Source organism: Dioscorea cayenensis, chromosome 9 (assembly GCF_009730915.1).
Source record: "Dioscorea cayenensis subsp. rotundata cultivar TDr96_F1 chromosome 9, TDr96_F1_v2_PseudoChromosome.rev07_lg8_w22 25.fasta, whole genome shotgun sequence".
NCBI classification, from domain to species: Eukaryota; Viridiplantae; Streptophyta; class Magnoliopsida; order Dioscoreales; family Dioscoreaceae; genus Dioscorea; species Dioscorea cayenensis.
The window spans coordinates 22990946-23063034 of NC_052479.1; the positions used below are offsets into that span (position 1 = coordinate 22990946).

The 72089-nt window shown below is 38.8% G+C and overlaps 1 protein-coding gene and 2 non-coding genes across 3 annotated transcripts; 1 reads left to right on the plus strand and 2 right to left on the minus strand.

Annotated features, from left to right (window-relative positions):
- Positions 1-7613: 7613 nt before the first annotated feature.
- Positions 7614-12107, minus strand: LOC120269388 (myb family transcription factor PHL7-like). Its single transcript, XM_039276726.1, has 7 exons — positions 11696-12107; positions 9818-10036; positions 8997-9073; positions 8868-8910; positions 8691-8745; positions 8266-8335; positions 7614-8145 (listed from the first exon to the last, which is right to left on the minus strand). Exons 2-7 carry the CDS (start codon positions 10023-10025, stop codon positions 7876-7878), a joined length of 723 nt encoding a protein of 240 aa, XP_039132660.1. The 5' UTR covers positions 10026-10036; positions 11696-12107; the 3' UTR covers positions 7614-7875.
- A 33056-nt stretch (positions 12108-45163) lies between these two features.
- LOC120269545 lies at positions 45164-45270 on the plus strand. Its single transcript, XR_005539195.1, has one exon. It is a non-coding gene; the product is annotated as a small nucleolar RNA R71 (small nucleolar RNA).
- An 8571-nt stretch (positions 45271-53841) lies between these two features.
- Positions 53842-53948, minus strand: LOC120269550. Its single transcript, XR_005539200.1, has one exon. It is a non-coding gene; the product is annotated as a small nucleolar RNA R71 (small nucleolar RNA).
- Between the last annotated feature and the right edge of the window lie 18141 nt (positions 53949-72089).

The window sequence follows — 72089 nt, forward strand, 5'->3', positions numbered from 1 at the left end:
ATCTATGTGAACTTGTGTTTTTTAATATTTTGTTGAGCTTCACTGAACCCCTTGTATTCTGTGCAGATGGCCTTGAGAGTGATGTTGATGATGTTTTAGTCATAGACGCGATCATGTGATCTTGTCACATGGTTATGTGACTTCACCAAATAGTTAATGAGGAGTTCATGGGAGTATTGTTTTAATTGCATTCCCACACACATGTTGCTTCCATTGATACTATCTTTATTGTGCTTACATGCGTACATTGAGGACAATATATATCTTAAGTGTGGGGGAGGGTTCACCTTGTACATGACTTTTACTTGTGTTTTCATGAGTATGCTCTTGTTGCCAATGAAGGTTCACCTTAGGGTTAAGAGTTTAATTCTTAGTTTTTGGAGGTTGTAAACCCTAGATTTTATCATGCTCTAGCTTTCATCCAATTTCCTTCAATATTTTTGTCCGATTACTCTTGTGCACTTTCTCACTCATTAGACCTATGAAAACTCTAGTTCATTAAATTTTTTGGGACCTTAGTGTGCTAGTTTTCTTCAAAAAAAAAATTAGAAAAATTGAAAAAAAAACTTTGGAAATTGTTTGTTGTTTGTACATAGGGGGTGGAAAGAGCTACCACCCATGATGTATGAAGCTACTCTCATAAGTCCGATACTTGTTATGCCCTAATGAGAGAAAGAGCTATCTCATGGGATGTGTGAAAGCTACCACCCTTGGTAGAAAGAGCTACCACCTCAAAAGTGTGAAAGCTACTTGGGAGGCATCTTGGGAAAGGGTTACCTTAGAGGATTGTGTGAAGCTACTACCTATTCTTTTTTGTTTATATATAAGTCCCCATGTTAATAAGAAATTTATAGTGGACAAACTGTTGACATGAGATGAGTTTTTCACACACACACGCATTTGGACTTCACCACATTCATTTTTGATTGGATTGTTTGCTAGAGCATTGATTGTTTTTGTCTAGTGTTTGATCCTCTCCATGACTATAGAATTTTATTCTTGTACTCTTTTGGTGAACCTAAGGCCAAGCACTTCTCTTTTCTTTCCATGAGTTTAATATTTAATTTTGCTTGAGGACAAGCAATGACTTAAGTGTGGGGGAGTTTGATAAGTACTTGAGTAGACATATTTTTATATATGTTTTACATGCATTGAGCATCATTTTTACCATGGTTTATATCTCATATTGTGCATTTGGTGTTCTTTTCTGCATATAGGTTGTGAATGCCTTGAAGAGTAAAAAGGAAGCAAAAATAGGCTATAAAGGCACAATGTTGAGAGCTCTTGTGCAATTCAAAGACCAAGAAACTAGAGGAGTTAATGAATGTGAAGATGTGTGCCAACTTCCAAGGAGACTCAAGTCAATTTACAAGTTGGAGGGGCACAAAGGCAGTCATACCTTTATGTTCCTTCTCTTTGTGAAGATTGCAAGATCTCTCGAAGATGCGTCGATGAAGAAAAGTCTTATAACCTACCACATGATTGTGTGCCTGATTATGTGGCCTCAAGAGGAGAATGTTTGGATCGTATTTGTGAAAATCACTATAGCAAACTAATGTAGCAATTTTACTGTAGCAGTATTGTAGCAAAGTTGCTGTTCACGCACCCGTGTGGAAATTCCTGCTGTCCACGAGGACGGGTGGAAAATCCACACGGGCGTATGAGGGCACATGACAGACGCGAATTTGAGCTATAAATACGTCGTTTGCCCTATTTTTGAGACTTTTTGCCGAGCTTTTGGCGAGCACTTTGAAGGCAAGGCAGCTAGGGTTTGGAAGGAGGTCTTTGGCAACATTGGGGAAAGTCCATCACCAACTATGATCGATCTTCTATCCGTCATAGCAAATAGGAAGCTACCAGCGACCTAGCTTCGGAGGAGGATTCTTCAAGACGGTGGGCGACCCATCAAGGCCATTCATCACGAATTCAAGGCGGTTTTCCTTCATGTTTTTCATTGCTTTTCATTATATTAATCATTGTCTTGAAACTCGTCCCATAGAGGGCTAAACCCTAGTCGGTAATTAGGCATGTGAACCCTATAATCTATTCTTTGTATTGATTTGCTTTATGTTTCTAGTTAATCCGAGTTGATTTGAGTTCTAACCTTGTGATTTCATTAGTTGCTTGTGTTATTGATCTTTGTGATTAATCTATATTGCCTGATTTGTTACTTTGATGTGAGAGGTCTCCATTAGAGTTTAGAACACCAAGGTTAAAGGGGATTTGAGAAGGTTTGTCATGAGATAGTGGAGTGTCCTCTTTCCCTTCTGATTGAGTGTTTCCTATCTCCGTTATTCCCTAGACTCTTTGCAACCATATTTGGTGTGAGGCGTGAGTGATAGATTTCTCCGCTGGGACCTTGTAGGGGGTTAGGGATCCTTCGCCAGGAATTAGGGTTGGATCTATTTTTAGGAATCAATTTCACTCCTAGGTATCCCTAGAGCTTATTGCGGTCATATGGGGTGTGACGTGTGAAGATTGAGCGATTTCTACACTGAGACCTTTGTAGGGGACTAGTACCACTTACTTGGAGACAAGGACCGGTTGTTCTTGGATTACCTTGACTCAATTAAACACGGTTTAGAGGTATTTAGCGAATCTTGATCTTCATGTTAGATCCTAGGGGGAGCATTGTCTGAGTACCCATCTTAATTGATTGAGAACTCCTTCACTTTATTCCTTGCATGTTTTGCTTGTTTATTAACTTCTCTCTCGATTAGTTCAATTCATCACATTCACTGATTCTGACTAGATAACTGAGCATTAGTTAATATTAAAACTTTCAGTTCACTGTGGATTCGACTACCCACTCACTGGGGTAATTATTACCTCGACACCCGTGCACTTGCAGTTCACATGCATATTCGGTCGTGTCAAAAAGTAAAATAACTAATCTAATGGCCGGGCTACTAGCACACATAAATAAATAAACAAGGGAGTGTCAAGCAAGAGAAGGCGGTGTTTGGATAAGGAATCCCCCTAAGGTTGTCATGGAGGCCTAAACTAGGATGGTTTAAAGTGTATTAAACGTATTTAAGACCTAGAGATTTCTTAGATAGGTTAACCCCAATATCTCGGAGGCTAATCCCTTAATTCCATACGAGTGTTAATCGGAATCTCTTCCGGATCAATCCACCTACAATTGCAAAGAGTTCAAGGAAATCTCTAATAGGAGTAAACCTACTATCCTTTGGCTTAAACCTATCATTAGAGGGCTACCAACACCCGATCTCCATGTGTGTCAGCACAAGTATCCCTTTTCAATCTATATATGACCTAGTACAAGCACGCTCTCACATTGACAAATGCAATTCAAGAATGAACTACAGATTTATCCATTTGTAGCTCAAGACATGCAAAGCACAATAGATTAAATCTTATACATCTATCAAATTAAAGAATAACAACATCTAAGGTTTTTACACAAGAACTACCCTAGGGTTCATCCACATTTAAATACCAAAATAAGTTAATCCCTCATGATGAGGGATACTTATACAACATACAAGGAAAAGAAAGATAATAAAGAAGCAAGAAAACTCCCTCTACGATCTTGATCTCCTTGAATCGATGAAGCTTTGAATGGTGATGCAATGGTGGCTTAGAACATCACTCCAACTCCTTCTCCTTTGCTCCTTTCCCTCTTAGTGATGATGCGTGCTCGTTTCCCACAAGAATCGTCGCTGAAAGATGGTCGAAAGGCCTCAAGGAAGTGCGGTGGTAGCCCAAAAGGCCAAGAAGAAATCCCCTTGTTTTGTCCTAGAAGGGCTTTTTATAATGCCACAAATCGATGTATACCGGGGTTAATACTGGGGTCGATACCGGGGTCAATACGGGGCTGGATTAGGGCCGTATGACTTAGGCCAAACTTTCTAGATCGACAATTCTCATAAATTCTCCAGGTGCTACAATGGCTACTATAGTACCTCTGCTACATTAATCCAACTACAGTAAATATGCTACAGTACTTCATCTATAATAAATATGCAATAGTACTGCGACACCTGGTTTTCTTCTTTTTTCACCCTAATCATATCCTCATGTGGCTCTTCAATTCCCTACGAAGAAAATAATACTCGATTAAACATAAAGCAGGCATCAATTCCTATAAAATACATACTAAGTATATAAAATACATGTACTAAAACACGTATATTTAGACACTTACCAATACACTTAATAAATTTCTCAAGATTAAAGTAAGATTCTCTATCTAGCCCTTCTCAAATTAGGGCAAGTTTCTCACTATAACCCCAAACGGAAGCATTACAACACCCTATCTTTAGGAATATCATGATTATCTTCACTTGTGCTATGTTCTAAATGTTGCGGTTTCTCACCTCACTAAGCACACTACAAAATAATTAGATTCAAGTTCTCGCTACAATAAATCTCATAACATAATAAACACAAGCAAATCACAAAACAATCAACATAATTCAATATGAAATGAAATCCAACTACAAGTTCATCAAGCTTTTACCAAAGTTTGAATTCTGAAAGACGCTTAAGCTACCATAATGAAGATGTTCAAAGTACAAGTCATAGATAATAGCTAAAGACAATAAAACATGATAGAAACTCCCTCAATGATGTGGTATGGGTGTGGAACACCACTTCTCCTCCTCAAGTTTTTGCCAAGGAAGTGTTGAAATGGCGCTTCCTTCAAAAGATTAGGGCAACACCCAATTTTAAGTTCACAATCATCAAGGGGAACAATAGGCTCAAGCCTCGCCAAGTCAGCCAAAAGATGTAGAAAAGGATGCTGAAAAACCACTCATAAAATCACCTCCTCGCATTTTATATCCAAACCATAGAATAGCGCTTCATAGGGTACCCATAGCCATGGGAATGGCCCTTCATTGCTCTATCTTTTGAATAAAAAATTGGGGAACATGATTTGATAACCCACGGCTAACCCACATCCATTGATGGCTACCACACTAAGGCATCTAAAAGTGAACCATTTCCATCCTGAGATACAAAGACATTACGACAAGCATGAAGCTACCATCTTGAGATACAAAGACGTTACAACAGACGTGAAGCTAGTCTAATATTCAAATTGACATGACATTATGCATAAAAGAGATACATAATACGAGTTTCTACAATGGCATTCATTTAAAATAAAGAAAAACATGGCACAAAGCATAAAGCTTGCAAAATATCCAACATGGAACTTAAGATGAAATTTTTACTAATATGCACGGTTTACATACTAGGCGGTCTATATCCTAATCTTCTTAGAGTACATGACAAAAGGTAGCTTCATGTTGTTAAGTAACTTGATAAAAGTTTTAAATTCATCCTCACATTTTAGTAAAACTTGCAAGATAAGCATCACTTGATGAATGAAAAACTTTCATTTGGAAGAAGTATTTGTTGTAGTAATTTTCTCCGTTTTTCATGCTTTACACGATAAGCTTCTTTCATAGCAACTATTTAGTCATGGACCTAAATTCAGTTCAACGTCTTATATAAAATTGCAAAAATTTTCAGATATTATGTTTGTAAAGGGTCCTTAGTAGACCTATCTATGTGCCGGGTCGGGTTCGTGCCGGGCCTCATCTATAATTACTAAATTTTAAGCCTGTCCAAGCTCGGCCCGGCCCAAAAATTCGGGCCTTAACTTTTGCCAGAACCCGCCCAAATTTAATAACCTCTACACAATGCCCACCCATGCCCGCCCAAATAGATTTTTCATCAAATAATATATATGTTATAAAAAAAAATTAACAATAATATTTATATGTGAATATGATCAAATATTATTCTACAAAAAACTTAAAAATTAAAATATCAAATGCAAATATTTATTCTATTACTACAACTAAAATTCAAACCATTATACTCAATGGTAATCAACAATAAATATATATTATATAAGTATATAAAAAAACTAATTAATAAATAATCAATGGCAATTCAAACCATTATATATATATATATATATGAGTATTATTTGTTGATAAATATACTTTATAATTCGGGCCGGGTCAAGCCGGGCTTTTAATAATGAAAACCAAACCCGGCTCATTTTTAAAATGGGTTTCTTTTTTGTCCAAGGCCCGGACATCGGGTATTATATATTTGTTCAAGCCCTCCCATTTTTCGAGCGGGCCTTCGGGCTTGGGCGGATAGCCCGGCCCTCGGACAGGTCTAGTCCTTAGCAACAATTTTCCTTTCTCGTCCTGGTTTAAGGCGTAAACTTAATCTCAACGCGGCCTTGATTCTCAAGCACTAATCAAGGTTGCCAGACCCAGACCGGCCCGGCCTGTTCAACCGAAAAAACCGGAAACCGGCCATGTGGCCGGCCCGGGTATACCCCATTGACCCGGGTATTAAAAAACCTGATGACACGGGCGGTTCAACCAGGAACCGGTTCACCCGGTCGGGTCAATCGGGTCACAATATTTAATTCTTTTTTACAATATTTAATAATTTATTATTATTTTCTCATTAGAAATCACAAAATCGTATATATTTATTAATATTAATTTATAATTTATAATCAATAAATAGAATTACAATATATATATATATATCATAAACATACCAACAAAAAAATTAACATTTAAAAAAATAAAATATATTAATGTGTTATGTAAATACTTTTCTAAAAAAATTTAATTTATTAAGAAAAATAAAATAATAAATGAGTGTAATTTTTATTATAAAAAAATAAAATTAAAAGTATTCTAATTAAATAAAAAAATATAAGAAAAATTTAAAAACAAAAACTCAATTGAGATATAAGAATTAGTGAATTAAATTTCTTATTTATTTTAACAAAATCAATTAATAAATAAATAAATAACACCGAGAGAAGTTCGATAATTATATATTAATATATTAAATTTGTAAATATTTAAATAATGTAAAAATAAATGACATAATTAGAAAACTCTACTGTATATGAGGTCATTTATCAATTTAAATATCAAATTTAAGTTTTTATAATATAATTATGGGTTTAATATTATATTTGCTCATTATTAATTATTATAATATTTTTTATATTTAATTATTGACCCCGGTTCAACCCCGGTTCAACCCGGTCAAACCCATTGACCCCTGACCCCTGGGCTTAGCTTGGTTATTACTCGGGCCGGGTCTGACAACCTTGGCACTAATAATATAAATTAAGTGTTATTAACATTAAAAACATCATTATATTATTAAACATAGCAATCACTATTTGAACCAATATAAATTTTATCAAATTTTTTTATTTTAATTTTCATTACATGAACGAAATAAATAATTTATTATATACATGACATAATTATTTTTACATATATGTCGCTATCAATTACATTTATTTATTTATATCTCCTGGATATTTTAATTGAGAAAAAAGGGAGAAAATTAGTTGTACACCTTGCAATATATGTATATATATATATACTTCTCAAAAAATTAGTAGTACATTTCTCAAAAAAATATAAGCAAACAAAAAAAAAATTATTTGAGTATATAAACGAATATAGTGTCTATAGAAATACAGAAATAATTACACACTTCTATTGGGGTATGCAAGAAAAAAATCTCACAAAGTTCGCAAAAGCTGCTTGTGCCTTTGTGAAGTTAAAGCAATAAATAAAACCTACTACAGTAAACTCAATACTCCATTAAATTTCTCGCTGATTTTTTCTACCGCAGGATCATCTGTCAGTCCTACATGCACACAAACATCAATCTGAAGATTTCTACTGCCTGATGAATATTTACAATTGTAAACACTATGAAATATACATCACAAGCATGATTACATAACAAGTCAAGCCGAAACAATTATTTAACGATGCAGGTTCTTACTAAGGTTGAACCTTAATCAAGTCAACAGTTTTTATATCAATATCTCATTGACTGTCAGATATCTGATTTAGTCACTACTTGTGATGATGCTGGTTCAGTGTATTCCAAGCTTTGGTCAATCAACTTTTGTTTTTTCACTGGTGGAGATTCATCATCACCAAGACCATCATGAGACACAGGTGGGAACTCATTGGCTTTCTGCTTTACATTCGCTGCTGAAAGCTCACAAGAAGTTGTGGTGTCTCCCAGCTTCTGCTGTTCTTCGATGATCTTCTGCAGATACCTACCTTGAGCTTCTATTCTCAGCTGTAACTGTCTTTGCACCTGAAACAAACATACATAAACTGAGCTCACACGGAAGGAATTAAAACAGTTGGCAGGACCGGATAGTGTTGCTCCTGTCAAAGATGATGCACTATGATTGGCAGTCGATTACTGACAAACCTCGAGCTGTTCATGGAGTCTCTTCTGCACCTCCATTTGCATTTTCAAAGCTTCGTTGATCTCTACTCCTCTGAATGAAAGCATGGCACATCAGTCCATATTGTTATGTTTGACAAGTAAATTCAGTTGAGAATGCATTAATGATAAAACAAATTTTTCGCCAAGCAATATTTCTATATAATGGTCGATGTTGCAAGATCCATGACCAGGTGCGGTCCACCAAAAAGTATTCAGAGTTAATGAAAGAGTAACATAGCAAGGTTTCCCGTATCAGCAGTGCCATTTTAAACTTTCCTGTGTAGTTCTCTAAAGGGTTTGATAAAAATTGATACTTAAAAAAGGCCAAATGAACCATTCATATGTCATAGTGAAAAAGAAAGGAGTTATTCATGCCATTCAGATGAAAATAAAGCATTGTTACTTACGGCGTGGAGTCCACACTACCAAGAACATCAACAGGATCCTTGTCATCTTTTGAACCTGCAACAAGAATGCATTTCTTTTTGACTAAGTAATTCAAAGAGGAAAATACATTACTAGCACAAATGAGCATAACTGAAATTCACTGCAGGAGAATATAGGAGAAATTAGAGATGTATTACCTTCAGCTGGAGATTCAGGTAGATATTTTGCAAGGCGATACTTCTGAAAAAGAATCATATACTTCAAGAATCAAGAACCCCTTTAACTATGGCATTTCTATTGAAATTAAGAAAAGAACCAATGTGCACCTGCAAATGACTCTTCACGTGATATATTGTAATTCCGGGCACACCCATTACCCTTAGAACACCTTTTGGTGTTGCTCCTGAATGATGTTAAAGAAAAGAATAAATGAATTGGGTGGCTTAGATTTGTGATAATGTATGAGAATTTAAAAGACCAGTAGGGAGAAAAGGTGTGTTTGACTGATACAAACAACCATAAAGTTAACAAAATATACAGGAGAATAATCAACCATGGTTCTGCATAATGATATGGAGGAAGACGCGATTGATGCATCTAATAAAAGCAGACAACCTCAATATTATTTGAAACAAGAGGAGAACACAGTAACCTATCACCCACACTCACAATGACAGTCATAAGTACCTTTAAAAATTAGACACAGTTCTAAGGGGTCCAATTCCCTAATATTTTCAACATTCATGGAAATTAACCAAGGCATGTCTTTTGATAGAGATGGTTGGATAAACAGCTTCATAGGCAGAGGTAGAAAGTGTCAATGTGGGGTCTATTCTTTCTGACAAGTTTACTTATCACCACTGCTGCTGGAGGAAACAATGCTTTAGAGATCCCAAGAAACAGAGTCAACAATGCTTCAGACTATTAACCTTCTATTATTTTATTCTTTTGGTTAAAAACAGAATCAAGGTATATTATAGTCTGATTAAGTTTTGTGTAACAGTAAAAAGGGTTGTGAATTCATCAGATTACACGCCTGTTGATTCAATGTGAAAAGTCAGCGTTAGTGCAGCATAAGATGAAAGCTGAATTATTTCTTCATACAGAACAGACGTAAAATAATATCATTGAGTTATAAAATACTCACTATCTGGTCCACCAAGTTGTGCTATAGCATCAACAAAACGATCATGGAGATCTGAAGTCCACCGTAGACGTTGTTTTCCACCTCTTCCAGAATTACTTGGATTTTCTACAGGATATTCTCCACAAGAACCAACTGTTATGAGTTGTCCTGTACTCGGGGACTTATGGTGAACCATGGGTAAGGTCGAAAATTTCTTTGCATGGTACATGATACGAAAGACTGCAGACAGATTAGAATGAGAATATATAAGCATTTTAACAAGCTTAGCTTATACATGAACTATAAAAACCTAATCAAATGACATTGTCAACTAACACTAATACAGCCGATTCAAACATAACATGGAGTTTAAATTTTTTAAGTTTATACTATTGTATGAGGCAAAAATTCATTTGATTGTGCATGTCCAGAGGAAATTCAACTTCAAACAAATGTTTCCTTCCATTGAAAAAAGAATAAAAAGAAAGAAAGAAAAAGAACCAGTCATTGGCACTAATTAAGTTTTGTTAACAGTAACAGTTTACTTCAAATCATGTTAGCATGCAGTTCATATTACTCAAATTTAAAGCATACCTATCATATGCTATAACTCACTCAGATTTAACTAACTACATAAAAATAAGTTTACACTTTTTCCACACAACAAACAAGACTAAGTTATATGATTCCAGAACTTCCTCACATAAAAATCATTCCATACTTAATAACCAAAATAACTTAAAAATGCCATCGAGGAATATGCAGATGATAAGGAGAAAATACTTAAAACCAAAAAAATAATAAAAAAAATACAGGCAAGGAAGAGACCAACCAAAAGGATTCTCTTCTGACAGTTAAACAATAAAGATACTAAATTGAAACTACAATATTTGAAGGGGTATAATCCCTTTGAAGGATGAGCTCAATATATGTACCTAACAAGAAAAACGAAATTACAAAATTGACTAAAAATCACAAGTTCTCTTCTGACAGTGATCAGCTCAAGCATTCTAACATATTAACTAGCACCAAAAAAAACATGGGCAGAATCAAAATATAAAAATTTCAAAGAAAACCTAACAGAATAATTTCAGTACACCAATTACAATAAAAATAAGGGTTCTTACAAGCAAATGGAAAAACGAAAGATCCAATTTGCCATAATTACCAGATAAATAAAAAACAACACAAACATCAGAAACTGAACAAACATCCACAAAAGAACTGAACTATGAATAAAAAAAACCTACACCTTTAAAGTATTATCTCAAAAAATCCAAAGAAACAGAAATCAAGAATAAACTTTGATGAAAAACCACACCGTCAAACTAAAAAAAGGCACCCGAGAGGACTAACTGCAGATTCCACATACAATCAACCAAACAACCACCTCTTGGATGAAAAATAATTAAAAAAATACATATAAACTAAACATTCAATAAAATATCATAATTCGAATATAATATATTAAAAATCAAACTTAAAGAGAACACCATCAATCAAAGCAATAAGCGGGAATTATCAGAAAATCCAAAAAAACAGACATCAAGAAACAACTTTGATGAAAAACCACCACAACAGACAGCAGACAGAAGTCCCCCAATCAGTAGTAATTGCGGGTTCCTGAAACCATCAATCAAATCCCGTCAATAACCGAGAATAAAACACTATCAATCATATAATCAACTTGAATAAACTAAAAATCCAGAGAAACCGACATCAAAAAACAAACGTTAACCCACCAATAATCCTAATAATCCCCACTTCTCATGAGAACAAACATAAAAAGATTAAAAATTTAACATTCAATAAAAACATAATCATTCAAATAAGAAACCTGAATTAACTAAAAAGTCCACGAAAACTTGCAAAAATCGAATATCGGGTGACAAAACCCACCTCAACAAGCAGCAAACACCAGGCCTCCAATCACCGACCCCAAAATCCCAAAAACCATCAACCCAATAATATCCCCATTTCTCCCCTTACCAAACTACACCCACAGTAACCCAAAAACATCAAATCCACATCAGAAGCCGGACACAAAGGGTCAAAGCAATCAAAGGTTCCCACTTTCTGACAGTAATTCGCACACTATTGACTTGGAAAGAGCTCCGCGAAAAAGCGAACCCCACGAAGAGCGACAAGAGTAGCAGGCAAGTACTTCCGAAGATCAAGAGAACCGGAGATTGTCTGGGAGAATCAGAGCGGGGGAATCGAGGGAACTCGATCTCTTATTCTAGGGTTTCTCCGGATATCCGAGATCCCACGGTCTATGCCGTGGGTTTCGCCAAGAATAGAAAAAGGGATATAAAAATTAGTCTCTCAATTATACCAAACTTTCATAACTTGTCTTTAAATTATACCAACTATTAATTTTTTATTTTTAAATTTTAAAAAAAACAACAACAATTTCACTTTTGATTATAAAAAGTGGAGTATCATTTTTTTTTTTTGAAAAATTAATTATAGATCTGTGAAACTTTCAAAACATCCTGATCAGTGCTATGATATTTGAATTTTACAAACAATCTTTTTCGGTTTATTTCTTTTTTAGTTTTTACACCCAATTCGGTTTGTTGTTTTTTTCAATAATTCCAACATTGCCCTTGAATGATGGAGTGATAGAAGGTGCCAATTCTTGTCCAGCATTTTAAAAGTGGTACGGATAGCCATCAAATCATTCATTTTTTTCCCATTTTTCATTTTTTTATACTTTAAGTGTAGTTTTAACCCTTGTTATATGTTCTTCTTCTCCTTTTTTTCTTCTTTCAAAATTCTATTTGTTTCTTTTGTCTTTATTTGTATAAACTTTGTCTCTTCTATCTCACATTCGTGTTTGCCACGGTGTTAGCAATTTACCTACTCCTCAAGGTCTTTGTGACCACCAAAAGATTGTCAAGGAAGGCTTGAGAAAACATTCTAAGGGCCCTATGAGTCTTTTTGTGAGAGTATTTCCATTAATGTGCATCTTTAAACCATATCATTGTATGACATTCTTGTTGTGTAACCCTTTCTGGTGCAAATTATTAATTGATACTTTCTGCCCAATCGCTAGATATAAGGGTGAGGATCGCGTCCTACAGTTCACAATGGTAACTTCCTGGGATTCAATACTATGCGAGATATGTGAGAGATGGGGCCTTGAAGTTTCTAGTGTTAGGGTAAAGATTGTTACACCAGATGCACACCGAACGATTTGTCCCATTGATTCGGATGTGGACTTCTAACGTATGTGTCATATACACCACATGTTCAACAGCGGTATAGTTAACCTTATTGTTGATACTGTCAAGGGGGTCAAAGATGTGCCATTGTGTTCTTCATTACCATTGTAAATATATTTGTTTCATTTGTGCATTTTGATCACCAAATTCATGAATTAATGGGTTTATGATTAGTAGGTTGAATTTCCATTTAGAATTATGACATTTTAGTTTCTATTGCGCTTTTCCTGTTTTTAATTACAAGTTTTCATATATAATCCAACTTGCCTAATTAGTTATATATGTTCCCATTTAATATTTGAATTTATCATTTACATTGTGATATTTTTGTTTAATATTGTATGATTCTTCTTATATTTCATTGCTTATTGGTTTCATTTGTTTTAATCTCACGTGTGGTACTCACACCAGCAGCAAGGATTCATTTTCAGAGAGCATATAATTCGAGCAATGCACATTCCCATCTCAACAAAGGAAATGCTGGAGTCCTATCGATCTGTGATCCATCAGATTATCGTGGAATTGTTTCATTAGAAATTGGTGTGCAGTTTCATAATGGCAAGCATTTTAAGGATTCACTTCAGAATTTTGCTATCGAATGCAATTTTAACTTCACAATCACAAAGAACAATAAGCAAAGGGTGACTGTCCAATGTGATGTTGAGGACTGCCAATGGTGTGTCCACACACCATAAGACGTTTACAATCAAGATGATGTACTTAACACACATATGTGGAGGCAGTATTGGCACGACATCACACCCAAAAGCTTCGAAAAAATGGGTCAGTTCGTGTGTGATACAAAAACTGAAAGACAGTCCATTATGCAGGGCTATTGATATTCAACATGATATATTGTATGTTCATGGTGTTAAACTATCCTATAAGCAAGCTTGGTTAGGTAAAGACATTGCCTGAGGTGTTCTTCATGGGAATGAGGTGCAGAGCTATGACTTGTTGATATGGTATGCAAGCAAGGTAAATGAGACGAACCCTAGTAGCTTTGCCATTATAGAGGATGATGGTGATCGTTTTAGGCACGCATTTTTTTTTTTTCTTTCCATGCATGTGTTGTTGGCTTCAAGATGGGTTGCAGACCCTTGCTATTTCATCAATGAAACGCATTTGCTTGGTAAATACGGGGCACCTTGTTAGGTGCAACTGGTAAGGATACAAATGATGGCTTCTTTCATGTCGCATTTGCTATTATTAACAATGAAACAGACGCCAACTAGGCATGGTTTCTCTCAAAGCTTGGGGACGCTCTATACGGAGATGATGATTACGAGTACGTTATTACATTCATATCTGATAGATCAAAGGGCCTCATCAGCACGATCTCAAAGGTTTTTCCTTCCTCTCCACATGCACAATGCTTAAGGCCCTTGGAAGCAAATTTTATGAAAGGTAATATCAGACTAGGAAAGGCATTAAAACAGGAGTGTTGGTCTATATTTGTGAGGATTGCATACTCATGCATGGAGAAGGAATATGATAATGCAGTTAATGACCTATTAGCCACTTCGATGGACGCACATCTCTGGTTACTCCAAAAATTCAATGTCGTTCACTGGTCTAACTACATGTTCAAGGGAGAAAGATGGGCCAAGATGTATTCAAATATTGCTGAGTCATTCAATGGGTGGATTAAGGAAGCACGGCACCTCCCGGTAAGTAACATAGTCCACTCCGTATAGTAAGCTATGCATTCCTATTCATTCAGTATGTAATGTTTTTGTTTGGCTCTACCAATTATGTTTTATGTTTTTCATGTAATTAGTTAAAAAAATTAAGGTTATCTTTAAAATAAAGCATAACTATTTGCATTACGATGTTAGAACTTAATCTATATTATTTCGTTTTAATATGTATAGTTCGTAGTTATAAACTGACATTTAATTTTAACATCTGTTGGTTCTATTTACGTTAAGATGTTATCATTTAACTAGCCTTGTTTTTTTGTAATATTTTTGCATGCCCAAGGTTTAAGCTGATAAACATGTTGTCTTCACGACGTGAATGATCCCGCCAATGGGAAATGCACCTATGCCCTGACATACACAAAAAAGTTGAGGAAATTATTGAGTCATCACGCTCTTTATTAGTCGGGCGATCTGATAGGGATCATTTCGAGGTAGTTGAGTAGAACAGCAACTTCATCAGTTTGCTAACAAGAATGTGCTCTTGTCATCAATGGTAGGTTTATGGCATTCCTTGCAAGCACGCATGTTCGGCAATAATGCAAACGGACACAAATGTCCATCGATATGCATACCACTATTTTACTATTGCTGGTCATCGTTGGCATATGAAGACATTATTTTTCTAGTCCTGGACAACGACAAGCCAACCGATCGTAATCGGGAGCTACTTTTGCGGCCACCAATAACTAAGAGCCTATTGGGACAACCGAGGAGGAAAAGAATTGAATCACAAATGTCTATTGTGTGTGAATTACAGCTGTAGCAAATGTCATGAAGCTGGACACGACAAGAGATCCTGCAATGCTCCAGTAGTTGACAATGTACTGCTAGGATTGTATTTTGCAGACTTTAAACCTTAACTGCTAGATTAAACCTTACCAACATATTGTAAATGGGAACATATATAATGAAGCAATATGATGATATGTTAAGTCTAGAAGTGTCAACATAAACATAAACAAGAATATTAAAACATAAACATTGCGTTTTAAGCAACAAAGTAAGTCATTGCCGACATTGTTTGTGAATTTCACAGTTCTAAACTTTCTCTGAGGAAACATCTTTCTTTTCGACCTGCGTACTGTTGCCATCTTAAGTGATGCCGTCATTCGTGCTATATAACATAAGCACAAGAGAGGCACGTCAGTTTGTGGCAGATAGAGCTTCTTACCTAGAAGGTGTTGATTGATGAAGCACATGGTGAAGAGGTAGCAATCAAGTGTGCCCTCCTTTTAACGTGGGTAGTCATGTACATGGTTGAGTGAGTACTTCTCTGTTTCTGCTTCATCTAGTTCAATTGCTAGGCATTGATCAAAGAGCTCCTGTTGTTTACATGACATTGTCAAATGTAGTTTTACGACAAAAAATTGAAGGGAAAGAATTGAATTCAACCGTTATAACTGATCCTCACTATGTCCTTGCCGTCGGCATCATACGTTCGACTATCATAAAATAAATAATGGAAGTATGCCTTTTTCTCTATATCAAGAATGACTAGATGGAAATGGCATTGAAGATGATGGGGACCAATTCCACTTCATAGTAGCTACGCCCAGCCTCTTCCATCAAGGTTAGAGAGTGTCCTACACTAAGTTGCAACTTAGACATGACAAGGCCAATGGCCATGTGATTGCCACATGCTTCTTGTAAGGATACGGTTTCTTCTTAAGCGACTCCATAACAATCCAAACGAAGACTTCCAATACATCATTGGGAACTGTCTTCCCTTCCAATAGCGTATACAGGTGATCTCGAGTGGTGTGCGATAAGCCATTCTTCGAAATGACAGTCCTACGTTATACAAACACAAGCAAATAATGTTAACTGGAATCACACAGTATTGGAAGGGAATAATTAATGTTAATTGGAAATGCGGAGATTCATAATAGAAGCAAAATAGGCTAAAGATAAATTTAAATATTAAATGAAAACATAACATATGAAGTAGTAACTTAGTTGATTAAGTGAAAGTCTTAATGGTCCATCGTGTAGTTGAGGTAGATAGATATTGTCACTTACTCCAGTTGGTCTAAGCACATAAAACTAGTAGGACGTTTCTTTTTAGGCATGAAATTAGTCCTTACTTTTCCTATTTGTTGTTTTTCTACAATGGCCAATTCATTGTTGGTTTCATATGTTGGTTCTTCAACATAGTCATGTTCTTCACGTTCATCACAACAATTTATATCTAGCGAGGTACTTTCATTTCTTCTACAGATGCAATAGTGCAGGGGGCCTTTTCTATAACAATTTTTTAGGGGCTTGCTTTTTCTTCAATAGCTAGTTGAACTGAGGAGATTGGTGTTGGATCATCTACGGGATTTTCCAACAAGGGAGCGTCTTCCTCAATTGCGGCTAGATCATCTACGGCTTGATCCAACAAGGGAGCTTTTTCTTCAATCTTAGTTGGTCCATCTACAGTATGATCAGGGGAAGTCATTTTTCCTACAACATTGAGTACTTTTTCTTCATCTTTGTCAGGTGTTGGTGTGTCGTCTTTCAAGTTAGTTAGTGATTGAATGATACTGCCAACATTAACAGTGTCACCTTCATTGACATGAGATGATATTGTCAGAGATTTCTTGCTCTATTCTACCCTTACGAGTAATCTTCTTTTGTGGTGGTATGGGGTGACTGACTTGTGCAGATGCACGCTGTGTCACCGATGTTGTTCATCTTACTTGTTCTTCGAAAGATGGTGCTTCGTCTGCTGGGGAAGGGGATAATTGTTTACTGCGCATTTTTGGTAATTTTTCAAACACTTTGGAAATGAAGGGGATGATACTAAGGGGAAATAGGCTTGTCTCTATCAATGGGGAGAGTCGATACATCTTGCGTCTGGACACGACCCTCCATTGCACCCACACAGGATTATAGACCTTCAAACTCTCTAGTTAGTCTCTCAAATCCTTGCAATAATTGGGTAGACACATCATCGTTGATTGCTTGCTTTGGGTAACCAGTAGCAGAGGGATGATAACGAGTGTTATGATGGGGGTTTTGATAAGTGCTTGAGTAGACATATTTTTATATATGTTTTACATACATTGAGCATCATTTTTACCATGGTTTATGTCTCATATTGTGTATTTGGTGTTCCTTTGTGCAATTACGTTGTGAATGCCTTGAAGAATAAAAAAGAAGCAAAGATAGGTTATAAAGATACAATGTTGGAAGTTCTTGTTCAATTCAAAGACCAAGACACAAAAGGAGTTCATGAATGTGAAAATGTGTGACAACTTCCAAGGAGATTCAAGCCAATTTACTAGTTGGAATGGCACAAAGGCAGTCACATCTTCATGTTTCTTCTCTTTGTGAAGATTGCAAGACCTTTCAAAGATGCGTCAATAAAGAAAAGTCTTATATCCTACCACATGGACATGTGCCCGGCTATGTGGCCTCAAGAGAAAAGTGTTTGGACCGATTTGTGAAAACTAACGTAGTAAAGTACTATAGCAAAATACTGTAGCAATTTACTGTATTAGTACTGTAGCAAAATTACTATTCAAGCACCCGTGTGGAAATTCCAACAGCCCACGCGGGAGCATGGAAAATCCACATGGGCACGTGAAAGGCGCGGTTTTGGGCTATAAATAGGCCGTTTTGCCCTATTCTTTGATATTTTTTGGGCGGCTCTTGAGGGGTAAGACGGCTAGGGTTTGGAGAGGAGATCTTTTCTAATTTGGAGTGTGTTCTTCACCAACTTTGATAGTTTCCTTCGCCGTCATAGCACTTGAGAAGCCACCGAGCGACCTAGCTTCGAAGAGGAATCCTTCAAGACATTGAACTACCCATCAAGGCCAATCATCAGGAATTCAAGGGGGGTTTTCTCTATGGTTTACATTACTTTTTGTTGTATTTATCTTTGTTTTGTAATTTGCTCCATGGAGGGATAAACCCTAGTAGATATTTGGGCATGTGAACCCTAGGATCTTGTCTTTTTGTATTGATTTACTTTATGTTTTCTATTAAATCCGAGTTGATTTGAGTTTTAATCTTGTGTTCTCATTGCTTGCATATTTTATTGATCCTTGTGGTTGATTTTATATTCATGATTTGTTACTTTGATGAGAGAAAGGTCTACATTAGAATTAGAACTCCAAGGTTAAAGAGGGTTGAGAGGGTGAGTCATGAGATAGTGGAGTGTCCCCTTTCCCCTCCGATGAGTGTTTCCTATCTCCATATTCCCTAGACTCTATACAACTATATTTGGTGTGAGGCGTGAGATTGAGCAATTTCTCCACCGGGACCTTGTACGGGGTTAGGGATCCTTTGCCGAGAAATAAGGTTGGATCTATCTTTAGGAATCGGTTTCACTCTTAGGTATCCCTAGAGCTTAATGCGGTCATACGGGGTGTGAGGTGTCGAGATTGAGCTATTTATCCACTAAGACCTTGTAGGGGACTGGTACCTGTGGCTTGGAGGCAAGGGCCGGCTATTCTTTGATTACCTCGACTCATTAGACTCGGTTTAGAAGCATTTAGCAAGTCTTGAACTTCATGATAGATCCTAGGGGGAGCATTGCCCGGGTATCTCATCTTTATTGATTGGGATCTCCCTGCACTTTATCCTTGCATATTCGTCTCCAGTATTCATGTATTCGCTCATTAGATCATCACATCTTTCCATTTATCATTAGGCTAGATAGCAGAGAAGTAGTTAGTACTAGTAACCCTGTTCCCTGTGGATTCGACTACCCACTCATCGGGGTAGTTATTACTTTGACACCTATGCACTTGCAATTCACACTAAATTCGGGCGCGTGTCAGGCTCCTTGGAGGGGACTGTGACAGATCACGTTTGTTTGAACTCTTCACTCTTGATCTATGGCGAGAACTCAATCAGTTTGCTGACAGGTAGAACTGTAAGACTGTTTGTCCTAACGAGGGTTTCTTCATCATTTCCATCAATGGGGAGATCAAAGTACTATATTATAAATGCCATTAATAAATATTAGACGGAAACGTATAATCTTAAACAATAGCCACAAACACTAAGTTATAAATTAATATTCTAATTTAAATGGAAAATATTTATATCAGAAAGTTAGAAATTGACTTAAAATGTAAAAAGTTACATATAATTCTCATAATATAAGTGACAAGGTTTCTATATAAACTAAATCATGGCAATTAGTCTTACAAATACCTCTTTGCCTTCCAGAGATGCTAACAAAGGATCGAGTGTAGCTTTCTTCCGGAAGCTGTTCTCATTATAACATAGTATCTGGGGAGTCCTCCCAATACAAACCTTTATCCCAATGCCATTTACCTCACAAAACCAAATATATAATGCAATGGCACATCCTCTCATTTAGCCTGTGTTTGTCTTATGTATGGGCGGAGGCCATCTGTGGAACATCCTTTAGAAGCCACTTGTGAGTGGCCTCCGCCCATACATATCGTGCCAATGTAGATAGGTCTTCGACATAGTCAACTATCTAGCTAGGCACTGAACATGATATCTTCGGGAACAACATAGTCCCCATGAGATATAGAACCAAGAGCCTCATAAAGTTTTCTTCTTTTCCTTTCTTCCGGACAATCTCTACAAAGGTTTTGTTGATAGAATCTGTCATTCATAGCTTTTGGATTGATATTTTTCTTCGAAAGGCCGATTGTGTTTTCTTCTTTTTGAATAATACGACATCACAATCACAGCGGAAACCAAGTATAATGGTAACATCTTGGGGTCTAAAACTCAACAAACTCTCCCCAATCCTGAATTTTTGTGTGCGGTCATCATGCCTTTGCATCAGAGCATCAAGCAAACCCCTCTCTCTTGCAATATCTCCTCAATATCCATTAATACGGTAAAGGGTGTTCTCTTGATCATCTCAACATACCTTCCATTCATCTGCGGTATTAACTCGTTAAGTGTCTCTACTATTGGTACGAAGTAACATTTCCCGTTCACGAGGTTGGTGCCCATATCTCCGTTGCCTACAACAAAACCAACATATTACTCATTTTCATAGTAGTTAATATTTAGGGCATGTTTGGGTTGGCTTTTTTAAAACCTAGAAGTGTTTTTTTTATAAGTTAAGCACTTATGGGTTTTAAAAATAATGTTTGCATTGGCTTTTAGGCAAAAGCTTAAGCTGTAAAAAAGTTGAAATATAGCTTTTTTCATAAGCTACTCAATAGGTGCTTTTGAGAAAAACACTTCTAAAAAGCTGTTTTGTGGGTTGTAAATTACTAACTTAACCCTGTGGTTTTCTAAAAGTTTTCCCACTCTTTAGCCCAAATAATAATAATAATAATAATAATAATAATAATAATAATAATAATAATAATAATTAATAATAATTATTATTATTAACAATGTTTTCATTATTATTATTAATAGCAATGTATAATAGTAACTCAATAAAAACTCAATGAGTGCCCACTTTAGTAATTTGTCACCTCTAAAAGCCATTTTAAAAATCCATATTCAAAAAACTTCACATATATAAAAGTGCTTTTATATTAACTTACCCAAATATAAAATACTGAAAAGCACTTGACTCTCAAAAGTACTTTAAAAAAAAGTGCTTCTACAACTTAACAAAAAATCACTTTTTTTAAAAGCTAACCCAAACAAGCCCTAAAACGGAAACCAGTATTCCTAAGTATAAACCCCAACATTTAAATAGAAAACATTATAACAGAGCGAAAAATATTATTTCCAACAAGGGAAATGGTTTAGATGTTACAATAACGTTTATCTCTATATAATAGCACACATACAACTGGATTTCACTCTCAAAGCTACATCACACAATCTCACATATGGAGGCATCCAAAAAATCTAAAACCAACTGAAATCTTAATTTTCACTATAACAACCCTTATTAACCAGGTCATGGTAAAATCCTAAAGGAGAATGTAAAATCTTGCATTACAAACCCATTGCAAACACATTGCAAACCCATAGAACATACAAAAAACCCTAGAATAGCAAAAAAGAAAAAAAATGAAAACCTCAACCCGCCTTCTTATCTTAGGGCGCTACTTCTATTGCTTTAGGAGTACTGAAGAGATGGTATCAACGAAGCTCTCAAGTGTGCATCCTTGGCTTTTCAGTGTCGAACTCTCCAAATGATAAACGTCCAAACTGAACGAAGAGAGCGCCAAGTCCTTTTGTGATTATTCTGGAAGATGAAAGGCGGATGATACGAAGATTGGTGCGCCTAAAAATTTCCCCATTTCAAGCCTCATGATTCCTAAACCGCACAACTTCTTCCAAGGTGGATGGGTAATTTTGTTAAAATACTCTAGATGGAAACTGATTCCAAATGTATGAAGATGGAGGGGCAGTTTCATCAAAAACAACCCCACAATTAACACCATTTCCTGACATAAGGATCAAATAAGAAAGCTAACCAAAAAGGAGGGAATTCGTGTGAATACCGAAAGTTGCAGTGTTTTTTGGTGGATAACCAAAATTGAGAGGGGCCTTTTGTTCATTTTTTGTTCTTTTTTTATTTATTCACTCGTCAAATTATAAATACAGTGATTTTTTATTTAATGAATCATATATTCGAGTACTCCTCTTCATTTTTTACTTGTCACATTGGAGCTTTTTCTTTATTCCTTTTTAGTTGTCCATTTAGAAATTTTGGACAACATTAAGGGGTCGTTGGATATCATTTTTATTTTTTCGTTTTTTGTTTTTGTTTCAGTTTTGTTTTGTTTTTTCTTTGTTTTTTTTTATTTCAATTTTTTGAAAACAAAAACATGTTTCAATACACTAAGGCTGTGTTTGATTGCCCTTTTTTTCCCTGAAAAAAATTTCCACGGGTCATTTTCCATCAATTTAAGCTGTTTGTTTGCCAAAATTTTCCATGGAAAAATTTTCCACAAACCCTATCACGTGACCTTATTTTCTCTCAAATTAGTGGAAAATTTTTCTTGCCTCCATCATGGGAAAAGTTTTCCAGGGAAAACATAAGGGCCTATGTGAAAAAATAACGTAAGGGCCTATGTGAAAAAATAACATGCAAGGCAAATATATTTCTCTACTATGCCTACCCCAAATCCCTAACTTGTTTCGAAACCCTAGAACCTCACCACCCCTTGCTTTTCGGTCTCAATCCCTATCCGCTCTCTCCTCTCGATCGCTCTCGGTTTGCAGATATTTGTTAATCGCAACCCTTGTTATTCTAGTTTCATGGCATGCTTTTGATTCTCCATTGATTTAGGGTTTCTTTACTAACAAGATTATGCCATAGAGATGATTTGATTCTGGCAAAGACCGTGGAAAATAAGAGCAATCAAACAACAAAATAAGAATTTTTTATTGAAATTTTTTGATTTTCTAGCTAGAAAATAATGCTATTCAAACAACTATTTTTTCATTTTCCACGGAAAATTTTTCCATGGAAAAATATTCCATGGAAAAATTTTCTTTTCCACCCATTTTCCATGTTGCCAATCAAACACAGCCTTAATATTGTGTATTTTAAAAAACTGAAAACAAGAATACATTTGGTTAGCACAAAATTATTATAACATTTTATTATTATTATTTTTTAATTCATATTTCAAATTTTTTTATAAAATTAATAAATATGAACACTTTATTTTTCATATTAGTTTGTTTAATTATATTATTATATAAAATTAATAATATAGATTGTCATTGTATTGGTAAAAAAACATCTCATAAAAATTGTACTATTTAAAAACTAAAAATTTTTTTGGGGTTTGCCTTAAAAATTTTTATATATATATATATATATACATTCAAATTGATCCATTCGATTTAAAAATAAAATAAAATAAAGAGAGAGGAGGGGTAATACATAGACAAAGTCATAATCTTTTTGAGATCAAGTAAAAGGTGAATAATTCAAACAATAGATTTTCATAAATATTTTTTCAATATATATATGTATATATGTATGTATTTTATATGATATATCCTAGTTTATAAAAATCAAGGACCAAAAAATAATTTTCACAAATACTTTCTCAAAATATAATTTTTATACTATATAAACTAATTTGTAAAATATCAAGCTCAAATAATAAATTTTTGTAAACATTTTTCTTAAAATTATATATATTTTTAAATTATTAGTATTAATTTGTAAAAAAAATTGATATTTTTTTAAAAATAAAAGTTAAAAATTAAAAGGAATTAAAAATTTAAAGGAGAGAGAGAGAGAGAGAGAGAGAGTGAGAAGAGTAAAAGAGGAAGGGTTTCATATTGGGTGAAAAGTGATTTGAAAACGTTTCCAAAAAAGTTGTTTCTTGTTTTTTGTAAACATTGCCAAAATTTTTTAAAACAAAAACAAGGTGCCAAACATGTTTTCTGAGTTTTGTTTCCAAGACATGAAATTGAAAACATAAAATAGGAATTGACAACAATGCTAAACGACCCCTACATAATTGTTTTCCAAATTTAACTTTTAACCTAATATACTTGTACAATTTGCAATAAATCATAATCAACTAAGCATTAAATCATATACAACATTTAGAAGAGTTTTAAATAGGAGTAGTTTTGAAAATTAATGTAATTTTTTATAAAATATAGGTAACCAACTAACTTTAACTAATTTTTTTTAATCGGTGTGAATTAGATAAATGTGACAAGTAAAAGAGAATGGAAAGAGTATTCAGTAAGAAAAATAATTATATTTATATAGTTGAAGTGGATATTTATTAGAACCGGTCCAAATATCAAACCATTTTAGTCCCCGAGTTCTAAATCCAATGATTCCATTATCATGTTATTTGGTTAATAAAAAAAATATTTTATTTTTAAAATTAGAAATTACTTTTTGATTTTAAATAATATATAATATTTATTATTATTTATTACTTATAAAATAAATAATTTGAAGGAAAAAATTGGCAATCACTTAATTATAATTATTAATTAACAAAGAAAAAGTCTCAATAAAATAATCCGAAAGTAGAAAAATAAATAAATTTAAGATAAAATAAAACTAATAAATAATAAGAAGTTCAAATTTGAAACTCAATCCATTATATAACAAAAGTTTAAACATCAAAAGTAATTTAACTTAATATTAAACTAGTCCATAATAAAAGTTTATAGAAAAATTATATTTAGGGATTTAGTAGCCGCATATAATTTTTTCTTGAGTTTTTTTTATTTTAATAAAATGGCATATTTTATTTTTAACAAAAGATAAAACAAATGAAAAAGTCACTTAAAAAAACCTTCACCGGCTTGGTTATAGAAACCTGTCTGATTCATCTAGTTTATAAGATGCAGAGCTAGTCAAAGTGGTTCAATGAGGACTGACTGCATAAACACTTTAATTAAAACTTAAACCAATTTAAGAATCGAGTCATTGACTGGTCCCACCAAACATTGAATCTCTTATCGCATTGGCATGAGAAATTAAAAGTTTTTTATGTTTAAATAGTTGGAAAAGTACGGCTTTGTGATAGAGAAATTGTAATTTCTTTCCCTGTTAAGTGACAGGTTCAGAGCAAATCCCTCTCACAAATAGTCAATCCTAAGGTGTTATTTAAATAACTCAAACAGTATCAAATTATACTTTATTTATCTAGCTTTTTTTTTAATTATATTTTTTTATTTATCGAACATTTTTCTAATTAATCAAGAATTCTTGATTCCTAATTTTTTTTCCGACAAAACAAGAATTTGAACAGCAAGCCATTCCAAGTTTGTCAGTATCATAATAAAAGCCTTATTTCTTATTCAATTTTAAGTGGTGTAAAATAGTTTTTTAATGAAGCTATAGATGTATTTGGATTTTTTAAAACGAAAAATATTGCATCAGACCCGAGATTTAAAACCTATTAAAAGAAAAAAAAATTTAAAATAAAATTAGTATTTCATTTCTCGGTCAAATCAGAAGTTGAGTGTTCCACTTCGGGACTTGTACAAATTTATTTAAAAATATTAGTCATTATTGGGTTAGAAACGGCCTCTGATAAACTAACATAAGAGGCTAGATTAGGAATTAAGTTTTGGTGTGTAATTGCAAAATATGTTGCTTAATATAATTCTTAAGTGGGTAGTTGAATTGAGCTATAGTCAAAACAAGGGATTTTTCATTCAAAACCTTGAAAAAGATCCCATACTCATCTTCGCTTAAGAATGAGTCAAAAGTTGTTTACGTGGTTTTAAATTGTAGGTCATCTTTTGTTGATAAAATAATTATAAAAGAAAACACATATAGTGTTCGTGGGGATTTTCTAAAAAAAATTAGGTAATGTTTGTTTCAAGAGATTTGGAGTTACATGTAACTCCAAATCCCTTACCTTTTTAAAATCCGGTGTTTGTTTTAATGTATTTTATTTTTCATGTGCTTTTGAAATCCCATCATTGAGGGATTTTGGTTTATGGTGAAAATGACCATAAAACCAAATCCCGAGAGTTCAAAACCAGTATATATGCATATGTATATATACAAAAATCTATATGTATACATATACATATATACACATATACATATACACATACATATACATACATATATACATAAATCTATACATATACACATATACATATACATATATACATATACACATATACGTATATGTATACACATACATATACATATACATATATAAATCTATACATATACACATACACATATACATATATACACCTATATGTATGCACATACATATACATACATATATTTATATATACATACATGTATGTATATACATTCCCTAGATATACCTATATATAGTATGTTTACATATATAAATACACATATATATGTATATATACACAAATATATACATATACATATATGTATATATATGTATATATGCATATAAGCAGACATATCCATACACTTATACACATGTTTTCCAATTCCAGATTTACAAATCCTTCCAAACAAACATACAATCTTATAATACAGTAATTCTAGTTACATCCAACCAAACACATGATTTGACTGCACTGTATTTTGAAAGCCAAGTATTTCCAGTTACATTGTAACTAGAAATCCACTGCATTTAGAATTACATCCAACCAAACGCTACCTTAATTGGTTGGTATAGATAGAATATGAATGCCCAAGAGGGGCAAAAAATAAAAAATAAAAATAAAAAAAAAATCTTTCTTTAAATTTTTTTTTATTTTATTTTTATATTTTTTAAATTGATGTTACACCTTTTCAGTTGGCTTTCCCCTCGGGATGATTTATGGTAAAAGGGGGCCTGAAAGCACAGCGTGGGTTGCTCGGTTAGTTTTGAAGAAGCTGCGACAAACCGGTGATGTCTGGGAGTATGTGAAGAACCTTGAAATTTTTATATTTAATTTAATTAATATTAATTAAAATTAAATATTTTTTAATTAAAAATTTATCTTAACGATGATTAAATATTTATTACTAGTAATATCATTTTCAAAAATAATTAATACATATATAATTAACTTCAAGATATTAAATGGTAGATGAGTGTAAATTAGTTGTTCACGTAACACAATAAGGGGTTGTTTCATTTGTGCTAAAATGGGAAAATTAACACTTATTCCCTATAACACTTTCTTTTGAATTTTCACTTAACTCATTTTAGAATTTCTTTCACAGAATTTAGCTAATTCTCTCATTTCAGTATCTTTTTACTTTCTACAAAATCAATATGAGAACTAGTAGAAATAATATTACTTCCAACCACTTTAAAAAGACATAATTTTCAAGCACTTCTTCAGTTCAAACCATTTTATTTTCGTTTTTAACAAAGTTGACAAGCGCCATCAAAGAAATAAGTAGGTATAGAGATGCACCAGTTACGGTAATTTACAATCCCTTAAGAATTTATCATGTAGAGTGGGGCAATATGTAAGCCAATTAGGGTCTACAACGTAAATACTATATCAAGGACTATAACTCCCTGTCACACCCCATCCCACAGGGCCCGGTATGCGACAACCTACGTGACAATCCCATGGAATGGCACACACCATCCATCTCTCCAATTTCTTCAAGACATACAAATTCCAAGATTTTACACAATGCTCTAGACAAAATCACAGGTGAAGGATTATACAAGTAATGAGTTCAATAAAAGCACAAGAAGCAAGAATTTCAAAAAACTTGACAATGAAGTTCAAAAAGGCATATAAGTCACAAATACAACTAAGGTTTCCACAAATATGCAATAATACAAGTTTATAAAGTTAAGAACACTAGTGGATCCCTTGCTATTTATATAATGTAACCATGTTGAAAGAAAAACAAACATATACCAAAATTTGAAATAAAGAAGAATAAAACAAGCAATTGCCAATCACTTCACCTCACCGTGTTGCTGCTAAACACTAAAACCTTGGAAAGAGGGAGAGGGGTGAGTAACTACAATCACTCAATAAGTGGATTAGCATAATTCTAAAAATAATTTTAAACCACAACAATTAAAACCAAATAAATAAGCTTATACAAATATACATATAGCCTTAAAACATTTCATCATTTACATCAACATACAAATGTGAATGGAATCCATAAGTAGCATAAAAGAGTCGTTACTGATCAAATGAGAGTTTCAACATTCATAAATCATAAATTGACATAATACGAGCTTTAAAGAAAATATGCATACAACACTGAACATTTTAGCATATATGTATATAAGGAGATATTTTATATATCTATAAAAGCATAGGTTCCAAAATGAGCATAAGATTCAATTTAACCAAATGAAACTTCCAATAGTCGCCAATAACAATTTGGCTTAGAACAACTCTAAAAGAGTTCAAATTCTACTTCAAAGCTCATCAATAAAACTATTTTCCAAAAAAAAAATGATTAAAGACATAAAAGCAAGTCCATAATTTAATAATCCGACTCGAGAAGTCATTATTTTGCAAAAACTGAAATGTAAAGCCGTTCTAAAAATAATATCCTAAAACCCTCTCCGATATAAGCTGCCGTCGCAACTAAGTTGAGAGACATCAGGGTCTTCATACCCTTGACGTTGGTCCACTAAGACCACGGAAAGCCCCAGTGGAGTTTGTCTTTTAGTACTTCACTCTATCATGACCGCAAAAAACTCTTCGAATGTGGAGGTAGGATACATCACATCGAAAGGTAAAGGGGACGTTGTGCTACCTCTCAACTCACCCTCTCAACCCTCTTCAATCTCACTAAGTCTAATCCTAATGAAGTTGTCACCCCTTTAAAGGATTACCTAGATAGATTCTCAACCCTAGTGTCACTCTAAGGGAAAATCAATTCAACAAGCACACAAGATTGAAACTCAATTAAAACATCAATTAAAGGAAACATAATAGAAATCAATTAAACAAAATCATCCTAGGGTTTACAAGCCCAAGAATCCACTAGGAGTTTAGCTCTCCATGGAGCAATACAAAATCAACAATGAAATCAAAAGTAAGTGGAAGCAATTCTTAGAGAAAACCCCCTTGTTGTCCGTGTCGATGGTCTTGAGGAGCCACCTTGACTTCTCCAAAAGTTTCCCTTGTCAAACCTAGGGGACACCTCACCTAATCAATACCAATGAAAGCTCCCCAATAGCTTTCTTCCAAAGGAACTCGATGTCGAATGCCGTAGAATAGCTCCTAAATCCCGGCAAAAGCCTCTCCAAACCCTAGTCACACTCACCCTAAAAGATGGGCATAAGAAAGGAAGAAGATCCCAAAATAAAACTCTCAGAGAGATATTCATAGGGCTGAAAATCGGGCATCCACACAGGCTTGTGGAATTACTAGGCCGTCTTTTCCTGCGTGCTATGAATAGTAATTGCTACAGTGATTTTGCTGTAGTATTTTGGTGCAATAAACTACTACTGTACTTCGTCGAAATACTCCCGAATTCACTTTCTTCATCGAGGCTGCATGATTGGGCACACATCCATGCGGTAGATCATGTCACATCTTCAATTAAACCCCATTGACGAAGCTTTTAACAATATTGCACAAGTCGGAAAATATGAGTGTGATGGCCTTTGTGCCCTCCACTTTGTGTATTCACTTGAGCATAATGGAGGTCGGCACACACTCACATGTCTATGAGCACAACTTGTGTCTTGACCTTGTTCGATCCAAGAATTTCATTAACAATCGCGTCCATGATCTACTTTTGCTTTATTTCTTCCAAACTTGCCTCTACAACCCTAAATGCACAAATGAACACAAATATACATGAATGAGCTATAAAATCAGATAAAAGTAATGCTCAATGTAAGAAAAGTATACTTCATATTACTTATACACAAGCACTTATCAATAACCCAAGTTTTTATTGTTTTTCAAGGACTTAATTTAATTTTTGCATGAATAATTGCTTTAGTGTTGGTGTTTTGAATTTAATCTGCTATTGTTGTGTTATTCTCATGAATTATTGGTGTTTTCTTCATGCTTCAATGTGATTGGCGAAGTTTTAGGTCATTTGAGTGTGTTTTCATGAGTCTCTAGTCAGTTTTCGCTTGTAATTGAAGTCTCTGTACATTATGTTGGAGTTGTAGTTTTTTTCTACAGAAACTGCATATTTTTGACCAATCCAAAGAAAAGACACGGCCGTGTGGAATTTTCACACGGAAATGTGTTTCCATTCAGAGCTCAACTTCTCCATCTTGAGAAGGTACATGGGCATGTGAGTGCCCTTGTGAGCGACCTTGTGAATCTACACACCCGTGTGGAATTTTCATAGGGGTGTGTGGATCCCTGCAGATCGAAATGTTTCCATCCCAAGAAGACACAAATGCGTGTGGCTGCCCCTATGGCCTCCTCAGTGAATCCACATGCTCGTGTGGCATTTCCACAAGGACGTGTGGATAACTTAAAAAATTTTTCAGGAAACCAGAGAAGGTACAAGGGAATGTGGGCACCCCTATGGCTGGCCTTGTGAGTTGTCAGCTTGGGCACACGAGTGTGGGTAATTTCCACACGCCCATGTGGTTCCGTTCAGAAGCCAAAGTGGCCATCCAAAGAGGACACAGTGGCGTGTGAGTGCCCCTGTGAGCCCCCTGTGGAGTCACACGGGTGTGGGTAATTTCCACATGCCCGTGTGGATACGCAGAACTTAAAAGGCAGCGACTTTCCTCATACCCATACGCACGCCTTTTCATTTACAAACGTCTCCACACCAAAGGTTGTGTCCTTTCCTCTTTCCTGACCTTCTCTTCATCTATTTAAAGGGTTTTCTTTGGCTATTTCCGATCGTATTTCAAGGTTTTAATTTCTTCCTCAGTCGGTAAGTTTCCCCTTTTCCCTCTTCTTTGCCAATTTTCTTGTTCTTTTGCTTGCTTTGGCCATTTTAGCATGATTGTTATGGTTCAAACACTTTAGAATGATTGTGGTTGTTTCTACTATCTTTTGAGAGTTTTTGTAAAGCATTTGGCCGACAGAGATGCCATTTTCATAATGTCCAAAGATCTACATAGGCGTGTGGAAATTTCAAACGTGTGGATTTCTACAGTAATGGTTTTTCAAGTTTAATTTGATGATTTCTTTTCAATTTTTGCAGAAATGGCTCCCCAAATAAAGGAATTGGTCGCAAACGTCCCCTTGATCCATTTCCATAGCAGTTTGAGTTCGCTATCCCCGAGCATCAAGTGAGATTCGAGCATTTCTCGAAGCTCAAGTTTGGACAATCCCGATTTCCTGATTTGTGTGCATCAAGGGAGATACAGTTAGGGTGATGAGATGGTACAGGAGGTCGATGAGCTCCTCTCTGTGGGTAGTTGGCAATGTTAATTGTCTATAAGGGAACTAGCTATCCGCATGTTGATATTAGAGGTGCTCGCATCGGTTGAATAACTCTCTTCCAAAGGAATGCACTGTCAAAGGCCATAGAACCACTCCAAAAACTTTGCCAAAAGCCCGTCTAAACCCTAGCTGTAGTCCTCTCTAAAGTTGGGGAAAAGATGGAGAAAAGATGGAAAGAGAGATTCTGAAATCGAGCTGAATCGCGGCTTTATATAGGGCTGGAATCGAGAATTCACACAGGCATGTGGAATTTCCACACGCCTATGTGAATATGTAGAACTTGGTTTTTCAGCGGCCTGTGAACAATAACTTCTACAGTAAATTACTACAGTGATTTGCTAGAGTACCTACTATAACCTCTGCGAAAAACACTCTCGAATCCACACTTTTCATTGAGACAACATAAACGGGCACACGTGTATCCTGTAGATCTCGTCGCTTTTTCAATAAGGAATAACATTGACGAAGATCTTGCTATTATTTCACAAGTCAAAATATGTAAATGTGACTGTCTTTGTGCCCCTCCAAACCATGTAATTGCTTGAGTACATTTATGTTGGCAGACATTCACGTATCTTCGAGCACAACTTGTGTCTTCACGTTTGTTCACTCCAAGATTCCATCAACAAAGTGCAATCGCAATCTACTTTGGCTTCCTTCCTTTACATTTGGATCCACAACCCTACATGCACACAAGTAACACAAATACACATATATTAGCGCTAAAATATGATAAAAGTAATACTCATCGTAAGAAAAGAATACATCATATTAGTAATACACAAGCATTTATCACTGACCAGCTGCATTTTTTTGCTCCAGAAAAAGACTCGAAGTAATGATTACCAGTAACTTTGATCCCTCGGCTAGAAAAGCATACTCTAAGTGTTCCGATAACGTTTTTAGCTCTAACTCGGGGGGTTCTTCCACTGAAGGTCATAGCCGATTCACTTGTTTCCGATCAATTTCTTCAAACCCCTTTAAGGTGTCTTCTACTTCTTCCTAGAGCATCTCCTACACTGGCTTACTTTATCAAAGAACATCCAAGCCATCTTCATCATCTAATCGGTTATCCAAACTACACACTTCAATTGTCAAAATTGATCCAACACAAACAATGGCCTCACTTTTCTTCATCAGATTCGGATTTAAAACCAACAAACTCTGATGGGAATGCCATTGAAAAAGATGTGGGAATTTCTTCTGACTTATCTTTAACCCCATTTCTAAGAGACATGAATGCATATTTTTTGAAATATTCTAACAAGCTTGACAATTCAGCCCCTTGATATTGCATTCCATACCCTTCATTCATATCTTGCAGCTTGGCTATCTTTAAACCCAAAACCTCATCATGTTGCTCGCTCGGGTCTAGGTATGCTACAACTTGTTCCATATTTTTTTCATTAGATGCCATCTTTTCCTTTATTGTCTCCATTAGTAATGCTTCGTTAAACATGGTCTTGAAATGGAAAAGAGAAACCAGGAATCACTGTTCACTTAATAAGAAAAAGGTAGAGAAGAATTAAAAAGAATGATGGAAGAGGAAAATATGAAGTTGAGAAGTAAATGAAAATGTGAATGACTAAAGTAACCAAGTCCTAGTGTTCCTAATATCTTGTTCCCCAGCAACAGTGCCAAAAACTTGACACATCCAAATATGCGTATGAACTGCAAGTGCATGGGTGTCAAAGTAATAATTACCCCGGTGAGTGGGTAGTCGACTCCATAGGGAACGAAAGTATTAGTATTAACTAATGCTCAATTATCTAGTCAGAATCAATGAATGTGATGAATTGAACTAATCACGAGAGAAGTTAATAAACAAGCAAATAGGCAAGGAATAAAGTGAAGGAGTTCTCAATCAACTAAGATGGAGTACTCAGGCAATGCTCCCCCTAGAATCTAACATGAAGCCTCTAAATAGGGTTTAATTGAGTCGAGGTAATCCAAAAACAACCGATCCTCATCTCTGATAAGTCTTGTCTGTTAAAAATGTGAAGTATTCTTTCCTTATGATGAGCATAACTTTTATCAGGTTTAAGCGCTAATACATGTGTAGTTGTGTTCTTTTGAGCATGTAGGGTTATGAAGCTAAGTATTAAGAAAAGCAGCCCAAAGTAGATCGTGAACGCACTATTTGGTGGAATCTTGGAAGCAACAAACGCAAAGCTACAAGTGGGGCTCTAAGATACGTGAATGTGTGTTAACCTCCATATATTCAAGCTATTACAATGAGTTGGAGGGGCCCGAAGACAGTCACATTTGCGTATACCAACTTGTACAATGATAGCAAGATCTTCACCAATGAACCTATTTATTGAAGAAGTGATGAAATCTACCGCATAAACGTGTGCCAGTTTATGTTGCCTAGATGAAAAGTGGATTATGATAGCAGGTTACTGTAGTAAATCAATGTAGCAATTTACTTTTCATAGCTGGCCAAAAATAAGAATTCCAGAGAATCCACATAGGCATGTGGAAATTCTGCACGCCCGTGTGAAAATTCCATAGGGGCATGTGGAACATCCACAGGCCCGTGTGGATGCCCGATTCCAGCCTATTTAAAGCCGTTTTTCAGCATCCTTTTTCTCATCTTTTCTCCATCTTTTGGGAGGCCGGCGGCTAGGGTTTAGAGGGGTTTTGGCAAGGATTTTGGAGTGGTTCTCCAACTTTGACACTGTGATTCTCTTGGATGATAGTTATTGGGGAAGCTTTCATCGGCACTGATTCGGCGAGGTGTGCCCTAGGCTTGACAAGGGGACCTTTTGGAGAGAATGAGACCACTCCACAAAACCATCGACATGAATACCGAGGGGGTTTTCCTATGGATTGTTTATCTTTACTTTCGATTTTATTATTGATTGTATCTTGCTCCATGGAGAGCTAAACCCCCTAATGGGTACTTGGATTTTGTAAACCCTACGATGTTATTGTTTCTTTGACCTTTTATTATGCTTTCCTAAATTGATGTCTTTAATTGAGTTCCAATCTTGAATGCTTATTGAATGATTTCTCCCTTAGAATGATACTAGGGTTGAGAGTCCATCTTGGTAGCCTTTGTGCATGAGTGACACACCATGAGGGTTAGACAATGCTAGATTGGAGAGGGTTGAGAGGGTGAGTCGAGAGGTAGTGGAGCGTCCCCTTTCCCCTCCGGGGTGATTTATCCTACCTCCATTTCTTAGAGTTCTTTACTGCCACAATAGAGTGAAGTGATAAAGGATGAACTCCACTGGGGCTTAGTTGCGCGAGCAACAGAGTGATGCGTTGAAGTGACTTTAGTATCTGGGGCTTAATTGTGACTAGGGGTCTTTCGCCTGGACCAAAGGGTTAGATCTACACATAGGAATAGGGTTTATCACTTGGAATACCTAGATCTTCATGCAACTTTGCACAGTGTGAGATGTTGAGACTGAACGATTTCTCAGCCGGGACATAGTGGAGAGCTTGTCACGGTTGACCTTAGGTTTGAGATCGTGTGTTTTAGGATTTTTTTCTCCATCTTTTTCACTGTAGCAGAGTACTGTAGCAGGTATTGTTTAGCATTATTTTCTCCATCTTTTCCCCAAACTTGAGAGAGGCGGAGGCTAGGGTTTTGAGAGTTATTGGCTAAGGATTGGGACAGGTTCTATGGCTCCGACATCACGCTCCGTTTGGAAGAAGGTTAGTGGGAGAGCTTTTGTCGGCACCGATTCGGCGAGGTGTATCTTAGGCCAGACAAAGGGACCGTTGGACGAGTAGAGGGTTCTCCACAAGACCATCGTCACGACTATCGAGGGGGGTTTCTATGGATTACTTGGTTTTACATTCGATTTCATTAATTGTAACTAGCTCCATGGAGAGATAAACCCCCTAGTGGGTACTTGGATTTGTGAACCCTAGGATGTATTCGTTTCATTAAACCTTGTTATTATGGTTTCATTAATTGATGTGTTAATTGAGTTCCAATCTTGAATGCTTGATTGATTGAATGCTCCCTTAGAGTGACACTAGGGTTGAGAGTTCACCTTGGTAACCCTTGTGAGTGAGTGACACACCACGAGAATTAGACAAAGGTAGATTGGAGAAGGTTGAGAGGGTGAGTCGAGAGGTAGTAGAGCGCCCCTTTTTTCCTCCTGTGAGATTTATCCTACCTCCATTTTCTCGAGTTCTTTGCAATCACAGTAGAGTGAATGGGATGACCTTCCTCTGGGGCTTAGTTGCAGAGGCAACTGAGTGAAGCGTTGAAGTGATTTTAGCACCTAGTGCTTAATTGTGACTAAGGACCTTCCACCTTGACCAAAGGGTTAGGTCTATATCTAGGAAGAGGATTTATCACTTGGAATCCCTAGAACTCATTGTGATTATATACGAGTGCGAGGTTGAGAGATTGTTTGATTTCTCCTCCGGGACATGTATATAGTTAGGCATGGTTGGCCTTAGATTTGGGATCATGTATTGAAGGATTTCCATGACTCATTAATGCATTAGTTAGAAAGCATAATAGATGGTTTTGCACTTGAAATGATTGTCCTAGGCGGAACAACATCAGAGTACCCCATTTATATCGATTGCCTCCTCTTTACTTGTGCTCTCTTTCTTGTTTCTTTTACTTTTGTTACATTACATCTTGTCACACAACTATCATTCACTTTTTGCTTAGTTAAGAAACAATTTAAGTGTTTTTATTCCCTACTCTCTATGGATAGGATACCCACTCATCTGGGATTTATTACTTTGACAAACCCGTACACTTGCGGGACATACGCATGGGGCGTTGTCACCTCTCTTTCTTATTTTTTTTATTTTGTCTACATTACATCTTATCAACACAATCATTGTTTCATCTTCACTTGGTTAAGTAGAAATCTTGGTGTTTTTATTCCCTACTCCCTGTGGATACGATACCCACTCACCTAGGATTTATTACTTTGACAAACCCGTGCACTTACAGGTCACATTCAAGGGATGTGTCAATCTCACACCTCACACCAAATATGGTGCAAAGAGTTTAGGGAATACGGAGATAGGAAACAATCAATCGGAAGGGCAAGGGGACACTCCACTATCTCATAACTCACCCTCTCAACCCCCTTTAACCTTGGTGTTTAAACTCTAATGGAGACCTCTCACATCAAAGTAACAAATCAAGCAGTGTAGATTAATCACAAAGATCAATAACACAAGAATGTAATGAAATCACAAGGTTAAAACTCAAATAAACTCGGATTAACTAGAAACATAAAGCAAATCAATACAAAGAATAGATCCTAGGGTTCACATGCCCAATTACCCACTAGGGTTTAGACCTCCATGGAGCAAGTTACAAGACAATGATTAATACAATGAAAAGCAATGAAAAGCAATGAAAAACATAACGGAAAACCACGTTGAAGTCTTGGTGAATGGCCTTGATGGGTCGCCCACCGTCTTGAAGATTCCTTCTCCGAAGCTAGGTCGCCGGTGGCTTCCTCTTTGCTATGGCGAAGACAAGATAGATCAAAGTTGGTGATGGACTTCCCCCAATGTTGCCAAAAACCTCCTTCTAAAACCTAGCCGCCTTGTCCTCAAACTGCTCGCTAAAAGCTCCACAAAATGTCTCAAAAATAGTGCAAATGGCGTATTTATAGCTCAGATTCATGTCTGTCACGCGCCTTCATGCGCCCGTGTGGATTTTCCATGTTCCCACATGGGCTGCAGGAATTTCCACGTGGGCTTGTGAACACTAACTTTACTACAGTACTGCTGCATTAAAATTGCTACATCACTTTGCTACATTATTTGATACAGTGATTTTCACAAACGCGATCCAAACATTCTCCTCTTGAGGCCACATAATCTAGCACACAATCATGTGGTAGGCTATAAGACTTTTCTTTGTCAACGCGTCTTCGAGAGATCTTGCAATCTTCACAAAGAGAAGGAGCATAAAGATGCGACTACCTTTGTGCCGCTCCAACTAGTGAATTGACTTGAGTCTCCTTGGAAGTTGGAACACATCTTCATATTCATGAACTTCTCTAGTTTCTTGGTCTTTGAATTGCACAAGAACTCTTAATATTATGCCTTTATAGCCTATTTTTGCTCCCTAGACATCAATTAAGGAAAGCATAATAAAAGGTTAATGAAACAAATACATCTTAGGGTTCACAAATCCACGTACCCACTTGTGTATTTAGTTTTCCATGGATCAAGATACAATCAATAATGAAAGAGAAAGTAAAAACATGTAATACATAGGAAAACCCCCTCGGTAATCATGTTGATAGTCTTGTAGAGTAGCCTCATCCTCTCCAAAGGTCCCCTCGTCAAGCCTAGGGCACACCTCGCCTTATCGGTGATGACAAAAGCTACCCCGATAACTATCTTCCAAGAGAAACACAGTGTCAAAGTCGTAGAATCACTCCAAAAGCCTTGCCAAAGCCTCTCTAAACTCTAGCCGCAAGCCTCTCAAAAGATGGACGAAAGATGGAAAGAAAGATGCTGAAATCGAGGCTGTTCGCAGCTTTATATAGGTTGGAATCGAGAATCGACACGGGCATATGAAATTTCCACAGGTCCGTGTGGATTTGGTGGATTTTGATTTCTGCGGCCTAAGAACAGTAACTGCTACGGTAAATTGCTACAGTACCTGCTATAGTACTCTGCCAAAAATACTCACGATCCACACTTTTCATCAAGGTAACATAAACGGGCACATGTTGATGCCGTAGATCGCATCGCTTCTTCAATATAAGGTATCATTGGTGAAGATCTTGCTATTATTACACAAGTCGGGATACCTAAATATGACTGCCTTTGTGCCCCTCCAAACCATTGTAATTGTTTGAACACATTGAGGTTGGCACACATTCACATATCTTTGAGCCTAACTTGTGCCTTCTCGTTTGTCCGTTCTAAGATTTCATCAACAATATGTGTTCATGATCCACTTTGGCTCCTATCTTCTTTATTTGACTCCTCCATCCTAATTGCACAAAAGAACACAAAAGCACATGTATTAGCGCTAAAATCTGATAAAAGAACACAAAAGCACACATATTCTTAGTATACAAGCACTTATCACCCCACACACACACACACACACACACACACACACTTAAACTTTTGCTTGTCCTCAGGCAAAAATAAAATATTGAAGCATAGAAGAAGGAAATATTGAAAGTGCTTGGCCTTAGGTTCACCATAGCATACAAGGGAAGCATTGTACAAGTAAGTGAAATTTCAACACTAAATGTAAAAAAAACCATTGCTCTAGCTGAAAACGTAAATAAGAAAGGACAACAAACCCGAAATCGTGTAAGTGTGTGAACTCACTCAAATCAACCCAAAGTATACTCCTCAAAGTTCTAAGCATATGAGACTTATTTATATACAAAACAAAGTAAATAGGTGGTTGTAGCTTCACACATCCTGTAAGGTAGCCCTTTCCTAAGATGCCGCCGAGATGGCTTTCACACTTTCGAGGTGGTAGCTCTTTCTACCGGGGAAGTAGCTTTCACTCATCTTATGAGATAGCTCTTTCTCTCATTAGGGCATAACTAATACCCGATTCATGAAAGTAGCTTCATACTTCATAGGTGGTAGCTCTTTCCTCCCCCAATGCATAACCAAACAAGTATAAATTTTTTTTTAGCAAAATGAAACACAAGAAATAAAGCTACTTAGTCCCTTAAACACTTACTTGAGTTTCCAAAAGAGTTTAATGAGCGAGTAGTGCAACAAGTGTGAATTGGGCAAAAATTCCTAGAAATTCAAGTAAAAACTAGAGCATGAAAACATTCAATGTTAAATATTTATCTAAACTCAAGAATACAATCATTGCAACTTAGGTGAACCGCCATTGGCTACGTGAGCATGCACAATCAAAGCATAAGTATAGAACATGTGTAATGTGAACCCCCCCCGGCCCCACACTTAAGATGTACGTTGCTCTCAATGTACACATGCAAGCACAATAAAAGATATAACAATCAAAATATATGTGGGAGTGGGCAATTGAAAAAATACTCCCCTGAACTCCTAGTGGTGCGTTTGATGTAGCTAAATTCCTTGAAAGTGTAGTTCTAACGGGTTGTGAAGCATGCATGGCCAAGTGTAAAAACACTTTGGCCGTACCCATGACTAGTTCTCAATTTCCATACTGACAAGACCATCTGCATGCATACACAAGGGGAATTCAGTGAAGCTCAACAAAACAAAATAAACTAGAGTATATAAAAGATAGAGCAATGAAATACAACTCGAGACAAAAATAAAAGATAAACTCAGAAGGAAGATCCTTTCTGAGTGTACAAGTCCAAAATGAAATGCTAAAAGTAAAATATAAGAAATAAAAGAAATAAAAGACGGATCAAGTGTCGGTGTCATTGGCGGTCGGCTCTGCTACTGCTGCTAAGTCGAACGGCACTGGTGGATCTGTTGATGGTGATGCTGGCAGAGTCGGAGGGGTCTGGGGTCACATGATGAATGGTGAGGCGGCGTCGCGCTTAAGTAGCTGTTGCAGAATATCAAGATGCGCCATCACCTCTGTGTGCTGCGCCTGTGTCGCTTGAACCTTTGTAATCTCGGTCTGTAACACCCCTACAACACTCTCAAGCCTCTGAAAGAGATTATAGGCTCGAGATGGGAGAACGTGCGCACTTGGGGTGGCTCTTATGTTGCTGGTGGTGCGTCGGTCTCCATCGGCTCTGGCTGCGGCTCGGGAGCGGGCTGAGAATCCTCTGCTACAACTCTCTCAGCTATCTCTAGATCCGATACAATCAGTACCTACACTCCCGGTCCATACCTGCGCAGCATCCCCATCTGTCTAATCGTCGTCTATACTGTAGCTAATAATGCAGCAAATCATTGCAGCAATTTACTGTAGCAACTACTATTCATAGCCGGCTGAAAATCAGAATTCTAGAGAATCAACACAGGCGTTTGGAAATTCCCCATGCTCGTGTGGGAATTCCATAGGGGCGTGTGGAACTTTCACATGGGGTGTGGATGCCCGATTCAAGCCTATTTAAAGCCGTTTTTCAGCCTGATTTCAACATTATTTTCCCCATCTTTTCTCCATCTTTTAAGAGGCTTACGGCTAGGGTTTAGAGGGGTTTTGCCAAGGCCTTTGGAGTGGTTCTCCTGCTTCGACATCGCGATTCTCTTGGAAGATAGTTATTGAGAGAGCTTTCAGTCGGCACTGATTCGGCGAGGTGTGCCCTAGGCTTGACAAGGGGACCTTTTATTATGCTTTCTTTAATTGATGACTTTACTTTTGATTTTATTATTGATTGTATCTTGCTCCATGGAAAGCTAAACCCCATAGTGGGTACTTGGATTTTGTAAACCCTAGGATGTTATTGTTTCATTGACCCTTTATTATGCTTTCCTTAATTGATGACTTTAATTGAGTTCCAATCTTGAATGCTTGTTGAATGATTTCTCCCTTAGAGTGACACTAGGGTTGAGAGTCCATCTTGGTAGCCTTTGTGGATGAGTGACACACCATGAGGGTTAGACAAGGCTAGATTGGAGAGGGTTGAGAGGGTGAGTCGAGAGGTAGCGGAGCGTCCCCTTTCCCCTCCGGTGTGATTTATCCTACCACTATTTCCTAGAGTTCTTTGCAGTCACAATAGAGTAAAGTGCTAAAGGATGAACTCCGCTAGGGCTTAGTTGCACGAGCAACAGAGTGAAGCGTTGAAGTGACTTTAGTATTTGGGGCTTAATTGTGACTAGGGGTCTTTCGCCTAGACCAAAGGGTTAGATCTATACATAGGAATATTGTTTATTACTTGGAATCCCTAGATCTCCTTGCAACTTTTTATAGTGTGAGGTGTTGAGACTGAGCGATTTCTCCAACTCATTAAGCATCAGTTAGGAAGCATAATAGGTGGTCTTGCAATTGAAATATTAACCATAGGGGAAGCATTGTCTGAGTACCCCACTTCTATTGATTGCCTTTCCTCTCAATTTTATTATGCCTCTCATTCTTATTTCTTTTATCTCTTTTTATATCAATCTCATTCATCATACCACTGATTTATTCTCATCATAGTTAGATAGTAATCGTTGTCTTTCTATTCACTATTCCCTGTGGATACGATGCCTACTCACCTAGGATTTATTACTTCGACACATGTACATTTGCAGTTTACACGCAAATTCAGTCGTGTCAGAGTATGATCTATCAAACTCAAATGATGCTAGTACTTCCAGTATCGGCATCCGGATGACAGGGTCAAGAACAGTTACCAGTCGACGCCAACTGCCCACGACCAACATCTCCTCAATCTCATCTGTATAACGTCAGGTAACTGTATCTCGCACACAGTGCTCAAATCTGGGAATCGCGCTGGACCAAACTTAAGCTTGGAAAGACGCTCAAACTGTGCTCAGTGCTCGGGTATAGAAAACTCTATATACTCGGGTTATGGAGAGTGCTCTCAAGGATGCTTGCCAGCTGGCGTCTTTGTCCTAGGGGCCATACCTTCAAGATTTGAAAGGAAATTGATCAAGATTAGTCACAAATCCATACTACAAGAATCCACACGGTTGTGTGGAAATTCCACACGCCAGTGTGGATCCACGGTCCATGAAAACTGCATGGCCACTATACTAAAAATCCACAAATACATCAAAAAACTATTTCTAAATTTATTCTAAACATGAATTAAACATTTTAGCATAGAAGCAAACCATATTCTCCAGTTTAATCAAATAAAATCATGTAATGGCGAAGAAAAGAGAGAATAAGGGTTTACCGATGAGATGAAGAAGAAAAACTTGAAATCGGCCGGAAAACTGGAGTAAAACCTCTCTAAATCGGCGGTGCAAGGTCGGGGAGAGTGAATGAGTATGTTCTCTGAGCGTTTGGAAGTGTGAAAATGAGAAAGGCCAGATAGATTGATAAAGGAAATCACGGCATGTTAAATTCTTTACATCCACACGAGCGTGTGGAAATTACCGATGCCCGTATGACTCCCCAAGAGAGCTTCACAGGGGGAAACACACGCCCCTGTGTACTCTTGGGATATCACACTATATCTCTGAACACATCCACACAGGCGTATGGAAATTCCACACGCCCATGTGCTCGACCGAGAGAGGCAGATGCACGCCCCTGTGGCCTCTTTGTCCAATTGAGAAAATGCTCTAAGTTATTCACACACCCTTATGAAAATTCCATACGGGCGTGTGGATCTTGACAGGGCTACTCACAGGGGCATTCACACTTCCATGTGTCTTCTTGGGATGGAGGAGAACTCTGCAGGATTTCACACGGCGTGTGGAAATTACCCACGCCCATATGTAGTTCACAGGGTCAAGCACAAGGGCAGACACACGCCCCTGTGTCTTCTCGGGATAGGTCTCTGAATGTCTGCAGAGACACACATGCACATGTGGAAATTTCACACGGGCGTGTGACCATCATAAGGTCATTTGCAGGGGTAGACACACGTCCCTGTGTTCTCTTGGGATGAGCTCTAAACGCAAACACACGACCGTGTGGAATTTCCACACGGCCGTGTTTTCTATGGAGGACTTAGAAAAATCTGCAGGCTCAATAGAAAATTCCTGAACATGTACACACACTTAGGGCCTTCTTCAACAATAAAAAAATGAACTAGAGAATCATGAAACACATACTCAAATGACTAAGATACTCCGCCACACGCATTTATGCACATGAAAACACCAAATAATTCACGAGAAAATCACAACAATAGCATGTAAACATCAAGACACCAACACTCAAGCCTTATTCATGCAAATACTAAACTAAGAACTAGGACATAGTAAAGAACTTGGGTTGCCTCCCAAGAAGTGCTTGATTAATGTCACTTAGCTTGACGTATCTCTTCTTACCTCACGGGGGCTTATAGATAAAGGTTTCCCTCTTACCCATAACTTGGAAGCATGATGAACATAGTCTTTTGAAGGTAGAGGGAGAGTTGTTGAGCCTATTACCACACAAGGGTTCATCACCCTTGGTCCATTCTTGCACATCCACAATAGTCTTGGGGCATTTCTTGTGGTGTCTCCTTTCTTGCTTCATCTTCCAGAGCAATTTCTTCATGATCCCTGGAGTAGATGGTACCTTCTCCTCTAGACCAATCATCATCACATCTTCATTATCCATGTCTTGGTCTAGTGACCCCTTCCTATGGGTCCAGATTCAACATTTCTTGCACATATTCATCAATTAGTTCATTGGTAGTGTCAAAAAAATAAAGAGTATCATCAAAGTCAAGAGAATGTCGCATGGCTTCGGCGAGGTAGTAGGTCAACCTGTCCTCGGCAACCCTCAGTGTCAACTTCCCACTCTCCATGTCGATAAGTGCCTTGGAAGTGCACAAGAATGGCCTCCCAAGTATCAAAGGAACATCTACATCCTCACCGACATCCAACACTATGAAGTCTACAAGAAGTATGTACTTGTCAACTTTGACAAGCACGTCTTCAATGATATCCCTCGGATGTCTCACCATTCGGTTCGCCAATTGTAATGCCATCCGAGTGGGCCTAGGCTTCCCTAAGCCTAGCTTTTGAAAAAAAAAATATGGCATGATGTTGATACTAGCCCCTAAATCCACCAATGCCATTTCTTTGCCAATATTACCAAAGTTGCATGGGATGACGAAGCTTCTGGGGTCCTTCTTCTTATTCGGCATGTTTTGTTGTAACACCACTAAACAAGAGGCATCTAAGATCACCGATGCACTCTCTTCCAACTTTCTCTTATTGGTTAAAAGATCCTTCAAAAACTTTGCATATTGAGGCATTTGAGACAACGCCTCCACAAAAGGAATGTTGATGTGTAACTGCTTGAATAGACCCAAGAACTTCTTGTATTGCTCATCATTTTGGTTGTTCTTCAATCTTGAAGGGTAAGGGATTCTTGGCTTGTAAGGTTGGGTGCTACCTTATTTTCCTTGTTTGATCTTTCCTCAACCTCCATGACCTCGGGTGCTTTAACATTGGTCTTCTCACTAGGAGATCTACCTTTAACTTCATGACCAGTCCTCAAAGTGATCGCCTTCACATGTTCCCTTGGATTAGTTTTGGTGTTGCTAGGTAGAGTCCCTTGATGTCTCTCGAAAGAGACTTCGCAATTTTCCCCACTTGGTTCTCTAGATTGTCCAATGAAATGGTGTGGTTGCGAAGTGTAGCTTCAACCGATTGAAACCGTGCATCCGTTGATTGCACAAATCTGGTCAAAAGCTTTCCCTAGATCGGTCATCCGGGTCTCTAAGCCTGAAATTCGATTCTCCATGTTCGGGGCCTTGTTGTCGTTAGAAATCCGGTGGTGCCATGGCCTTTTGCTACCCTTGGTTACTCCATGAGAAATTGGGGTGGTTTCTCCACCCTTGGTTGTAGGTGTTGCTATAAGGATTGCCTTGTACTCTTCCCGAATTGGCCACAAAATCTACTTGTTCAGTTAGGCCTAAAGTAGCAATCAAAATAGGACAATCAGATGGCATATGTGAATCCCCACAACCACCACAACTTGTGATAGCGGCTACCCTCGGTGAAAGTCAATGTATCCAATTTCTTGCTTAATGCCTCTACTTGGACTGCCAAAGATATTACCACAACAATTTCATGGAGTCCGGCCACTTTCTTCTTTACTCTTGCATTCCATTGGTAGCTATTCATGGCCATTTCTTCTACCAATTATCGGGCTTCTTCATGGTCTTGTTCCCCATTGTACCTCCTGCGGTAGCATCTAAAAGTTGTCTTGTACTTGGAATCAACCCATTGTAAAAAGTTAGAATGATCATCCTTTCGGGAAACCCTGTTGTGGACACTTCCGCAAGAGGTCCTTGAATCACTCCCAAGTCTCAAACAAGGATTCAAGATCCATCTGAACAAATGAAGATATATTATTGTGAAGCTTTGCCAACTTTCCTAGAGGAAAGTACCTTACAAGGAAGGCTTCGACCAGTTCGGTCCATGTTATGACGGAAGCTCTTGGTAATGAATGGAGCCAATGTTTGGTTCTTCCTTTAAGAGAAAATGGGAAAGCCCTCAATCTTATAGCATCATCTGTAACACCATTGATCTTCAGTATGCCACAAACATCCAAGAAGTTTTCAATGTTATTGTTTAGATCCTCATTGGGCAAACCATTCAATTATGCTGACTGCTTTATTTTTTGGATGCTTTAGCTCAAAATTTGGAGCTGTAATCGGGGGTTGTATGATACTCATCTGCGTGCCCATAACTGCAGGTCTAGCATAATCGGAAGGCGTTCTCTGTTGTTTATTCTGCACTGCCATATTTTCTGACCCTTCACCTTCTACTTCAGCTCGAATCGATGGTTCTTGTGCATGCTCTTTACTCCTTTTTCTAAGTGTACGTTCAAGTTTAGGATCACCTCTAACCAATATCGAAGGGTTTCCTCGGGTCATAACCTTGGGCTGCACCTAAAGAAAGAAAACAAATCAGAATGATGGTAGAATAAGAAAAGGTGAAATAGAATGAATAGTAAATAGCTAAAATAACAAAGTACAAAGTGTTTCCAAAATGCCTATTCCCTAGCAACGGTGCCAAAAACTTGACACATACCCTTGCGTGTGACCCAGAAGAGCACGAGTTTATCGAAGTAATAAATCTTAAGTAAGTGGGGTATCGTATCCATAGGGAATAAGGAATAGAATCGCCAAGATTGCAACTTAACTAAGTGGAGGTGTAACAATGATGGTGTGGATAAAGATCGATGCAAATAAACTAAAGAAAATAAGAAAGAGAGGCACAATAGAATGAGAAAAAAGGCAATTGATAAAAGTCGGGTACTCAAATATTATTCCTCCTAGGATTATTGCTTCAAGTGCAAAACCAACTATTATGCTTCATAACTAATGCTTAATGAGTTGTGGACATCTTTAAATACATGATCCCAAACCTAAGGTCAACCGTGACTAACTCTATATTATGCCCCGGCAGAGAAATCAACCAGTCTCAACAGCTCACACTGTGTAAAATTACAAGAAAATTGATAAGTGCTTGAGTAGACATATTTTTATATATGTTTTACATGCATTGAGCATCATTTCTACTGTGGTTTATGTCTCATATTGTGTATTTGGTGTTCTTTTATGCATATAGGTTGTGAATGCTTCAAAGAGTAGAAAGGAAGCAAAGATAGGCTATAAAGACACAATGTTGGGAGTTCTTGTTCAATTCAAGGATCAAGACACGAGAGCAGTTCATAAACGTGGAGATGTGTGCCAACTTCTAAGAAGATTCAAGTCAATTCACTATTTGGAAGGGCACAAAAGGCAGCCACATCTTCATATTCCTTCTCTTTGTGAAGATTGCAAGACCTCTCAAAGATACGTCGATGAAGAAAAAGTTTTATAGCCTACCACATGGACGTGTGCCCCGGACATGTGGCCTTAAGAGAAGAGTGTTCGGATCGCGCTTTTGTGAAAAAGTACTCGTAGCAATTTCACCCGTAGCGAGTCATCGCTCACGCGGCGCGGAAATTCCCGCCGCCGCTGCGGGAAATTCTGCGACCACGCGGCGCGTGGAAAAATCCACACCCGGCGCGTGAGGACACGTGATGCACGCGATCTAAGGCCTATAAATAGCCGCTTTTGCCCTATTCTTTCTCATCTTTTGTGCGGCTCTTGAGGGGTGAGACGGCTAGGGTTTGGAGAGGAGGTCTTTGCGGCTTTGAGGCGCTTTCGTCACCAACTTTGATCGATTCCTCCTCCGTCATAGCATAAAAGGAAGCCACCGGTGAACCTAGCTTCGAGTGGGTCCTTCAAGACATCGAAGCTCTCCATCAAGGCCATCGCTCATATATAAGGGGTTTATTTCTATGGTTTTTAATGTACTTTCATTCATTGATGGTGTGTTTTTGTATGTTGCTCCATGGAGAGCTAAAAACCCTAGAGGGTATTTGGGCTTGTGAACCCTAGGATTCTCATCTTTTGTGGATTTGCTTAGTGTTTCTATTTAATCCGAGTTTGATTAAGTTTTTAATCTTGTATTCTCATTGCTTGTTTGTTTAATTAATCCTTGTGGTTGATTGGATTTGCATGATTTGTTGCCTTGGTGGGAGAGAGATCTCCATTAGGGTTAGAACCTCAAGATTGAAGAGGGTTGAGAGGGTGAATCATGAGATAGTGAAGTATCCCCTTTCCTCCGATTGGTGTATTCTATCTCCATTCCCTAAGCTCTATGCAACCATATTTGGTGGGAGGCGTGAGATTGCTCGATTTCTCCGACGGGACCTTGTAGGGGGTTAGGATCCTTCGCCGGGAATTAGGGTTGGATCAATCTTTAGGAATTGGATACACAATTTGGAATCCCTAGAGTGCTTTTGCGGTCATATGTGGTGTGAGGTGTTGAGATTGAGCGATTTCTCCACCGGGACCTCGTAGGGGACTAGTATCGGTGATCTAGAGATAGACCCGATTATGTTTGGACTTCCACGACTTAACTTACTCATCATAGAAACACTTTGCTTATCCGGTACCTAATACCTGAATCCTAGGGGAGCAATGCCCGAATACCCCACTTTTTACTCGATTGAGATTCTTCTTCCATTTTACCCTTGCATATTCGTCTCCGGTGTTCATCTCTTTGCACATTAGATCACCACACTATCCCATTATCATTAGGCTAGATAGCGAGAAGAAGTTAGTACTAGTAGCCCACTGCTCCTGTGGATTCGACTACCCGACTCACCGGGTATTTATTACTTCGACACCCGTGCACTTGCGGTACACACACGCATATTCGGACGTGTCAAAAATCTAGGCATTCCAAGTGATAAACCCTATTCTTATATGTAGATCTAACACTTTGGTCCAAGCGAAAGACCCCTAGTCACAATTAAGCCCTAGGTGTTAAAGTAACTTCAACGCTTCACTCTGTTACTCGCGTAACAAGACTTAGCGGAGTTCATCCCATAACCCTTCACTCTATTGTGGCCGCAAAGAACTCTTGGAACGTGGAAGTAGGATAAATCACACTGGAGGGGAAAGGGACGCTCTGCTACCTCTCGACTCACTCTCTCGACCCTCTCCAATATTGCTTTGTCTAATCCTCATGGTGTGTCACTCACTCACAAGGATTACCAATGTAGACTCTAAACCCTAGTGTTACTCTAACAGAGAAATCATTCAACAAAGCATTCAAGATTGGAACTCAATTAAAGACATCAATCAAGGAAAGCATAATAAAAGGTTAATGAAACAAATACATCCTAGGGTTCATAAATCCAAGTACACACTAGGGGGTTTAGCTATCTATGGAGCAAGATAGAATCAATAATAAAATCAAAAGTAAAAACATGTAATCCATAGGAAAACTAGCTCGGTATTCGTGTTGATGGTCTTGTGGAGTAGCCTCGCCCATCTCGAAAGGTCCCCTTGTCAAGCCTAGGGCACACCTCGACTGATCAATGCCGACGAAAGCTCCCCTAATAACTATCTTCCCAGAGAAACGTGGTGTTGAAGGCGTAGAACCACTACAAAATCCTTGACAAAGGCTCTCTAAACCCTAGCTGCATGCACTCAAAAGATGGAGAAAAAATGGAAATAAAGATGCTGAAATTGGGCCTGTTTGCAGCTTTATATAGGCTGAAATCGGGATTTGCTGGAATTGGGCCTGAAATTTCCACAGGCCAGTGTGGATTTGCTGGATTTTAATTTTTCTAGGCTCGTAAACGATGAATCGCTACAATAAATTATTACAACGATTTGGTACAAGATCAGCCCACGATGATTGATGAGTGCTTGTGTGTTAAGAATGCAAAGTGTTCTTCCCTTACGATGGCCATTATTTTTATCAGGTTTAAGCGCTAATGCATGTGTATTTGTGTTCTTTTGCGCGTCTAGGGTTGTGAAGCTGAGTATTAAGAAAAGAAGCCAAAAGTAGATCGTGAACACATTATTTGATGGAATCTTGGAAGCAACAAACGCGAAAACATAAGTGGGTCCCTAAGATACATGAATGTGTGCTAACCTCCATGTACTCAAGGCATTATGATGAGTTGGAGGGACACGAAGGTAGTCACATTTGCATGTCCTGATGATAAGTGCTTGTGCGATAAGAATACGAAGTGTTCTTTCCTTGTGTTAAGCATTACTTTTCTTGGGTTTTAACGCTAATATGGGTATAATTATGTTATTGATAAGTGTTTGTGCGATATGAATGCGAAGCATTATTTCCTTATGTTGAGCATTACTTTCCTCGGGTTTTTACACTAATATGTGTGTTTTTATGTTACTTTCGTGCATGTAGGGTTGTGAAACCAATTATGAAGGAAAGAAGCCAATGTGGATCACAATGCACCGATTTTGGACGAAATCTTGCTAAAGTTCAAACGCGAAGATGCTAGAGTGTGTGCCAACCTCCCCGTATTTGAGTTTACACAACCATTTGGAGGGGCACAAGGGCAGTCACACTCAAGCATTCCGACTTATGCACATAGAACAAGATCTCCATCATCTTATCCGTCATTGAAGAAGCAAAGCGATCCACGGCATAAACGTGTGCTTGTTTATGTTACCTCAATGAAAAGTGGATTCGGGTGTATTTTTTGGCATAGTAATGCAGCAGGGTACTGTAGCAAATCACTGCTGAAAATTATTGTAGCAATTACTGTTCACAGCCGGCCAAGAAATCAGAGAAACAGAGAATCCAACGGGCGTGTGGAAATTATCCACGCCCGTGTGGAAATTCCGCACGGGCGCATGTAGCGTCCACGCCCGTGGAGTTGCCCGATTCCAGCCCTATTTAAAGCCGATTCAGTCCCGATTTTGGTATTCTTTTCTTCATCTTTTCCCCAACGTGAGAGAGGTCTTCGGCTAGGGTTTTGAGGGGTATTGTCCAAGGTTTTGGAGAGGTTCTACGTCTCCGACATCGTCATTCCTGAGGAAGAAGATTGGTAGGGGAGCTTCCATCGAGGCGTATCCTATACCGGACGAGGGAATCCTTGGACGACGAGTAGAGGACTCTCCACAAGACCATCGACATGACCATCTAGGGGGTTTCTTTATGGATTCTTTGCTTTTACATTCAATTTCTTTGATTGTATTAATTTCCATGGAGAGTTAAACCTCTAGTGGGTACTTGGATGATTGTGAACCCTAGGATGTATTCATTTCATTGAACTTCTTTATTATGCTTTCAATAAATTGATGTTTATTGTGAGTTCCAACCTTGAATGCTTGATTGTATGAACATTTTCCCTAGAGTGACACTAGGGGTTGAGAGTTCTTATTGGTAACCCTTGTGAGTGAGTGACACACCACGAGCGTTAGACAAAAGCTAGGTTGGAGAGGGTTGAGAGGGATGAGTCGAGAGGTACAGGGAGCGTCCCCTTTCCCTCCGGGCGTGATAGATTCTACCTCCGTTCCTTGAGTTCTTTGCGGCCATAATAGAGTGAGTGGTCTAAGGGATGAACCTCCGCTGGGGCCTAGTTGCGCATGCAATGGAGTGAAGCGTTGAGAGGATCTTAGTATCTCACGGCTTAATTGTGGCTAGGGACCTTCCACTGGACCAAAAGGGTTAGGTCTATATTTAGGAAGAGATTTATCACTTGGAATCCCTAGAGTTCATTGCAACTCTATGCGAGTGCGAGGTGTTGAGATTATTCGATTTCTCCTCCGGGACATGTATAGAGTTAGGCATAATTGACCTTAGATTTGGGACTATGTATGTAAGGATTTCCACGACTCACCATTGCATTGATTAGGAAGTATAATAGAGAGTTCTTGCACTTGAAGCGATTATCCTAGGTGAACCATTATCCGAGTACCCCATCTTTATCGATTGCCTTACCCTCTTCTTACTTTTGCTCTTTCACTTGTTGATTTTATTGTTGAGAATTGAATCAATTTCACACTTATCACAATTGATCTTCCACATAGCTAAGAATCAAATTAAGTATTTTCACTCCCTACTCCTTGTGGATTCGAACCCCGCTCACCCGGGATTATTACTTTGACAAGCCGTGCACTTGCGGGATATAAGCAAGGGGAACTTGTCAGTTACTGTCATGCAGGTAGGGTTGTGAGGCCAATTATGAGAGAAAGAAGCGAATGTGGGTCGTAATGCACTAATTTGGAGAAAATCTTGCTAAGGTTCAAACGCGAAGACATAGGTCGGGTTCCAGATGTAGGAATGTGTGCCAACCTCCTCGTACTCGAGTTAGCACAAGTAGTTGGAGGGGCACAATGGCAGTCACATTTAAGCATTCCAACTTGCGCATATATAACAAGATCACCACCAACATGTTTGTTATTAAAGAAGCAAGGCGATCCACGACGTAAATGTGTGCCAGTTTGCGTTACCTCGATGAAAGTATGGATTCGGGAGTATTTTAGGCTGGTACTATAGCAGGATATTGTAGAAAACACTGTAGCAAAAATACCGCAGCAGCACTGTTTACAGCCGGCCAAGAAAACAAGAAAACAGAGAATCCACACGGGCATGTGGAAATTCCACACGCCCGTGTGAAAAATCCACAAGGGCGCCGACACGGGTGTGTGGATTTCCGATTCAAGCCCTTTAAAAGTCGATTTCAGCCCTGATTTCAGCATTCTTTTCTCCATTTTTCCACAACTTGAGAGAGGACAGTGGCTAGGGTTTTGAGAGGTATTGGCTAGGGCTTTGGAGAGGTTCTATGGCTCCGACATCGTATGCCATTTGGAAGAAGGTTATTGGGAGAGCTTTCGTCGGCACCGATCCGGTGAGGTTTATCCTAGGCTGGACAAAGGGACCCTTGCGATGAGTAGAGGACTCTCCACAAGACCATCGCCATGACTAACGAGGGGGTTTTCTATGGATGTTTAGTTGTTACATTCGATTTCATTGATTGTATCTAGCTCCATGGAGAGCTAAACCCCTAGTGGGGACTTGGGTATTTATGAACCCTAAGATGTATTCATTTCATTGAATCTATTTATTATGCTTTCAATTAATTGATGTTTATTGTGAGTTCCAATCTTGGAGAGTTAATTGTTCGAATACTCCCCTAGAGTGACACTAGAGTTAAGAGTTCTTGTTGGTAACTATTGTGAGTGAGTGACACACCATGAGTGTTTGACAATGCTAGATTAGAGAGGGTTAAGAGGATGAGCTCGAGAGGTAGCGGAGTGTCCCCTTTCCCCTCTGGTATGATCTATCCTACCTCCACGTTCCAAGAGTTCTTTGCGGTCATAGTAGAGTGAATGGGCTAAGGGATGACCTTCCGCTGGGGCTTAGTTGCGAGTGCAACAGAGTGAAGCGTTGAAGTGATTTTAGCACCTAGGTCTTAATTGTGGCTAGGGTTCTTCCACCTGGACCAAAGGGTTAGGTCTATACATAGGAATAGGGTTTATCACTTGGAATCTCTAGAGATCATTGCAATTTAATGCCAGTGCGAGGTTGAGAGGTTATTCAATCTCTCCTCCGGGACATGTGTAGAGTTAGGCATGGTTGACCTTAGATTTGGGATCATGTAATTAAGGATTTCCATGACTCATTGTTGCATCAATTGGGAAGTATAATAGAGGGTTTTTGCACTTGAAACGATTGTCCTAGGCGGATCAATGTCCGGGTACCCTATCTTTATCGATTGCCTTACCTTCTCCTTTACTTGCGCTCTCTATCTTGTTGATTTTATTTTCATTATTTCATATTTTGTCACACTTATCACTATTTATCTTCCACATTAGTTAAGAAACAACTTAAGTGTCTTTATTCTCTACTCTCTGTGGATTCGATACCCACTCATTTGGGTTTATTACTTCGACACCCGTGCACTTGTGGTTTACAAGCATATTCGGACGTGCCAAGTTTTTGGCGCCGTTGCCGGGGAGTGGGCGTTTAGAGATACTTTGTACTTTATTTTCTTAGCTATTTATTTATTCATTCTATTTCATACTTTCTTATTCTATCATCATTCTGATTTCTTTTTCTATCTTTTTGGGTGTAACTCCAGGCTATGACCCGAGGGAACCCCTCAATACTGATTGAAGGAGATCCCGAGCTTGAACGTACACTTAGAAGAAAAGGGAAAGAACCTGTGCAAGAACAGTCTAATCTAGCTGATTTGGAAGTAGAAGAATCTGAAAACATCACAGAACAGAATGAACTTTAGCGGACATTATTCGATTATGCCAGACCTTCAGTGTTTGGGACACAATCGAGCATTGTGCGTCCCCCTATTACAGCTCAGAACTTCGAGCTAAAGACGACATTCATCCACATGTTGTAGCAATCCGCACAATTCAATGGTTTAGCCGATGAGGATCCAAATAGTCATATAGAGAACTTTCTCGAGGTGTGTGATATGCTGAAGATAAACGGGGTGATGGATGATGCCATCAAGCTGAGAGCCTTCCCATTTTCCTTAAAGGGAAGAGCGAAGCGGTGGCTACACTCAATATCTAGAGCCTCGATTACCACATGGGAGGAGATGGTAGAAGCTTTTCTTGCCCAATATTTCCCTCTCGGAAAATCCGCAAAGCTTAGGAATAAGATCTTGTCCTTTGTACAGTTAGAATTGGAGTCTCTATTTGAGTTATGGGAAAGGTTCAAGGAGCTCATGAGAAAGTGCCCGCAACATGGATTCCCGGAGTGGATGATTGTTCAGACCTTTTATAACGGTTTAAATCAGAGTACAAGGCAACTCTTGGATGCTGCAGCAGGAGGTACCTTAGGTAGCAAGACCCCTAGTGAGGCCCATCAACTAATTGAATAAATGGTGTTAAATAGCTTCTAATGGAATGCTAGGGAGAAGAAGAATGTGGTTGTTCTTCATGAGATAAATGCAGTGACTTCATTGGCGGCTGAAGAGGAATCATTGAGTAAGAAGTTAGATCTTCTATCTTCGAATAGAGTGGTGGCCATGATTACTTGCACCGTGTATGGTGGAGGACATGCTCCCTCCGATTGCCCGATATCTATTGGTGATGTATCTTCGGTTGAGAACGTCGATTTTGTGGGTAATGGCATGAGGAATCAAGGAAATCCATACAACAATACCTATAATCTAGGTTGCAAGAATCATCCCTATTTCTCGTGGAGCAACCAAGGTCCACAAAAGGCCATAGGGACACCTGGTTTCCAACAACAATAGCAAGCCCCAAACATGGAAAACAGAGTTTCAGTTTTGGAGACCTGAAATGAACAATTTGGAGAAGGCCTTAACTAGGTTTGTGCAATTATCTGATACAAGGTTCCAATCAGTTGAGGCTACACTTCGCAACCACACCGCCTCTTTGCATAATCTTGAAATCAAGTAGGGCAGATTGCGAAGTCCTTATCAGAAAGGCCACAAGGAAGCTTGCCGAGTAATAACGAGACCAACCCTAGAGAGCATGTGAAGGCGATCACTTTAAGAAGTGGTCGTGAGGTCGAAGGTAGGCTTCCGAGTGAGAAGCCCAATGAACACACACCCGAGGTTGTAGAGGTTGAGAAGGGAGAAAGCAAAGAGAAGGAGGTGGCACCCCCACTTTTCAAGCCAAGAATCCCTTATCCCTCTAGATTGAAGAATGACCAAGGGAATGAACAGTACAAGAAGTTCCTGAGTTTGTTTAAATAACTCCACATCAATATTCCTTTTGTTAAGGCATTGGCCCAAATGCCTAAGTATGCAAAATTCTTGAAAGACTTGTTGACTAACAAGAGGAAGTTATAGGAGAGTGTTTCAGTGATTTTAGATGCATCTTGCTCGGCGGTTTTGCAAAAGAACATGCCGAACAAGAAGAAAGACCCAGGAAGCTTCATCATTCCATCTAATATTGGCAATCTAGGTGAAGAAATGACATTGGCGGACTCAGGGGACAGTATCAACGTCATGCCATACACCTTCTTTTAATAGCTAGGCTTGGGTGAGCCTAGGCCTACTCGGATGACTTTGCAATTAGCAGACCGAACGGTGAGACATCTGAGTGACATCATTGAAGACTTGCTCATCAAGATGGACAAGTACATTTTTCTGGTTGACTTCATAGTGCTAGACTTCGATGAGGATGCGGTTGTACCCTTGATACTTGGAAGCCCGCTTTTGTTTATTTCCAAAGCCTTGATTGACATGGACGGCGGAGAGCTAACATTGAGAATCGGAGATGACAAGCTCACATACCACCTTGCTGAAGCCATGCGGTATTCTCTTCATTTCGATGTTACTTTATATTTTCTAGACGCTACTGATGAGATTATTGATGAATACATGCATGAAATGTTTAATCCAGATCCATACTAAGGTTTGTTCGACCAAGAGGAGGATAATGAAGAAGTAATGATGCTTGGTTCGACGGAAGAAGTACCATCTACCCCGGGGATCTTGAAGAAGGTGCTCCAGAAGATGAAGAGGGCTAGGAGACACCACCGGAAACGTCAAGGCTATTGGAGACGTGCATGAACCGAAGAAGTTGGATGAACCATTGTTAGGTGGTCCCAAGCCCGATAATTCACCCTCTAACCTCAAGAGATTTTGCTTGTCGTGCTTCCAAGCCATGGGTAAGAAGGCAACTTTCATCTATGAACCCCCGTGAGGTAAGACAAGGTACGTCAAGCTAAGTGACGTTAAACAAGCGCTTCTTGGGGGGCAACCCATGTGTTTACTGATTTTCTTAATTTGGTAGTTTAGTGTTGCTTGAATAAATTGTTGACTGTTGGTGTCTTGATTTTTATATACTTGCGCTACGATTTTATTGTGGGTTTTGAATTGTCATCATGTGTTTTCATGTGGATTTGGCAAAGTTGGGTCGTTTGAGCTATTTCTTATGTTTTTCACTTATAAAAAAATTTGCATATTAGGGTAGGCTCTGATGTGTAAACATGTTCAGAAATTTTCTGCAGAGCCTGCAGAATTTTCTAAGGCATCCAGAGGAAACGCATGGGCATGTGGAATTTCCGCACGCCCGTGAATTTGAGTTGCGAGCTCATCTAGAGAAGGCACAGGGGCGTGGACTCACCCTTGTGAATGACCATGCGATTCTCGCACGCCCGTGGGTAATTTTCGCACAGGCATGTGAATTCCTGCAGAGATTGGCTGATTATCCAGAGAGCACACAGGGGCGTGGACTCGCCCCTGTGGGATGACCTTTTGAAAATCGCACAGCGTTGGTAATTTCCACATGCCCGTGCGAATCTCTACGAAGGAGCTCTCTCTTGCCCTTGTGAGTTGGGCCTGTGAATGTCTCACCCTTGCGAAATTTCCACACGGGCATGCGGAACACTTAGCAATTTTTCTCGGATGTCTAGAGCAGCCACATGGGCGTGCGGTAGCCCCTGTGGGATGGGCGCACGGGCGTGGGTATTTCCCACACGCCTGTGTATTTGCGTTCAGAGGCAGTGAATGTTTTCCCGAGAGCACATAGGGGCGTGCACCTACCTATGGAGGCGTACGGGCGTGTGTAATTTCCGCACGACCCGTGTGGTTGCGGAGAATTCCAAGAGACGTGAGTTTTTCTTTAAAATCTTTGTGGATTTCTCTTCTTCTTCACTTCAAACCATATGAAAACCACTCTTGATCAGTTTCCCGGCCTCTCACCGCTGTTTTAGAGGGTTTTTCAGAAAATTTGTAGACCGAATTTAAGTATTCATACCCATTTCATCGGTAAATCTCTTGACTTCTCCTCTATTTGACATTTCTTGTTTTTAATGAATTAAAAGTCTTGAGTTGCACCAATTTTTACTTTATAAGAGTTTGTGCATATTTAGAAAGTGTTTAAACATGGTCTAAGGTTATATTTTTTATTTGGCATGGAACCTTGCGGTTTTCACGCCCCGCAGATTCACACAGGGCATGGGTAATTTCCACAGGCCCATGTGGAATTCTGCAGTATTTTGTTTCTGAGGTTATTTGATTTTTTCTTCCTCATTTATCACAGGAATGGCACCGCACTCGAGAAGGCAAGAAGGGAATCGTCCTAGAGAACCTTCACCCAAGTTGGCACATATTGAGTTCTCAATTCCTAAGCATCGGGCTCGTTTCGAATGGTTATCGGGACTTAGGTTTGGCCAATTCCGGTTCATGGACTTGAGCATGCTGACTGGGGTCCAGCGGGGGTGACGAGTTTGTCAGGGAACTTGACACGCTGATGGCCGTGGGAAGCTGGCGAAGATTATTGTCTATACAGGGAGCCAATTTTTCAGCCATTGACAATGGAGGTACTGGCATCTTTTGAGTTTGTGCAGCAGTATGGGAGTTTTGACAACATTGATGGCATACAGTTTAGAGCGTTCGGACGTCAATTTGCCATGAGTGTCACGGAATTTTTGGTTTCGCATGGGCTTGTACGACGAGGCATACACAGAAATCGAGGAGTATAGTCACTTGCCAACAGATTACCTTGGCACCTTGACCCCATAGTAGGCTTACCAGGTCTTGTGCGGATGGGGGCAGCATGAACTGGGAGTATCCAAGGCCACATGTTCGTCTAGGCTGAGCTACAGATATAAATTCACTGTCATTAGCAGATCTGTGGATGGCCGAGATGATAACACTAGTACTCTGAGTCAACAGAGATTACTTTATCAGTATTCCATGGCTAGATCCGTGCCTATTCATCTAGGGCACGTTGTGGCAGATTACATGCGATACCAAGGCAAGAACGGGAGAGTAGGAGTATTATTTGTTGGTCTCTACATTACTAGACTTATTCTGGGGATGGGTCTCGGTGATGCTCTTCGGGATACCGGTCAGACAGTTATTTTCTCTCCGCTTAGGCTCGATAGTCTCAGGATGATGGGAGTGGTGCGCCGATATTGGCCTGGAGCTTACATTTTAGCCACTTCCACCACTGAGAGCACCGAGACCACAGAGCACGCGATTACTCCTTTCTGAGCCCATGACCGTATTGAGAGGCTCGAGAGCACTGTGTATGTCTTGTGGTCTAAGATCATCAAGATTCGGGCGATACAAACAGCACAATATACTGATATGATTGGCCATTTTGACTTCCTACGACAGTTATTGATGAGCAGATCTCTAATCCCTCCAGCACCACCATCATCTACTCCAGCATCAGCTGATCCACCGTGTACCCCGGTTGACCCACCATGTACTTCATCAGCAGCAGCAGCAACAGAGCCAGAGGACGACATCGACACTTGACTTTATATTTTATTTTACTTTTCATTTCTTTTGTTTTGGACTTGTACACTCAGAAAAGACTATCTTCTGAGTTTGTCTTTATTTTGTTGTCTCGAGTTTTATTCATTGCTTCATTTTTTATATACTCGAGTTGTTTTATTTTTATTGAGCTTCACTAAACCCCCTCGTGTATACATGCAGATGGTCTTATCATCATGGGAATTGAGAACTTTGTCATTGGCACGGCCACGGTGTTTCGGCACTTGACCGTGTGAGCTTCACAACCCGTTGGAACAACACTCACAAGAACTTAGCTCCATCAAATGCAACACTAGGAGTCAGGGGAGTATTGTTTTGATTTCTTCTCCCACATCTGAATTTAATTGATTTACATTATGAATGCGCTTGCATGTGTACATTGGGGACAATGTACAACTTAAGTGTGGGGGAGAGTTTCATAGTGCACACATCTCTTTCATAGTACGTTTTGATCGATATACATGCTCACATAGCCAATGACGGTTCACCTTAGTTGCATTGATTATATTCTTGAGTTTAGGAGATTTTATAACATTGAATGTTTTCATGCTCTAGTTTTTGCTTGAATTTCTAGGAATTTTTGCCCAATTGACACTTGTTGCACTACTTACTTTTTGAACTCTTTTAGAAACTCATGTTTGATGTATAAGGGACTAATTATAGTTGTTTCTTGTGTTAAAAAAATGAAAAGAAGGAATAAAATAGTTTTATTGTTTATTTGTGCTTGTTGGGTGGAAAGAGCTACCACCTATGATGTATGAAGCTACTCTCATAAGTCGAATACTAGTTATGCCCTAATGAGAGATAGAGCTATCTCATAGGATGAGTGAAAGCTACCACTCCGGTAGAAAGAGCTACCACTTCGAAAGTGTGAAAGCCACCTTAGCGGCCACTTTGGAAAGGGCTATCTTAGAGGATGTGTGAAGCTACTACCATTTTTAAAATTTTTGTTACATTTTGTAGATAAAATAGTCCCTTGTACTTAGAACAATGAGGGGTATACTGTGGGTTGTTTTAGGTGAGTTCACACACTTACACGATTTCGGGTTTGTTGTCCTTTTTTATTCAAGTTTTTAGCTAGAGCATTGATTTTTCATATTTAGTGTGAAAATTTTCCTTACTTGTAGAATGCTCTCTTTGTATGCTTTGGTGAACCTAAGGCCAAGTACTTCCAATATTTCCTTCATCCTTGCATATAATGTTTTAATCTTTGCTTGAGGACAAGCAACAGCTTAAGTGAGGGGGAGTTTGATAAGTGCTTGTGCGATAAGAATACAAAGTGTTCTTTCCTTGTGTTGAGCATTACTTTTCTCGGGTTTTAACACTAATATGGGTGTAATTATGTTACTTTCATGCAGGTATGGTTGTGAGGCCGATTATGAGAGAAAGAAGCCAATGTTGATGGTAATGCACTAATTTGGAGGAAATCTTGCTAAGATTCCAACGCGAAGACATAGGTTGGGTTCCAGATGTAGAAATGTGTGCCAACCTCCTCGTACTCGAGTTAGCACAACTATTTGGAGGGGCACAAGGGCAGTCACATTTAAGCATTCCGACTTGTGCATATAGAACAAGATCTCCACCAACATGACCATTATTAAAGAAGCAAGGTGATCCACGACGTAAATGTGTGCCCGTTTGTGTTACCTCGATCAAAGTATGGATTTGGGAGTATTTTAGGACAGTACTGTAGCAGGGTATTGCAGAAAAACTGTAGCAAAAATACCACAGCAGCACTATTTACAGCCGGCCGAGAAAATAAGAAAACAGAGAATCCACACGGCTCTATGGAAATTCCACACGCCCGTGTCAAAAGTCCACAAGGACACTCACACGGGCGTGTGGATTCCCGATTCCAGCCCTTTAAAAGACGATTTCAGCATTTTTTCTCCATCTTTTCCCCAACTTGAGAGAGGGTGATAGCTAGGGTTTTGAGAGGTATTGGATAGGGCTTTGGAGAGGTTTTACGGCTCCGACATCGCGCGCCATTTGGAAGAAGGTTAGTGGGAGAGCTTTCGTCAGCACCTGATCCGGCGATGTGTATCCTAGGCCTAACAAAGAGACCCTTGCATTGAGTAGAGGACTCTCCACAACACTATCACCACAACTAACAAGCAGATTTTCTATAGATGCTTTTTTTTTACATTCGATTTCATTGATTGTATCTAGCTCCATGGAGAGCTAAACCCCTAGTGGGTACTTGGGTATTTGTGAACCCTAGGATGTATTCGTTTCATTGAATCTCTTTATTATGCTTTCAATTAATTGTTGTTTATTGTGAGTTCCAATCTTAGAGACTTGATTGTTTGAATACTCCCCTAGAGTGATACTAGGGTTGAGAGTTCTTGTTGGTAACTCTTGTGAGTGAGTGACACACCATGAGAGTTAGGCAAAGCTAGATTGGAGAGGGTTGAGAGGGGGAGTCGAGAGGTAGCGGAGCGTCCATTTCCCCTCCGGTGTGATCTATCCTACCTCCATGTTCCAAGAGTTCTTTGCGGCCATAGTAGAGTAAATGGGCTAAGGGATGCCCTTCCGCTGGGGCTTGGTTGCGAGTGCAACGGAGTGAAGCGTTGAATTGATTTTAGCACATAGGGCTTAATTGTGGCTAGGGATCTTCCACCTAGACCAAAGGTTAGGTCTATACATAGGAATAGGGTTTATCACTTGGGATCTCTAGAGTTCATTGCAATTCTATGCGAGTACAAGTTTGAGAGGTTATTCAATCTCTCCTCCTTGACATGTATAGAGTTAGGCATGGTTGACCTTAGATTTGGGATCATGTAATTAAGGATTTTCCACGACTCATTGTTGCATCAATTGGGAAGTATAATAGATGGTTCTTGCACTTGAAATGATTGTCCTAGATGGATCAATGTCCGGGTACCCAATCTTTATCGATTGCCTTACCTTCTCCTTTACATGTGCTCTCTATCATGTTGCTTTTATTTTTGTTATTTCATATTTTGTCACACTTATCACTATTCATCTTCCACTTTACTTAAGAAAAAACTTAAGTGTCTTTATTCCCTACACTCTATGGATATGATACCCACTCATCTGGGATTATTACTTCGACACTCGTACATGCAAGTTGTATTCATTGTCTATCTTTTATATATACTCGAGTTATTTTTGTTTTATTGAGCTTCCCTGAACCACCTCATGTATGCGTGCAGATGGTCTTGTCATCATGGGAATTGAGACTCTGTCATGGGCACGGCCAAGGTGCTTCGGCACTTGCCCGTGTGAGCTTCACAACCCGTCAGAACATTACTCCCAAGGATTTAGCTTCATCAAACGCAACACTAGGAGTCAAGGGAGTATTGTTTTGATTGCTTCTTCCACATATATTCTTCATTGATATACATTATGAGTGAGCTTGCATGTGTACATTGGGGACAATGTACAACTTAAGTGTGGGGTGGGGGGGAGTTTCATAGTGCACACATCTTTTTTATTGTTCTTGATTGATATACATGCTCACATAGCTAATGGCGGTTCACCTTAGTTGCAATGATTGTATTCTTGAGTTTAGGAGAATTTTTTTAACATTGAATATCTTCATGCTCTAGTTTTTATTTGAATTTTTTAGGAATTTTTTTGCCCAAATTACACTCAGTGCACTACTCACTCTTTAAATTCTATTCGAAACTCATGTTCGATGTTAAAGGGACTAGTTATAGTTGTTTCTTGTGTTAATTTCTGAAAAAAAAATTGAAAAAATGAAAAAAAAATGAATGATGAAAAGAATGAACAAAATAGTTTTCTTGTTTGTTTTGCATTTTGGGTGGAAAGAGCTACCACCTATGTAGTATGAAGCTACTCTCATAAGTCGGATACTAGTTATGCCCTAATGAGAGAAAGAGCTATCTCATAGGATGAGTGAAAGCTACCACTCCGGTAGAAAGAGCTACCACCTCGAAAGTGTGAAAGCCACCTTAGCTGCCGCTTGGGAAAGGGCTACCTTAGAGAATGTGTGAAGCTACTACCATCTTTAAAATTTTTTGTTACTTTCTTGTTGTAGATAAATTAGTCCCTTATACTTAGAGCTTTGAGGAGTATACCTTGGGTTGACTTGAGTGAGTCCACACACTTTCACAATTTCGGGTTTGTTGTCCTTTTTTATTCAAGTTTTTAACTAGAGCTTCGATCTTTCATATTTAGTGTTGAAATTTCCCTTACTTGTAGAATGCTCTCTTTGTATACTTTGGTGAACCTAAGGCCAAGCACTTTCACTATTTTCTTCATTGATGCACAAAATGTTTAATTTTTGCTTGAGGACAAGCAAAAGCTTATGTGTGGGGGAGTTTGATAAGTGCTTGTGCGATATGAATGCGAAGCGTTCTTTCCTTATGTTGAGCATTACTTTTCTTGGGTTTTTACACTAATATGTGTGTTTTTATGTTACTTTTATGCAGGTTGGGTTGTGAAACCAATTATGTAGGAAAGAAGCCAATGTGGATCACAATGCACCGATTTTAGAGGAAATCTTGCTAAAGTTCAAACGCGAAGATATAAGTCAGGTGCGAGATGCTAGAGTGTGTGCCAACCTCCCCGTATTTGAGTTAGCACAACCATTTGGAGGGGCACAAGGGCAGTCACACTCAAGCATTCCGACTTATGCACATAGAACAAGATCTCCATCAACTTATCCGTCATTGAAGAAGCAAAGCGATCCACGGCATAAACGTGTGCCCGTTTATGTTACCTTGATGAAAAGTGGATTCGGGAGTATTTTTCTACAGAGTAATGTAGTAGGTCATTATAGCAGTTACTGTTCACAGCCGGCCGAGAAAACAGGAATTCAGAGAATCCACATGGGCGTGTGGAAATTATACATGCCCCTGTGGAAATTCCACATGGGCGTGTGTAAAATCCACAGGTCTGTGTGGTCGCCCGATTCCAGCGATATTTAAAGCCGATTCAGCCCCGATTTCAGCATTCTTTTCTCCATCTTTTCCCCAACTTGAGAGAGGGCTTCGGCTAGGGTTTTGAGGGGTATTAGCTAGGGTTTTAGAGAGGTTCTATGGCTCCGACATCACGCGTTGTTTGGAAGAAGGTTATTGGGAGAGCTTTCGTCGCCATCGATCCGGCGAGGTGTATCCTAGGCCGGACAAAGGATCTTTTGCGACGAGTAGAGGACTCTCCACAAGACCATCGACATGACCATCGAGGGGGTTTTTTCTATGGATTCATTGCTTTTATATTCTATTTCTTTGATTGTACTTAGCTCCATGGAGAGCTAAACCCCTAGTGGGTAATTGGGTATTTGTGAACCCTAAGTTGTATTTGTTTCATTGAATCTCTTTATTATGCTTTCAATTAATTGATGTTTATTGTGAGTTCCAACCTTGAATGCTTTGATTGTATGAACATTTCCCCTAGAGTGACACTAGGGTTGAGAGTTCTCGTTGGTAACCTTGTGAGTGAGTGACATACCACGAGCGTTAGACAAAGCCAGGTTGTAGAGGGTTGAGAGGTACAGGAGCGTCCCCTTTCCCCTCCGACGTGATAGATTCTACCTCTGTTCCTCGAGTTCTTTGCGGCCACAATAGAGTGAATGGTCTAAGGGATGAATTTCCGCTGGGGCTAAGTGACATGTTCCCCTTGCTTATATCACGCAAGTGCACGGGCTTGTCGAAGTAATAATCCCGGGTGAGCGGGGTCGAATCCACAGAGAGTAGGGAGTGAAAATACTTAATTTGATTCTTAGCTATGTGGAAGATCAATTGTGATAGGTGTGAAATTGATTTCAATTCTCAACAATAAAAATCAACAAGTGAAAAGAGCAAAAGTAAGAAGAGGGTAAGACAATCGATAAAGATGGGGTACTCGGATAATGCTTCACCTAGGATAATCGCTTCAAGTGCAAGAACTCTCTATTATGCTTCCTAATCAATGCAATGGTGAGTCGTGGAAATCCTTACATACATAGTCCCAAATCTAAGGTCAACTATGCCTAACTCTATACATGTCCCGGAGGAGAAATCGAACAATCTCAACACCTTGCACTCGCATAGAGTTGCAATGAACTCTAGGGATTCCAAGTGATAAATCTCTTCCTTAATAGAGACATAACCCTTTGGTCCAGGCGGAAGGTCCCTAGCCACAATTAAGCCCTAGATACTAAGATCCTCTCAACGCTTCACTCCATTGCACGCGCAACTAGGCCCCAGCGGAGGTTCATCCCTTAGACCACTCACTCTATTATGGACGCAAAGAACTCAAGGAACGGAGGTAGAATCTATCACGCCGGAGGGGAAAGGGGATGCTCCTGTACCTCTCGACTCACCCTCTCAACCCTCTCCAACCTAGCTTTGTCTAACGCTCGTGGTGTGTCACTCACTCACAAGGTTACCAACAAGAACTCTCAACCCTAGTGTCTCTCTAGGGGAAATGTTCATACAATCTAGCATTCAAGGTTGGAACTCACAATAAACATCAATTTATTGAAAGCATAATAAAGAAGTTCAATGAAACTTATACATCCTAGGGTTCACAATCATCCAAGTACCCACTAGGGGTTTAGCTCTCCATGGAGCTTAATACAATCAAAGAAATCAAATGTAAAAGCAATGAATCCATAAAGAAACCCCTTCGATGATCGTGTTGATGGTCTTGTGGAGAGTCCTCTACTCGTTGTCCAAAGATTCCTTCGTTCAGTATAGGATACGCCTCGATTGAAGCTCCCTTACCAACCTTCTTCCTAATGGAATCACGATGTCAGAGCCGTAGAACTTCTCCAAAACCTTCGCCAATACCTCTCGAAACCCTAGCCGAAGTCCTCTCACAAATTGGGGAAAAGATGGAGAAAAGAATACCAAAATCGGGTCTGAAATCAGCTTTAAATAGGACTGGAATCGGGCGACTGCACGGGCATATATGATGTCACACGCCCCTGTGGAATTTCCACATGGGCGTGGATAATTTCCACACGCCCGTGTGGATTCTCTGTTTCTCTGATTTCTCGGCCGGGCTGCTACAGTACTTGCTACAATGTTTTGCTACAGTACTATGCCAGAAATACTCCCGAATTCCATACTTTCATTGGGGTAACGCAAACAGGCACACGTTTACTTCGTGAATCACTTGCCTCTTCAATGATGTGCACGTTGGTGGATCTCTTGTTCTTATATGCATAAATCAGAATGTTCGAGTGTGACTGCCTTTGTGCCCCTCCAAATGAATGTGCTCACTCGAATACGAGGAGGTTGGCACACACTCTAGCATCTCACAACTGACCTATGTCTTCGTGTTTGAACCTTAGCAAGATCTCCTCCAAAATAGGTGCATTATGATCCACATTGGCCCTATTTCCTTTATACTCGGCCTCACAATCCTACCTGCATAAAAGTAACATAAAAACACACATATTAATGTAAAAACCTGAGAAAAGTAATGCCCAACATAAGGAATGAACGCTTCGCATTCATATCGCACAAGCACTTATCACTTAGTTGCACGTGCAACGGAGTGAAGCGTTGAGGTTATCTTAGTATCTAGGGCTTAATCATGGTTAGGGACCTTCTACCTGGACTAAAGGGTTAGGTCTATAATTAGGAATAGATTTATCACTTGGAATCCGTAGAGCTCATTGCAACTCTATGCGAGTGCGAGGTTGAGAGGTTATATAATCTCTACTCTGGGACATGTATAGAGTTAGGCATAGTTGACCTTAGATTTGGGACTATGTAATGAAGGATTTCCACGACTCACTATTGCATTGATTAGGAAGCATAATAGAGGGTTCTTGCACTTGAAGCGATCATCCTTGGTGGAGCATTATCCGAGTACCCCAACTTTATCGACTGCCTTACCTTCTCCTTTACTGGTGCTCTCTTATTTGTTGATTTTACTTTTGAGAATTGAATCATTGTCACACTTATCACTATTGATTTTTCACATAGCTAAGAAGCGGATTAAGTGTTTTTATTCCCTACTCCCTGTGGATTCGATACCCGCTCACCCGGGATTATTACTTCGACAAACCCGTGCACTTGCGGGATATACGCAAGGGGACCTTGTCATTGCATGAGCAATAGAGTAAAGCGTTCAAGTGACTTTAGTATCTGGGGCTTAATTGTGACTAGGGGTCTTTCGCCTAGACCAAAGGGTTAGATCTACACATAGGAATAAGGTTTATCACTTGGAATCCCTAGAACTCCATGCAACTTTGCACAGTGTGAGGTGTTGAGACTGAGCGATTTCTCTGCTGGGACATAGTATAGAGTTAGTCACTGTTGACCTTAGGTTTGGAACTGTGTTCTTTAGGATTTCCACGACTCATTAAGCATTAGTTAGGAAGCATAATAGTAGGTCTTTCACTTGAAACATTAGTCCTAGGGGGAGCACTATCCGAGTACTCCCACTTCTATCGATTGCCTTTCTTCTCACTTACTTGGGCCTCTAGTTCTTGTTTCTTTTGCTTTTCCTTACATTACACTTTATCGAACCAATCATTATTCATTTTTGATTGGTTAAGAAGCAATTTTAGCATTTTTTTCCCTACTCCGTGTGGATACTATACTCCACTCACTTGGGATTTATTACTTCGACAAACCCGTGCACTTGTTGGTCACACGCAGGGGGCGTTGTCAAGTTTTGGGTGCCATTGCTAGGGAGAAGGTATTTAGAGATACTTTGCACTTTATTATCTTAGCCATTCATCATTCATTCTACTTCACATCTTATTCTATCATCGTTCTGATTTGTTTTCTTTATTTTGGTGTAGCTCCATGTTATGACCCTAGGAAGCCCTTCGATATTAATTAAACGTGATCCTAAACTTGAACGTATGCTCATAAGAATGGGTAAAGAACCTGTGTAAGAACAGTCGAATCTAGCTGAAGTAGAAGTTGAAGGGTCTGACAACATGGCAGATTAGAATGAACAATAGATAACACTTTTTGATTATGCCAGACCGTCAGTATTGGGGACACAATCTAGTATTTTGTGGTTGACAATGCCCCTTGTGTATGACCCAAAAGTGGACAGGTTTATCGAGTAATAAATTCTCAGGTGAGTGAGGTATCGTATCCACAGGGTGTAGGGAATTAAAAAACTTAAGTTTCTACTTAACCAAGTGAAGATGAACAATGATTGTGTTGATAAAGTGTGAGAGGAAAGGCAAATAAGTGAGAGGAAAGGCAATCGATATAAAGTGGGGTATTCGGATACTGTTTTGCCTAGGAAAATCATTTCAAGTGCAAAACCAACTATTATGCTTCCTAACTAATGCATTAATGAGTCGTGGAGATCCTACAATACAAGGTCCCAAATCTAAGGTTAACCGTGACTAACTCTATACTATGCCCCTTCGGAGAAAGCTAACAGTGTCAATACCTCACACTATATAAAGTTTCATGGTGTTCTAGGGATTCCAAGTAATAAACCCTATACATATGTGTAGACCTAACTCTTTGGTCAGGTGAAAGGCCCCTAGTCATAATTAAGCCCCGGATTTTAGAGTTCACTTCAACGCTTCATTCTGTCGCTCGCGTAACTAAGCCGCAGCGGAGTTCATCCTCTAGCACTTCACTCTATTATGACAGCAGAGAACTCGAGGAAATGGAGGTAGGATAAATCACACCGAAGGGGAAAGGGGATGCTCCACTATATCTCGACTCACCCTCTCAACCCTCTCCAATCTAGCTTTGTCTAACCTTCATGGTGTGTCACTCACTCACAAGGGTTACTAAGGTGAACTCTCAACCCTAGTGTCACTCTAAGGGATTATTCAAACAATCAAGCATTCAAGATTAGAACTCAATTCAAACATCAATTAAGGAAAAGCATAATATAAGGTTTAATGAAACAAATACATCCAAAGGGTTCACCAATCCAAGTACCCACTAGGGGTTTAGCTCTCCATGGAGCAACTTATAATCAATCGTAAAATTATAAGTAAAAATAAATAGTCTATAGGAAAACCACCTCGATTGTCGTGTCCATGGTCTTATGGAGTGGCTGCGCTTTCTTCAAAGGTTCCCTTGTCAAGCCTAGGGCACACATCATCGGATCGGTGGTAATGAATGCTCCCCCAATTGCTATCTTCCAAGAGAATTGTGGTGTCGAAGGCGTAGAACCCCTCCAAAGGCTTTGCGAATACCTCTCTAAACCCTAGCCGCAAGCCTCTCCAAATTTGGAGAAAAGATTGAAAGAAGGATAATGAAATTGGGTTGAATTACTTTAAAAGGGCTGGAATCGGGCATCCACATGGGCGTGGGTAATTTCCACACACCCATGTGGATTCTCTGAAATTCACATCTTTAGTCGGCTGTGAACAGTATTTGCTATAGTAAAGTTGTTATATTATTTTGCTACAGTACTGTCCAGAAACACTCCCAAATCCATGTTTTTCATTGAGGTAACATAAGCGGGCACAGGTTTACGCCGTAGATCGCGTCATTTCTTAAATAAATGACCTCATTGGTGAAGATCTTGCTATCAATGCACAAATCGGGATACTCGAATGTGACTGCCTCTATGCCCCTCCACATCATTGTACTCCCTTGAATACCTGGAGGTTGGCACACATTCTCGTATCTTGAGCCCTACTTGTGTCTTCACGTTTGTTCCTTCCCAAGATTTCATCAAATAGTGCATTCATGATCTATATTGGCTTCTTTTCTCAATATTTAGCTTCACAACCCTACATGTGCAAAAGAACACAAATACACATGTATTAGCACTTAAACCTAATAAAAGTAATGCTCATCATAAGGAAAGAACACTTCGTATTCTTATCGCACAGGCACATGTCAAACTCCCCCACACTTAATCTTTTGCTTGTCCTCAAGAAAAGAAATAAAACATTGAAGCATAGAAGAAGGAAAGATTGAAATTGTTCGGCCTTAGGTTCACCAAAGCATGCAAGGAGAGCATTCTACAAGTTAGGGATATTTCAACACTAAATACGAAAAATCAATGCTCTAGCTAAAAACATGAATAAAAAAGGATAACAACCCGAAATCGTGTAAGTGTGTGTAAACTCACTTAATTTAACCCAAAGTATACAGCTCAAAGTTCTAAGTAAAAGGAACTTATTTATCTACAAAACAACAAGATGGTAGTAGCTTCACACATCCTCTAAGGTAGCAATTTCCAAAGTGGTCACTAAGGTGGCTTTCACACTTTCGAGGTGGTAGCTCTTTCTATTGTTGTGGTAGCTTTCACTCATCCCATGAGATAGTTCTTTCTCTTATTAGGGCATAACTAGTATCTGACTTATGAGAGTAGCTTCAAACTTCATAGGTGGTAGCTCTTTCCACCCAGAATGCACAACTAAATGATATATATATATATATATATATTCAGCAAAATAAAACAAGAAACAAAACTAATTAGTCCCTTAAAAAACAAATTTAAGTTTCCAAAAGAGTTTCAAGAGTGAGTGGTGCAACAAGTATCAATCGGGCAAAACTTCCTAAAAATTCAAGTGAAAACTAGAGCATGAGAACATTCAATGTTAAAACATCTCCTAAACTCAAGAATACAAACATTGTAACTAAGGTGAACCACCATTGATTATGTGAGCATGTATGTCAATCAAAACTTGTGTAAAAGACATGTGCAACGTGAACTCCTCCACACACTTAAGATGTACATTGCCCTCAATGTACCATGCAAGCACAATAGAAAGTAAATCAATCAAGTATATATGTGGGAGTGGTAATTGGAACAATACTCCCCTGACTCCTAGTGTTGCAATTGTTGGAGCTAAATCTTTGGGAGTAAAGTTCCAATGGGTTGTGAAGCACAGACGACCCACATTGGCCGTGTCCATGACTAGTTCTCAATTCCCATACTGCCAAGACCATCTGCACGTATACACAAGGGGGTTTAGTGAAGGTCAATAAAAAAAATTGACTCGAGTATATAAAAGATAAAGCAATGAATACAACTTGAGACCAAATAACAAAAATAAAAGACATACTCTGAAGGAAATTCCTTTCTGAGTAGCGCAGGTCTAACAATAATACAAAATAAAGCAAAAATAACAAGAAAGAAATAAGATATGTATCAAGTGTCAATATCATCTGCTGTCGGCTCCTCCGCTACTACTGGTTGTGATGATGCTGCACAAGGCAGATCAACTAGTGATGGAATAGGTGATGGTGGTGCCGGAGATGCCTGAGGGGTCCTCGGTCGTAGGACAAATGATGAGGCGATGCCTCGCTCTAAAATCTGCTGTAAAGTGTTTAAACGTTCCATCAAGTCGGTGTACTACATAGCCTGTGTCACCCGAACCTCCGCGATCTGAGTATGTAGCACCCCCACAGCATTCTCGAGCCTCTCAAAATGATTATAAGCTCAAGACGGTGAAAACATGCATATTTAGGGTGGCTCCTCTACCATAGGAGGTACCTCGGTCTCCATCGGTGTCGGCTGAGGCTCGTGGGCAGCCTAAGAGGCCTCGACATCATCACCCTTACCCTCGACTATCCCTAGAGTGGGTGTAATCAAAGCATATACACAAGGACTGTGTCTGCGCACCAATCCCACTAATCCCATCAATTATCTTCTCAGCACCACGTATGGCGTCTAGCGAACCCATACCCATAAGAAGTCTGGTGATGTATGACCCTGAAAAGATGACACCAACTCTGAAATACTGGCTCTGGTGGTATAGATACTCGGCTAGTATGTGGCCCAAATGGACGCCGGTACTGTCACCACGGCCATTCACCGACCTGCTTAGAATGCCATGAAGATAGCTGTACGCAGGTTGGGAAAGGCCCGTAGCCTTGGACACGCCTGGCTCATACTGTCCCTAACCGCATAGACTACTATATGCTCTCTGAGGAGTCAAAGAACCAGGATAATCGGTCGGAAGTCCCTCGTACTCCTCGGTGGCCGTAAAGGTCTCATCATAGAGGCCCAACAGGATCAAGAACTGTGTGACACTCATAACATGGTACTGCCCAAGTGCTCTAACCTGTATAGCGTCGACACTGTCAAATCTGGCATAGGACCTGCCGAACTCGAACGAGGATAAAACCTCAAGTGTAAGCACACAGATGGCAGGCTCTCTAAACGCCAGTAACTGTCTCTAACCCCCCACCAAGGCGAGACACTCTACCTCATCTACCAACTCATCATCCTGTTGTATATCTCGCAATACACTCATATCTAAGAAACAAATCTGTCTGAACCTAAGCCTTGATAATCGCTCAAAACGAACTTGGTGATCGAAAACAACAAATCCCATATTCTCAGGCTTAGGGGATGACTCACGCGGACGCTTCTCAGCTTGCTTCTTCAATCGGTCTGCCATATCTAGAAAATGAAAACATAGACACGATCAAAAGAATTTAAAAATTTATTTTGCAGATTTCCACATGGTCGTGTGGAATTTCCACACGCCTGTGTGGATCCATGGGGTGTGAAAACCGCATGGCCGAGCCTGACAAAACAAAAAAAAACACCTTTTCATTATTTCTAACTTCGTTCTAAGCATTCATATACCTTATAAACATAGAAACGAAGCTAAAATTCATCATTTTAATCAATTAAAATCAAGTATGGTGAAGAAAAAAAGAGAATTGAGGGTTTACCAGCAGTTGAAGAAGAAAACTATCAAATTCGACTGAGAATTCAAGTAAAACACATCAAGATCAATGATGCGA

Excerpts from the sequence above, each read along its gene's own strand:
- LOC120269388 (XM_039276726.1), bottom strand. The coding sequence starts at position 10,025 with ATGTACCATGCAAAGAAATTTTCGACCTTACCCATGGTTCACCATAAG. Across the intron at positions 8,746-8,867 it reads ACCTGAATCTCCAGCTGAAG|GTTCAAAAGATGACAAGGAT; the intron begins GTAATACATCTC and ends TTCTTGTTGCAG. Across the intron at positions 8,146-8,265 it reads GACTCCATGAACAGCTCGAG|GTGCAAAGACAGTTACAGCT; the intron begins GTTTGTCAGTAA and ends TGTTTGTTTCAG.